Source organism: Microcebus murinus, chromosome 23, assembly GCF_040939455.1.
Source record: "Microcebus murinus isolate Inina chromosome 23, M.murinus_Inina_mat1.0, whole genome shotgun sequence".
Classification (NCBI taxonomy): domain Eukaryota; kingdom Metazoa; phylum Chordata; class Mammalia; order Primates; family Cheirogaleidae; genus Microcebus; species Microcebus murinus.
Window position 1 is genome coordinate 4,770,408 of NC_134126.1, and position 72,089 is coordinate 4,842,496.

A 72,089-nucleotide genomic window follows, 5' to 3' on the forward strand; every position below is an offset into this window, starting at 1 on the left:
GATTTGTAAGCAGTAAATAAGAGCTCCCAAAAGACTCCCCAAGACTCAATATGTCAGGCAGATACCACAATTCCCTAAGCTTTTATGGTTATATCAGAAGCAAATTTCTGCTAAGTATGTGATGTGCCTTACAGTATATATTAACACAGCAAATATTTTAAGAAATGAATCTCCCCCAACTCCCTGACATGCAACATACACACCCAAGTGCACACACAGTGTTTACTTTTTTGAGCAAAGTATGTACAAGTTTTGGGAAAACTTTACAGGAATTACAGCTTGTTTACTGCTGCTGGAAACAGAAAAGCATGTCGGGTCTTCTTAGAAGGAGACCCCCTTGAGACACTACTGAAATTGGTTTCTCTGTTTCAAAACCATTCTTCTGATCCGCTCAGTCCCATACCCCTTCCTACCAAAATCCTTTGTTACAGCTCAACCCTGAAATCAGAATGTGGTTCCTAATTCAGGACACACTTGGGGTGTTTGAATTTGCATAACCATGTCAGAAAATCTTTCCTGTAAGGACATGTACTGGCCTCATGGCATATTTTCGTTAATGTCACACTAAAAATGTTTTCCTGCAGTGCAGAGGCAGCCCTGTCCATTAGAAAACGGGTCATTTGGCTTCCCTGCTGTGCTCTCCACCATCAGGGAGAAGGCAGAAATGACTCAACATTCAGCATGGACTAAAATGGTCTAGAAATCTATTTTTCAAGGCAAATGCCAGGACCCTGATAGCTACATTAGACTTTATACATATCTACAAGATAAGCACATTCATTATGAAGCTATCAACTGGAGCCAAGTAGTTAAAATGGGTTATGCACTGGGCACATGGTATTTTATAATGCTTTCCAGATATGCTTCATCATAAACAAGGCAGACAGTAAGATAAAAAAATTGGCAATATCACCTTAATTGTACACAAAGAATAAATATTGAGCATTGCATCCCATGGCTCTCTAACAATATTTAGGTTTGCCAATTTAGCAGAGAATTTTATCCTTGCGATTTTGCTAACTACCATTTATTAGGCTCTAAACCAAAGAGGTGAGGAAAGTAGACTCTACTATTCCTATGAGAATGGAAGGTAAAGGTCCTTTACACTTTCGTATGTGCACAGCAGGTCCCAAGCTATTGAAACTGAGATTCTTGAATGCACTGGTTGTCTCCACATGATTTTTGTGACAGGTAGTGGATTGTTTCCTCCATCAGAAGTGATCAAAGGCATAGCTCTAAAAATTGCCCTTTTCCTGAAAATAACAATATATACCTGTTAAGAGGAAGAAATTTTTCCTGGGAAAGATGTCTATGTAGGCCTTTGCCTAATTTTTAATTGGTTTGTTATTCTGCTATTGAGTTCCTTGTATATTTTGGCTATTAACCCCTTAAGGGCTATGTATTTTCTTCTAATCCATAGGTGCCCTTTTCATATTCTTGATTGTTTCCTCTGCTATGCAGTGACTTTTTACTTGTAGTCTCTCTTGTTTGATTTTTGCCTACGCTACACTGTTAGTGTTAGATCCAAAGAAATCCTTGCCAAGACCAATGTCATACAGCATTTGCCCTACAGTTTCTTCAAGAAGTTTTATAGTTTCAGGTATTACTTTAAGTCTATAATCCATTTTTAGCTGATTTTTATGTATAGCAAAAAATCCAATTTCCATTTTTGTATGTGGAAATTCAGTTTTCTTAATGCCATTTATTGAATGCCATTTATTTATTACCTTTTCACCATTGTGTATTCTTTTTTTTCTGACCATCAACTCCCAATTTCACCACTTCTTTTTTTTTTATTTCAGCATATTATGGGGGTACAAATTTTAAGGTTGCGTATAATGCCCTTGCTCCCCTCCCCCCACAAGTCTGAGCTTCAAGAGTGACCATCCCCCAGATGGTATGCATCTAACTCATTATGTATGTACATATCCGCCACCTCCTCCCCCTCACCTGCCCAATACCCAATAAATGTAATTTCTATGTGTCCACTTAGGTGCTGATCAGTTAATACCAATTGATGGCTTCATCAGAGATTAATTATTGACCACATATGCATGGGTTTATTTCTGGACTTTCTATTCTGTCCCATTGGTCTATGTCTTTTTATTCCAGTACCTTATTGTTTTGAATACTCTAGTTTTGTAATATAATCTGAAGTAAGGAAGTGTGATGCCTCCAGTTTGTTCTTCTTGCTCAAGATTGCTTTAGCTATTCCAGAACTTTTGTGGTTCCCTATAAATGTTAGAATTATTTTCTCTATTTCTGTGAAAAATGCCATTGGAATTTTGGCAGGAACTGCACCAAATCTGTAAATTGCTTCTTGTATGGACACGAATGACAAGTTTTTGACAAGCTGCTCAACATCACTAATCATCAGGGATATATAGATCAAAACCGTGTGACTTCACCTCACACGTGTGACGCTGTCACCAGGATGGCTATTACCAAAGTCAAAAACACGCATTGAGGATGTGGAGAAAGACAAGCCCTTGTGCCTTGTTAGTGGAAATGTGAACTGGCATAGCCATTATGGAAACAGTATGAAGGTTCCTCAAAGCATTAACAATAGAACTACCATATCATCCAGCAACCCCACTTCCTGGCATAGAATCATGCGTCACTTAACGACAAAAATACATCTGAGAAATGCATCCTTAGGAAATTTTTTGTGTGTGGACATCATAGAGTGTACTTATACAAACCTAGATGGTATAGCCTACTACACACCTAGGCTATATGGTATAGGCTATTGCTCCTAGGCTACACACCTGTACAGCATGTTACTGTACTGAATACTGTAGGCAACTGTAACACAATGATATTTGTGTATCTAAACATAGAAAAGGTACAGTAAATATACACCATTACAATCCATGGGACCACCACTGTATATGTAATTCATCGTGGACTGAATATTATGCAGTGCATAGGATGCACAAAGGAAATAAATCACCATATCAAAGGCAATGCACATTCATTGCAGCATTGTTCCCAATAACCAAGATATGGAAATAACCTAGTGCCCATCAATGGATAAAGAAATTGTGATATATATATGATAGAATATTATTCAGCTTTAAAGAGATAACTGCCGTTTGCAACACATGGACAACCTGCAGAACATTAAGCAAAGTGAAATAAGCCAGACACAGACAGATACTGCATAATCTCACTTATACCTTGAATCTAAAAAAAGTTGAATTCATATAGAGTAGAATGGTGTGAGGAGAATGAAGAGATATTGATCAAAGGATATGAATGTGCAGTTATCAGATGAGTATGTTCTGGAGACCCAATGTACAGCGTGATGACTATAGTCAATAATAATATATTCTTGAAATTTGCTAAGAGAAATCTTCAGTATGCTCATCACAGAAAATGTAACTACATGAGGGAATGGATATGTTGATTAGTTTGATTTCAAGAGTTAAATATTTTCTATTTATAATATTTGGAAAGTTATTTTACTAGTGCAAAATAAATATGCAACATATATAAATAAAGACTAACATATTCTATTATTTGATGGTCACTACAGTTCCATCAGCATTACCAGGTAAACAATGAAATAATACATAATGAGTGGCATGTGCACCATCTGAGGGATGGTCATGCTGGAGACTCAGACTTGTGGGGGGAGGGGGGGAAAGGGCATTTATTGAAACCTTAAAATCTGTACCCCCAGAATATGCCGAAAAAAAAAAAAAGTCTGTTTGGATAAAGTGAATATAGCCATGCCTAAATGAAAGAAAACCTATTAAAAGCATTCTGAGGATCACTTCAAGGATATAACTATGTATCTTGATCTACTTGGTTCATTCTCCACTAATTTGCAATTAATGATCTAAATAGGTAACAAGCCCTTGGAAGACACAGTGTGTCAGCCTCTATGGCAAAAGAAGCGAGTGCTGTTCTAGAAGTGCTCCCATCAGAAGACCAAAACAGAGAAAGCTGCTCCAGCTCCCAGGTACTCTTGTGAGCACAGGGATCTAGACCTGACGCCCTCCCTCCACCGCCCAAGCCGCCGTTCCTTCCCGACGGAGACTCACGTGCGAGCTGCACGCTCGAGGCCCCCCTAAGCTGAAGCGCGCGCTCGCCGCTCAGCCGCTCGTGAGCGCCGCCGCCGCCGCCTCCGCCGGCCTTCGTGTGCTCGACCTGCTCCCCTCACCGACCCGCACACTGCACCGAGGTGACTGGGCGTAGAGATAACCCGAACGCCCGACTCTGAGACCTGCGGCCGCCCCTTCCCGGGACGGCTCGCCAACCGTCCTGCGCCCGCCGCGAAGGCCGGCTCCGCCCTGAGGTCCCGGCTCTCGTCCGCCGGGAAACTCAGAGGCAGATCGGCGGCGCGGCCGGACATGGCGCTGGCGCCAAGCCCGTGCCGCGCGTCCCAACGACCGGGACACTGCAGTCCCTCTGCCTCCCTTTGTGTCGCTGAAGAAAACGCTACATTGCTAATACCTGTTGTTAGGATACATGACTCCTATGTCTGACGTGAAGACATTTCCTGAAAAACGTCCCTTTCAGGCCAGACTCTGTCAGACCGCGCCACCCCTCGAGGGCCGGCGAGCCCGCGCGCCAGGCGGCTCCAGACGCCGCTTCCCGTGAGACGAGGGAGCTGGAAGAAAAGATTTAATGTGCAGCCAGAACCCGCAGCTTGTTAGAATAAAGCTTCATGCCCCTTCACCATGCTCAAAAAAATCTAACTGGGAAGCCGTTGGACTGGGCTGGCTCTGGCACTTTCAACTCCTTTGTGAACTGAGGCCCAACGTAGACAGCAAACCGAACCTAGAAACTGCCCCTCCGGAATCACATCCGACCTGCAGCCGGGAACTCTGCCAGCCAGCGGCGAGCTGTCTTCGTCTTGCTGCTGCGGCGACTTTAGAGCGGCGCCCTGACCCGCGGCTTTATTTCCCATGGGTTCAGTTACCCACAGTCGACTGGGGTCGGAAAACATTAAGATTTTGAGAGAGAGACAATTCAGGTAACTTTTATTATAATGTATTGAAAATTATTCTATTTTATTATTAGTTGTTGTTAATCTCTTACTGTGCCTAGTTTTTAAATTAAACTATGTATTAAAAACCATATATCGGGTTTGTTACTATGGGAGATTTCAGACATCCAATGGGGGCCTTGGAATGTGTCCCCCCCCCCCAGATAAAGGAGGACGACAACTGTATAAAAATTTCCCTCTTGCCACTGGCACCAGAGTGCTAGCCGCTTGTGGATTGGTGCTGCCCCAATTCATGAATCATTGAATGTTCAAATAAACTCTTTAAAATTTAGATTTGCATAGCTTTTATTTTAGTCAACCAGTAGAACACATAGCTTGGATTGAATTATAGTGTGTGATGTTTGAACAAAATTGCCGTTTCTGAGTAGGAAGTACAAAACAGATTCACTACTTCATATATAAACTTTTAAAAAGCTGAACACTGTATTAGAAATGTTAACTAAAGTTTTAGACTGAACTCAAACTTGAGATCTAGGAGTTAAGATCATGACTATCTCTTAATAAAGCATCACAATAAAACTTCATAAAATAAGAACCTAATTTCTACCTCAAACATCTAAAGAGTTCTAAAATGAAGAAATAAATTGCAAGTAATGGGACCCCTATTCCTAAAGATGCAATTATTAAAAAAAACAAAGAACTTATGCCTGACTTAGGTATTTAACAAGCCCAGAACTGGGTGGATCCAGGGCTCCACACGCCATGGAGACAGACACCTTTTCTTTCCTCTTCTGTGTGGTGACTGTACTTTCAGGTGGGCTTTCCCAACAAGGTGAGAAAGGTGTCAATGACAACTTCAAGGGCCACAGATTACCAGCTCCTTCCTCAGCAGAAAGAGGGCACCTTTTCCTGACACTTTCAGGAAAGATCCAGGGAGGACTGAGTTAGCCAGGCCAGAGTGGGACATGGCCCTGTCCTCTCCAAACCACCTGAGCCAAGGGCAAGCAAGGTTATGATCTTCGAAAGAGAAATCAGGTCCTACCATCAAACAGACAAAATAGCTGATTTTGATTTCCCCTACAATTCCTGGATAACAACATGAAAAGTCCTAAGTATTTGAAACCAGTCTTCTACAAATATCATGACAAAGAATGGAAGATTTATTTAGCCATGCAGCAGAACATAGAAAAGCCTGTTTTAACAGTTTGATTGAGATGTAATTCACATACCATACAATCCACTCATTTAGAGTATATAATGCAATGGTTTTTAGTATACTTACAGAGTTATACAACCATCACCACAATCAATTTTAGACCATTTGCATCACCCCAAAAGAAATACCATTAGCAATCACTCCCATTTCCTCCCTCTCCACAGCTTCTGGGAAAAATCTACATTTTTATTGATATATAAAAAAATTGCACATATTTAATATATGTAATTTGATGATTCTGGACATATGCATACATCTATGAAACAACCACAATCAATAATACCACTTCTGAAAATTTCTACTCAACCCTTTGTTTTTTGTTATTTTGGGGGCAGTGGGGGTGGGTTCTGATAAAAACACAAAAATGAGATCTATCCTTTTAAACTTTAAGTGCACAATACAGTATTAACTACAGGCACTATGCTGTACGGGAGATCTCTAGAACTTATCATGCATAACTGAAACCTTATACCCACTGAACAACTCCCCATTTCTTACTCCCTCAGCCCCTGGTAAACACCATTTTATCCTCTGCTGTGAGTTTGTTTTAGATAACTTCATAAGTGGGAGCACACCTTCTCATACCTCACATGAGGCAAGGATTTAGGGAGGTTCTCTCATCTAGAACTGCAAATATGAATGGCCCACCCACAAGAATTAAATCTGATAGAAAATTATCTGTAGAATTTAATTGTCTGTTAATTATAAATTACAACTAGCCAAAGACATTTCTTCTCCTATGTCTTTAGCTATAAATTATGTTATTTAGCTTGTGTTATTTAGTTTTGTACCTATTTTAAGACAAGCACTATGCTTGATCTGTCCTTTTTCTCTCATGTAATACTTTCTACTACAATATCTTGGGGCTATTTATTATTTAATAGATATTTATTGATCTGCCTTAGTCTTTAAGATCCTGGAAAACAGCTGCATTTTGCCAGTGCTGCAACTCCTGAACAGCAAAACCAACGAACTATGGTCGTATGCACTAAGCCAGCCCACTCCACCGATGATAATTCTTTCAAAACAACTTATGTAATCACCCTCAGAATCCTCCTAAAAATCCCTACTTCCCTACCTATCTTTGAACACAATTTGGCTTCTAGCCTACCTGTGTCTCTCAAATTGAGATTCCTAAGACCCCAATAAATGCCTTGCCTTACCGCAATGCAGTCTGGTTTCTTTTTGGTTGACAGGCTCCACAAATAAGAGAAACTATGTGAGGAAGGGAGCAAACTTTGTCAGTATAGTCACATCTGCATTTTAAGAATTATTTATGTCTTCCTTCAAAAAATAAAATGATTACTTTCTCTTCAGTTCACACATTTGTTTCTTGAAAGTTTGGAGGCTGTTTACAAGACAAAAGTTTAATGCATTCTTACTTGTTTTTGATGTCACTTTAATAGTATTGGGAGCAAAATGCCAATTGTACTTATATTTTATAAGTGGTTTCCATTAAGACAGTAACAACTACAGAACATTTTATTTGTCATTTTTGGTCTAATACCTTTACAATATATACCTAGCATTATAAAACAGTTATTTAGCAAATTATTTTTACTCCAAAGTGGTTTTGCAAATGCTTCCTCGTATTTTTCTAAAACTCACTATTACCATTTTCTCACTTGACTCTCAATGGAGATCTAACTTTCTCTCTTCAGGAAATCAAGTTTAGATCAATGAGTCTGTGACTCACTATTCTAATTCACTTGTGAAAATTAAGGCTAGAATGTAGAATGATCAAATCATAAATTCTTTTTTTCCCCTCAAAAACTCAGAAAACCATATCAAAAGGCCAATGAATTTGTACTGCTAATATAGGTTGGACTCTTCATGCCAGTCTATATAGATGACAATAATGCTGCCTAGAACATTGATAAGCAACATGGGCTCAAGGGGCCTCATGGCTTTAGAGCACGGGAAAGGACACCCTGTCTAGAATCTACTCCTATGCAGTTTGAAACTTTCCATAAGACATAATCCTTCAGCCAAAGGCCTTGGATGATGGGAGGAAAACAAACCCCTTGAGACCAGTTGAAGAAGGAAGAAACTAAAAGGGGAGTTAAGACTGTAAAGTACTTCATTCCTCCCACTTAGGCCAACTCTGACTGCCCCTTTCTTTATATCCATGAAAAGAAATCTCAAATAGCCAAGTACAAGAATTGGGGGGCTATGTTCATAAAACAAGATTTCACTAAAACAGTACAGGAAAATGGCAGTACCATGATATTAAACTTTATTACACATTTTAACTTTCTTTCCAATAAATTACATGGAATTACAATTTATATAGATAGGCAGGTATATAAATAGATATAATCTTTAAAAACACCTTCTCATCTGTCCTAGGAAACATTTTTACTTTTAGCTTCTGCTTTCTTCCCCTTACCAAACAGTGCCAGTTATTATGGTCCTGTGCATTGTTCTGCACCAGTAAGTTGAACAGTTGACAAATGCAATTGGATTATTAGAAATCTTATTTTCCCTTGATTATATTACAATCTCCAACCCATGTCTCTGGATATGTCATTTAAATGAGTTTGATTAGAATTCTAAGGGTCATAACCTGTGAATCACATTCCTACTTCCAAAACATGAGTGCAAACGAGTTAAACACTGAAGTCTACTTCTAAAACATCATCAGTAACGCAGTGAACAGCCAAACACCATAGAAAACCATAATCGATCTCACTATTCAACATTGTTCCATGTAAAAATGAAATATTCAAGAACACAATCTATCCCGATGTGGCCCTTATTAAACTAATGCAGCCTATTACCGAGGGGCATTCTGATAGGTAAGAGAAAAGCGAATCGAGTCACTTATTCAAAAAGTTATATGAAGCACATTCTATTCCATATGGCTTTTCCAAATATATCCTAAATTTGAAAAGAACAACCCATTCATTTAGGTGATTTCCATCATATTTAAGAAGTTGTATGAAGAAATGCCCTAAGGAAGCTGCTTTTAAAGTTTTTAAACCAAGTACCTCTATTTGTTCTCACCAGAATACTAATTATAAAATCTGAAATTTGCTATGTTCCAAGAACTCTACTAATATGCATCTTATATAAGTAGTTGCAACATAGACCACGTGTCCTACAAAGCCAAAAATGCTTCCTGTCTGGCCCTTTACAGGAAAAGTTGCCGCCCCGTCCCACACTAAAACTGAAGACTTTTTAAGATCCTACCTGCTGCATTGCTTTGTTGAATGTTAGCATATTCTGTTACTAAACACTAAAGTTATAGCATTTAAATTCTGCAGCTGAAATTTACTTATTAAGAATCAACAATCTCCTGTCATCTCTCAAATTACACATTGCTCACACAAAAAAATGTTTACACACAGCCCTTCCCTCTTCTGTACTGTAAACCTACCTTTTAGGGACCCTGTGATGTAGGTCTCATACGCCTTTTATAAGAAAGTATACGACCACCTTGGAGCTATTGCAGCTGTTTCCAATTACCTAACTAAATGATTAGACAATCACATTTTAAAGTCTGTTTTTCATCTATGTAGCTAGTAAATAAAGCTCTAAATTTTAGCCACTAATCTCACTTGAAGAATAGAGCTACATTCATGTTTGTTCCATGAAAGCAGCAGGTTTCTGGCCCAACAAGCCCTTAGAAGACAAAAGGCCAGCACTAATATCTTGCAGCAGTCCCCAAGGACCAGTTTCATGGAAGACAACTTTCCCGTGGTTGGCGGGGTGGGGGGGAGCTCTGTGGCCTGGTCCCTAACAGGCCACGGACGGTGCCCAGCTGTGGCCTGGGGAATTGGAGATTGCAGCTTTATGGGACTGAGGTAGCACATTAGAAAGGAAAATTTAGAATAGCTGTTGATAATCTTTCCATTTACTCCCTTCATCTGACCAGTTGAAAAACTCCAACTGCCCGCCCATCCATCTTTCTACTTCTCCTCTCTTTCTTCCTTTCCCATATTTTCTCTTTCCTTGTCTCCTGGAAGAAAAAAGAACCAGATATAAGACAGGAGGAAAAAAGAAGGCAATAGAGAAAGAAAAGAATAAGCTTAGCTCCTTCTCTGCTTCTACTCAACCCCCATTTTATCCCTAATGCTGACATTGCCGTATATTTTGCTGTCAGATAAATTATAAACACAACATGAAATAACATCACAAAAAGCAGCAAAATGTCTCAGAGACTTCAGCCACATGCATTATGAGGTCTCACTAATTAATACAAAGCCTAAAGACTAACACATTGAAGCAATTAGATCCAAACTGAAAGGAATTCATACTGTTTTCAAACTGGAAAGTTAATAAATATGGAAATCCTGACCTATAGCTCAAGGATATTGTCACTATTCGGATTAATGTTTGGGTCAGGACAGCACGAAACAAAGTAAAAAGGGGTACAGTATATAGATCATGAATATTCTAGAAGAATCATTGAGAATGTAGCAAATCTTCAGGAGAAATGGCCTTTGCCTCTAGCAATAAGGAAATCTCTGGGACCTTAGATAAGATTTTTTCCACACAGCAAAGGGAGTAGAAGTTGGATATTCACACCCATGGGAAATATAAGTGGAAACAGAATCTTCAGATCCAAAGGACAAAGATAAAAGAAGGAAGCTTTGAAGCATAAATACCCGCGGCTCCGTCTTGTCCTTGTCTCATTAGACTGCTCTATCCCTGTGAAATGCAGCTGCCCTAATGAAAAGCAGTAATTAAAAGAGAATCAGAAAGGAAACAAAGGAGGATGGAGGGAGGAAAGAGAACAGGGAAGGGCAGGGAGAAGAGAACTATGTGCAAGAATGGGCTAGATGTTCTGAAGGAGAAGCAGAGAGCTGGCTGGGACACAGCCTTGGAGACACAATTCCGGCAGAAAAGTTGTTTAAAAAATGGCAGCACCGGGAGGAGGAAAGGCCGTGCTGATGAGGCACAGAAAGGAAAGTCAGCAAAGGACGAGACCTTTGTCCTTTGGAGGACCACACCAAGTGAAAAAGAGGGCTGAGGGACTGAGAAGGACCTGTGGAGAGCCCGTCACCAGGAGGTGGCGAGTCGCGAAGGTGAAGGAGGAGAGACTCACCTAAAAGCGGAGAGCTACCAACCACTGGCTAGTGTCTAAGACGGCACCGGACATTGAAGCCACAGTGAAACTGTTAGTGTACTATAAAAAATTCAAAAGAGGAAATGCAATAAACTCATTTTTAAGAATCTAGGCTCTGCGAGAGGGGCGAGTGGAGCTGGCCGAAGGCAACTCCGTGGCTGGCTGTTGAGGGCACGGCGGGGAAAAGGGTCGGGTCGCACGCATTCAGGCTTGTGTTCTTCAGCACGCTCCGGGTGCAAAGCAGATTGCTAGTCATTCCACCTGCAGCAAGAGAAGAAGAAGAAGTTACACTGTCTGTTATTGCTGTGTGCCCCAAGTAGGGACTCATTAAATATGTATTGGTAGGATGAACTCATCTTTTTTTATTAATGTAGGATAAATATCACGGTTAAAGAATATTTGAAATTCCAGGCAGAGTCTTAAGAGGCAACTAAATCCAAGGCAGTAAGAAAAAAATATATGTGAACTAAGATATTTCTATTTAAAAATGGACTACCATTTGTTGAATTCCTACTATGTGTAGGACAAGATCCCAAGCATTTTATACATTTTCTTTTTAAACTTCAAAGCATACCTGCAAGATAGATGTTATTCTCTCCAATCAACAGTTTACAAAACTAAAGCTCAAGGAATTTGTGTGCTACCCACTGGCCAACAAGGAATGGATTTGAGGAATGGATTATCTCTGCCAGAATATAAACCCAAGGAGGACAAGGGTTTTGGTCTATATTGTTCTCTATGTTTTCCTCTTAGAAAAACACCTAACACAAAGAAGAAAGTGAATAAGTATTTATTCAATGAACAAATAAATGCCTATTTATAATCAGACAACTGAGTATTACTAGGGAAAAAGAAGTTATGTAATCTTGCCAACTGGTCTCATTTTAAATTCATGATGCTTAATCTCAAAAGTGGGCTCCTAGCCTTGACATAGCAATCCAAGTTTTTTCAGCCCATTTTTTTTATATGGTATTTAAAACCGTGAGTCAGAATGATATCACCTCTAAAGGAATGCATAATAGAAAAAAAGAAAGAAAGTTAATGTTTACAAGCCTGGGAGACAAGGATACCCCAGAAAACGACTCAGGGAAAGGAGATGGTGAGGCAGGGCAAGATCCAAGGGAACGTGGAACCCCAGAAGCGAAGGGAGGAGAATTGTCAGTTTCCCCAGGAAGCAAACTTTAAGACTGAGATGTGCATGCAAAAGGCTTCCTGGGAGTGTTCTCAGGGTTGGCTTCTGTAAGGAACTAGGAGACACGCGCAGTTCAGAGGGAGAACCAAGATGCAATCGCAACAGGTGCTCAGCCAAGCGTGCAGGGAGCCCAGGTTGGACAGCCCTGGAGAGTACCGCCCCCCTGTCCCCCGCCCCCCACCCCACCTTGAAGCAGCAGGTCTGTACCCACCTGGCACCGGGTGCAGCTGGGCTTCGGGCCACAGCTGATGCCATCACACACCTCCTTTTAACTAGATTCGTCTCACTTTGGAGTCGATCCCCGCCTGATCACAGATCAATAATTAAAGTCAAGTCACAGCATAACCTGGTCAGAAAAGTGCTGGGCCTGCTGCACGGGCGCAGGGACTTCACACAAAGGAGCTGCGGGCTGCACAAGTTTACTCTTCTATACACCTTGTGCCTCGTAGTTTCCTCCTCAACAGTCATCTGTGTCCACTGCCATCTGTGCCCCGCGGCCTTCCCGTGAAGGCTTAGGCCATCAGACCTCTTCCGCCTCCTCGGGGCCTCTCAGTTTTTGAGGATTTTAGCTTCCGAGTTCAATATTATTCTCTCCAACACTATTTTGGTCATTCTTGGTGAATTCAACATGCACAGAGACGCCCCTTGCAATGCCTTGCTTTCCACTTGCTTGACCGCCTCTCTTCCAACGAGCCTGTTCACTCTTCCCGCGCACTCACACGGGCGCCCTGGGCCTGTCATCAGTGCCAACGAGCAGAACCCCTCCACGGGAGGGCTGAGCCAGAGAAACAGCGCCACCAAAGAGGCGGAACACGGGCAGCGCCGCACAGACCGAGGGCGTGGAGGCTCGCTGTGCGAGGCCGCCGTCTCCGTGTCACACGCGGGAGCCTCGCGTCCGCGGGGCAGGCCGCGGGGAAGGGAGGCCGACACAAAGCCGAGAAGAGAGCCCGCTGGAGCCCGTAAGGACGGGCGGAAAGCCTGGCACTGCCTCCACGTCGCCGACGCGAGCGCGCAGAGCCAACACCCGTAGGGGAAGCGCAGCGGCCGAGGGCCCAGGGGCTGGAGGAAGATCCGGGTGGGGGCGCCGCGCCAGGGCCGTGCAGCGAGCCGGCAGCGGGCGAGGGTGCCGGAGCTCCAGGCGCTCTGCCCTCCCGCCTCTGGAGGGTGACAGCGAGGTGGCCGGCCCAGCCACCCTCCGGAAACAGACACACACAGGCACGGAGTTCCGGGGAAACAGTTCCGGCCAGACTGACACATCACAAAACCATCACCCCAGCCGTGATTTTAACTTGGAGCACTGCACTCTCCGGCAACCAGCTCCTCTTTCCAGCTCATTCCTTCTAGTCCTCTGTCCCAACAGTTCCTTGACCCCACGGGGACTGGCAATCCCTCGGTCCTCTCAAGGCTTCTCGCGTCACCAAATCCCCAGTTTGCTCTGCGCCCAGTGCGCCATTACCGTCACTCCTGTTGGTCATAGCAGACGCGTGCTTCACGTTCCTTGCTCTACTCTTACCATGTTCCCCTGCTGAAACTCCAGCACCCACGGTTAAATCCAGCTGTCTGCTTACTCCTGGCCTGCACCTGCACAGCTGAGACGTTACTGGGGAAAACCACACAAGCATTCTGACTGGCCTTCCTTTAAGTACATTAACTACTAATACATTGTTCACCTTAAGTGAACTTTTAGTACTCTCCAGAACCCTACTATATTTCCCTAGTTCATTCTTGGACACTCATAGATGATGTACCTCCTCATACTTTCTCTGTTTCATACCTTCTATCAAACTTCAAAAACATCTTCCCCCTTTTCATTCTCAGTTCATGACCTTGCTATCTATTTGTATCAGTTATCTGTAGCTGCATAATAAAGCATACTAAAACATAGTGGCTTGAAACAATAACCATCTTATTTAAATCACTACTCCGTGACTTCATAATTTGCGCTTGGCTTACCTGTTCTCAGGTAGGTTCACTCACGTGTGACCGTCACCTGATTCAGTGAGACGGCTGTGGCCACAGCACCTCTCTCTGCAGGGATGTTCACTCTCCGTCAGGAGTCCCAGCCTGGGGGTGGGAGCTGCAGGCCCCTTCCCGTTAGAACTCGCATGGCATCGCTTTTGCCACTTCTGTGGACAGAGAACAACACAGGGCCGGCTTGAAGGGCTGTGGTGACAGACTTAACCTTCTGATGAGAGGTCAACTTTGTGGCTACATTTACAATCCACCACACTGATTAGTCATGAAATGGAAAATCTGTCACAAATGGGGACAGAAAGCAAAGAAAAATAGAACAGAAAGCAAATGAAACCCTGTATCTATATTTTTATCTACTTTATCAATGTTTTCACATAAATACAGATAAATTTATTCAGTATTTGTGCTATTGTTTTTTACTTTAAATATTGATTGAATCACATGCTAAATGTTCTGTGTTAGAGGATTAGCAAATAATGGTCCACAAGCCTAATACAGACTGTAAATAAAATTTTGTAAATGAAGTTTTATTGTAATATAGCCATGCTCATTCATTTATTTATTGTCTATGGCTATGTTCACATTACAATAGTTCAATAGTTGCAACAGAGACTATATAGCCCACAAAGCCTAAAATATTTACTATCTTGACTTTTACAGAAAAAAAATTTGCTATCTTCTGCTCAGTGGCCTTTTTCCATCTCTGAAGTAAGTCAATTTATTCTATAGAATTCTAACAGACATACTGTCCATTACTCAACTCCCATAGGTTTATGCAAAGGACCTGCCTCAACACTTTACAGACTCGCCCTTTTATGTTCTAAGAAATTTCTTTGGTAGGCTTGTCAGATTCTGCTACATACAATGAAATATTTATTTCACGTAACTGTGGAACTAAAAATCACTGTGAAGGACACAGCACAGCCACCTTTTGAAATGGCACTAAAACCTAAGTAATGCACAAGACCATCTTTTACTTTATCTCTAGTATCAAATCATTAGTCAACATTGAAGAGTAAAACTTAAATATGGTTCTTAAACATTATTGTACTTCAGAGTCATCTGAGGAGGCTGTTACAGGGCTCACTCTTAGGTCCCATCCCTAAGAGATATAATTCAGTAAGTTTGAAGGATCGCCTAGAAACTGCATTTTTACAAGCACTACATTCATTTTCATGATGGTGGTCTAAGAAACTCTGAATTAATGGGGTTAGAAATCAGAAATAAAGGGGCTTAGTGAACCATGCTTTTTACTCCTTTACTTTCTAGAGAAAAACCAAAAGTATGGTATGTATTCTCATAGATTAACAGGTAAATAGTTAGTAATATATCATTTCCTTAAGCCAGGCACAGAAAGACAAATACTGCACAATCTCACTTACATGTGGGAGATAAAAAGGTGGATCTCATAGAAGTAGAGAGTGTATTAACAATAGTGGTTACCAGACACCGGGGGAGGGGTGTAGATGGGTAAAGGAAAGATGTTGATCAAAGGGTACAAACTTTCAGCTAGACAGGTTTAGTGATCTATTGAACAGAATGGTGACTATAATAAATAATAATGCATTGTGTATTTTGAAATTGCTAAAGTGTACATTTTGAATGTTTTTACCACCAAAAAATGATACGTATGTGAGGTGATGATTAGCCTGATTTACTCATTCCACAATACAAACATATATCAAAACATCACATTCACCCTATAAATATATAAAATTACAATTTGACAAAGTTATATATATATATATTTAGATAGATAATTTCCTTAGATTTCTCACTGAGGTTTAATAAAAAGCCATTGTTGGGCACTTTGGATTCTATTTCAAAAGTTTACTTTGTTCAACTTTCCTTACATTCTTCCTAACAATATTGATTATATCTTTATTTTATCAGCATTTTAAAATGATTAAAACTATTGGACCTTATCCGGCACCCCAGAAGGCACTCCTCTATTTCCTCACTTTCTCCTTAAAACCTTATTTCAATACCATTTGCTGAAATTTTTCTTTAAAAACAAAAACAGTGTAATGTAATGGAAAGAGAATTGCAATTAAAAGATGTGACTCGGGAAAATGGCGGAGTAGAGGCAACCCGGGACTCCTGCTCCCAGAGCAGGGGACACAGAGCCTGGTCTCCCACGCGAGTGGGTCTCCCACTGCAAGGACAGCATGGAGAACCCGCGGAGGTGCAGCGGGACTCTCATACAAGGATAAACAAGGTGATCGGGAGATAACCTCGTGTTCTCTGGAGAGTGCAGAGCCAACGACAGCGCGTGGGGGACGCCGGCCAGGGGGTGAAGTGGGATCGGACCCACAGGAGAACTCCTTGCTTCCCCACTGACCTCCACCCCCACCCAGCCAGGGCCCTGCCTGCAACTGGTGCGAAGTCGCAGCAGGAGAAGAGCGTGCTGGAGGGGCGGTCGATGGTGAAAGGCGGCGTGGTCTCCCCTGAGCCCGCTAGGACGGCTCCAAGACGGGAGGAAACGGATCCGTGCGGACCGGGGAGGCGCCTAGAGGTCTCGCCTCTGGTAACCTGCGAGACTCAGCGGGGGCTCTAGGCTGGAACTGCCCTGGGTGAACAAAACCTCACAGGGCGGGTCAGGAAAGCGAGGCTCTGGCTGAGCAGGCCGGCGGGCAGGCGGCGTGGAGGAGCCCATGGGGCGTCCTGTTGACCCAGGCCCCCAACCCAGCTCCAGCCGCACCCTAATCAGCCCCCCCAGTGCTGGTGCCCTACGAGTGCGCTAGCGATGGCCATTGAGGGGTCCACAGCCCAGCCATCAACAGACAAGCCCCCGCCCCGCCCAGCCGAGAGTCTCTCCTGGCAAATCCCGCCCCTACACAATCTACTTTGCTCGCCAGGCCTGGCTCCATCAACGAACTACTGACAAGTCTCACAGCCGAGGGGAGTGACAGCCACTGGGGCGCGGGGGTGCAGGGCAGACTGGGGAGATACCACCTCCCCTCAGCCCGCATCTCTCTTGCCGAAGTGGTAAGCTCCACCCTTGGAGGCAGGGCGAGACAAGAAAACCTGCTCTCCCCAAAATCTAGGGAGAAACCACTGAAACTACCCTTGTCAGGGGAACCTTCCAAGTGTGGTGGAAGAGCTCCCCCAAGTGGTTGATAAAGAAATTACAAAAACTGGACGCCTGAGCTCTAGCAATTGACCCAGATGGGGAGGGCCCAACACAATTCAAAAAATCAAACTGAAAATACTCCCCCTAGGAGATGCACCAGCTCTCAAGAAAAGGAGTCTGAACAAATCCAAAACACTAAAATGACAGAAGAATTTCAAAATTGGATTGTAAGAAAGCTCAATGATATGCAAGAAAAAATAGATAACCAACACAAAGAAACTACAAACAAGATACAACAATTGGAACAAAGATTCACTAAGGAGATCTACATCTTGAAGAAGAATCAATCAGACATCCTCGATATGAAGAATTTATTCAGGGAAATTCAAAACACAGTGGAAAACCTCAAAAATAGAGTGGACCAAACAGAAGAAAGAATCTCAGAGGTTGAAGACAACTCCTTCAAATCAAATAAGTTAATCACAGAGTTAGAGCAGAAAAATAAGAGACATCAGCAAAGCTTACAAGAATTGTGGGATTACACAAAGAAAAATAACCTGCAGGTCCACTGGATACCGGAGAAGGAAGAAGAAAAAACCCAACGGTTGGATAAGCTTTTTGAAGAAATAATTGAGGAAAATTTCCCAGGTCTAACCAGTAACCTAGAATTAGAAATACAAGAGGCCAAAAGGACTCCTGGGAGATACAATGCAAACAGGAAAACACCATGCCACGTAGTCATCAGGCTGACCAAAATATCAACAAAAGAGACCCTCCTACAAGCTGTAAGGCGAAAGAAGCAAGTTACATACAAAGGAAAACAAATCCGAATAGCGCCAGATTTCTCAACTGAAACAATACAAGCAAGGAGGGAATGGGGACCCACTCCCACTCTTTTGAAACAAAATAACGCCCAGCCTAGAATGTTATACCCTGCAAAACTAAGCTTATATAAAGGAGAAATTAAGACATTCTCAGACAAGCAAAGTCTCAGAGAATTCACCAAGACAAGACCAGCCCTACAAGAAGTACTCAAAACAGTGTTATGCACGGAACACCATAATAAAAACTCATGAAAATAAAAACAACCAAAACCCAAAGATTAAAGGCGAGATATTACAATGGCTCAAGAGAGAAATCAAAACAACAACATCCAACCCAACAGAATGAACAGTAATCTACCTTACCTATCAGTTCTCTCAATAAATGTGAATGGCTTAAACTCTCCACTCAAGAGACATGGCTGGCTGAATGGATAAGAAAATATAGGCCAAGTATATGCTGTCTTCAGGAAACACATCTAACCTGCAAGGATGCATACAGACCAAAAGGGTGGAGATCAGTATTCCCAAGCAAGTGGAAGCCAAAGAAGTCTGGCATGGCCGTTCTAATTTCAGAAGATCTAGTTTTTAAACCAACAAAAGTACTGAAAGGCATAGATGATCATTATATAATGGTGAAGGGCACAGTTCAACAAGAAGAGATAACAATTTTAAATATATATGCACCCAATTAGGTGCACCCAGACTCATAAAACAAGCCTTACTGGATCTAAGTAAATTGATTAATAGCAACTCCATAATCACTGGAGATTTCAACACCCCACTGACGGCACAAGACAGATCCTCCAAACAGAAAATCAATAAAGAAATAATGGACTTAAACTAAACTCTAGAACAATTGGGTCTGACTGACATTTACAGGACATTCTACCCAAAATCCACTGAATATACGTTCTTCTCATTAGCTCATGGGACATTCTCTAAGACTGACCATATCCTAGGACACAAAGTAAGCCTCAAGAAATTTTAAAAAATAGAAATCATACCATGTATCTTCTCAGATCACAATGGAATGAAAGTAGAAATCAACCCTAACAGAATCTCACATTTCTACACAAAAATGTGGAAATTAAACAACCTCCTACTAAATGATTACTTCATAAATGAAGAAATAAAGATGGAAATTAAAAAATTCTATGAACAAAATGACAATGGAGAGACAAGTTATAAAATCCTCGGACACAGCTAAAGCAGTTCTGAGAGGAAAGTTTATGTCCATAAATACCTATAACCAAAAGTCAAAAAGATCACGAATAGACAATCTAATGAAACGACTCAAAGAGCTGGAAAAAGAAGAACAGACCAACCCCAAACCCAGCAGAAGAAGTGAAATCAACAAGATCAATTCAGAACTAAACGAAATTGAAAACAGGGAAGCTATTCAGGAGATTAATTTAAAAAAAGATGCTTCTTTGAAAAAATAAACAAAATTGACATGCCATTGGCAAGGCTAATGAAAAGCAGAAAACAGAAATCTCTCACAAGCTCCATCAGGAACAAAAAAGGAGATATCACAACTGATACCAAGGAAATACAAAATATAATTTATAAATATTACAAAAATCTTATTCACACAAACTGGAAAATGTGGAGGAAATGCACAGATTTCTAGAAACACACAGCCTCCCTAGGCTCAATCAGGAAGAAATAGACTTCCTGAACAGACCAATCTCAAGAGCTAAAATAGAAACAGCAATTAAAAGGAAAAGTTCTGGTCCAGATGGTTTCACACGCGAATTTTACCACACTTACAAAGAAGAACTAGTACCTATCTTGCAGAAACTATTACACAACATAAAGAAGAACTGAAACCTCCCTGACACCTTTTATGAAGCAAATATTACTCTGATATCAAAACCAGGAACTGATGCAACAAAAAAAGAAAACTACAGACCAATATCCCTAATGAATATAGATGCAAAAATTTTCAACAAAATCCTAGCTAACAGAATCCAGACGCTTATCAAAAAAAAATCCATCACGACCAAGTGGGCTTCATCCCAGGGATGCAGGGATGGTTCAACATACGTAAATCTATAAATGCAATTCACCACATGAACAGAAGCAAAAAAAAGACCACATGATTCTTTCAATAGATGCAGAAAAGGCTTTTGACAAAATTCAACACCCTTTCATGATACGAACACTTAAGAAAATAGGCATAGAAGGGACATACCTAAAAATGATACAAGCCATATATGACAGACTCATAGCCAACATCATACTGAATGGGGAAAAATTGAAAGCATTCCCATTTAGAACTGGAACCAGACAAGGCTGCCCACTATCTCCACTTCTATTCAACATAGTGCTGGAAGTCCTGGTTACAGCCATCAAACAGGAAAGTGGAATTAAAGGTATCCAAATAGGGGCAGAAGAGATCAAACTTTCACTGTTTGCTGATGATATGATATTATATCTAGAAAACCCCAAAGATCCAACCAAGAAACTCCTGGAACTGATCAATGAATTTAGTAAAGTCTCAGGATACAAAATCAATACACAGAAATCAGAGGCATTCATATACACCAACAATAATCTAATTGAGAACCAAATCAAAGACTCAATTCCCTTCACAATAACAACAAAGAAATTAAAGTACCTAGGAATATACTTAACCAGGGAGGTAAAAGACCTCTACAGGGAGAACTATGAAACACTGAGGAAGGAAATAGCAGAGGATGTAAACAGATGGAAATCCATACCATGCTCGTGGATTGGCAGACTCAACATCATTAAAATGTCTATACTACCCAAACTGATCTACAGATTCAATACAATACCTATTAAAATCCCATCAGGATTCTTCACAGATATAGAAAAAATAATTTTATGCTTCGTATGGAACCAAAGAAGATCCCGAATACCAAAAGCAATTCTAGGCAACAAAAACAAAATGGGAGGCATTAATATGCCAGATATCAAACTATACTACAAAGCTGTAGTAATTAAATCAATATGGTATTGGCACAAAAATAGGAATATTGACCAGTGGAACAGATGTGAGAATCCTGATATAAAACCATCCTCATATAGCCATCTAATCTTTGACAAAGCAGACAAAAACATACGCTGGGGAAAAGAATTCCTTTTCAATAAATGGTTCTGGGAAAACTGGATAGCTATTTGTAGAAGGCTAAAACAGGACCCACACCTTTCACCTCTCACAAAAATCAACTCATGCTGGATAACAGACTTAAACCTAAGGTATGAAACTATTAGAATTCTAGAGGAAAAGGTTGGAAACACTCTCCTAGACATCGGCCTAGGCAAAGAGTTTATGAAGAAGTCGCCAAAGGGAATCACGGCAGCAACAAAAATAAATAAATGGGACATGATCAAACTAAAAAGCTTCTGCACAGCCAAAGAAATAGTCATAAAAGTAAACAGACAACCTACAGATGGGAGAAAATTTTTGCACCCTACACATCTGATAAGGGGCTCATAGCTAGAATACACTTAGAACTCACAAAAATCAACAAGAAAAACAATCAAATAACCCTATTAAAAAGTTGGACAAGGACTTGAACAGAAACATTTCTAAAGAAGACAGAAGAATGGCCAACAAACATATGAAACAATACTCAACATCTCTAATCATCAGGGAAATGCAAATCAAAACCACAATGAGATATCACTTAACTCCAGTGAGAATGGCCTTTATCAAAAAGTCTCCAAACAATAAATGCTGGTGTGGATGTGGAGAGAGAGGAACACTCCTACACTGCTGGTGGGACTGCAAACTAGTTCAACCTCTGTGGAAAGCAATATGGAGATACCTTAAAGCGATATAAGTGAATCTACCATTTGATCCAGCAATCCCATTGCTGGGCATCTACCCAAAAGATCCAATGACACTCTACAAAAAAGACACCTGCACTCAAATGTTTATAGCAGCACATTTCATAATTGCAAGGCTGTGGAAACAGCCCAAGTGCCCATCAATCCAAGAATGGATTAATAAAATGTGGTATATGTATACCATGGAGTACTATTCAGCTCTAAGAAACAATGGTGATATAGCACATCTTATATTTTCCTGGTTAGAGCTGGAACCCATACTACTAAGTGAAGTTTCCCAAGAATGGAAAAACAAGCACCACATATACTCACCAGCAAACTGGTATTCACTGAGCAGCACCTAAGTGGATACATAGGTACTACAGTAATAGGGTATTGGGTAGGGGGAAGGGGGGAGGGGGCAGGTATATACATACATAATGAGTGAGATGCGCACCATCTGGGGGATGGTCATGCTGGTAACTCAGACTTGTGGGGGGAGGGGAGGAAAGGGCATTTTTTGAAACCTTAAAATCTGTACCCCCATAATATACCAAAATAAAAATAATAATAATAAAATTAAATAAAATAAAAAGGATGTGACTCATCTAATGTGTGTACAATCTCAAAGCAAAATTCTTACCTGTAACATGAGTGGGTTATACCAACTACTCTTTGCTATACCTTACAAATTTGATAGTCTGTGATGTTCTGTTGTGATGTATATTTATGTCAAGGCTTTAAAAATCAATTGTAAGTATTTACATATAATATTTATTTGGAGAATAAAAGTAGATTAAAAGTTATCCTATCACCAAAACTATTTAACCTATCTTTAGTAGGCACCTATGTTAAAAAATAGGGAAGTATACTTTAAATAGACACCAATAGGAGAAATAGTATTCTTTTCTTCCTATTAAATCTGTGAGTACATGTAATATTACATTTAATTATAATTTCGGTTTTATATGACTATATCATTGAAATGTTGCTAGTGAAATTTGATGATAGTTTTTAGGCCTTAAGTTCACCTATGAATAACTGATATGCCTTAGCCAGATGAATACTCAGTCGTTGTCTACTACTTTGCTACTACCATAAATAATGTTCAGGCAGAGTTATATGGAGGAAAATGAAAAATTTTGTGCAATCCCTTTGATAGCATAGATCTGGAAGTCCTAAAATTGTTCTCCTTTTTTATTATTTTGCATTCATACAGCAGCCCCTTACATGTAACTTAAGTCACATAAAAAATTGAAAGCATTGAATTGATGCCTGTGAGAACCTTAATGGAATATAACTCAGAATGAAGCATAGTAGAAAAACAGTGTTCTTTTTTTGGGTATTTTTGTTGTTGTTGTTGTTTTATTTTTTTAGTTTCGGTCATTATGATTTTATAAACAAAGCCAAATTGCTTTTTGTTGTTTGTTGTTGTTGTTGTTTTCTATTTATGTGCCCATATGCACATGCAACAAGAACCCAGTGATTTCCAGCAAAGGCATCAAACAGCTTATATGTCAAAGAGACCAAGCAATGATAGGTCCTTAAAAGTAGGGATGAATAAGAGGCATGGCTTTCTGAGCAGGAAGTCCTGAATAAATGTAATAATAGCAACACTAGGAGTTGCAACTTCAAATTTATATAGTGCTTTTTAAGTAGTGGGCACTGTCCAGAGTCTTTTACACACATTACCTTATTTAATTTTCACAAAACACTACACTCCATTAAAAAAGTATAATATTTCAGATTTAGCAGTGAGGGAACTCAATGTTAGGGATTAAGATTTTGAGTCACAATTTCATTATTAAAAAGATGCAGTTAGGATTCAGAGAAAATCTGGGGTTTGATCTCAAGTCTATCTTCTCCACTCACATAATGACTATCTTCTTCTTTTAGAGAATTGCTTCTCATCTCCCCATCTCTAACCCAATCTCATACCTTCTCCAGATTATTTTTAATAATGTTTATTAATTAATTTTAAATAGATGTTTCTATTAAAAACCTATCAGACTCTTCAGACATAGTAAGTGCTTAACAAATGGTTGTTCTTTTCCTTTTCTCCCCACTGTCAATTAATTACTCTTTAGTCTTCTCTGTGGTCTAAAGTGGAAGCTACATGGCTGAAAAATATACTCCCACTAAAAAAATCAATGATGAAAATGGATATTGATGTGTTATCTTGATGCATTTTAGCGTAGGACTCTTGAAAACACAATGCTCATGTAATGGATTCATTCAAGATTCTGCAACAGGCCAGTGGTAGAGATATCTAGGAATAACAAGTTCTTAGAGTAACCAACCATCCCAGTTTGCCCCAACTGGGTTGAGAGGTTTCCTGGAACATGGGACTTTTAGTGCTAAAACCAGACCCAGGCAAACCAAGATCACTGCTATAGCTTGAATGTTTGTCCCCTCAAAAACTCATGTTAAAATTTAATTGCCAATGTAACAGTATTGGGAGATAGAACCTTTAAGAGGTAATTAGGCCATGAGGGCTCGGCCCTCATGGGTGAGCTTAACACCTTCTAAAAAGAGCTTTCAGAAGTGGGTTCTCTCTCTTTTGTCTCCCACTCTTCTGCCATGTGAGGAATAGTGCTCAAGGTGCCACCTTGGAAGTGAGGACCAAGTCCTTCCCAGACACCAGACCTGCCCATGCCATGACCTTGGACTTCCCAGCACCCAGAATGTAAAAAGTAAACTTCTATTCTCTATAAATTACCCAATATCTACTATTCTGTTATAGCAGCACAGAATGGACTGAGACACTCACTCTATCCTAACTCCTCTGAACTACAGTGAAATTCCCCGAGGGTTGACCTACTAGTGCAGAAAGGCATACATAGTTTTATTCACCCTGACTCATATGTATAAACATTAGCTGAGGATAAACTTTGAGAAGTACACATGATAATATAAATGTGTGATGCAAAGACAAAAGTAAATAACCCCAAAATATGTTTTTTAATACAACAAATTGAATTTTACCTTGAAATAACTCAAGAAGACCGTGGCTATAATCATAAGGCTTCTACACAATTACATTATGCAGCGAGAGCATATTTCTCTCCCTACCCCTTGGGTTGATTTCTATGGAACTTGACATTCAAATATTTAAAATTTGTTTCATATAGATAAACTTACTCAAAACTGAGTTTACTAGTATCACAGCTGTAAGCATACTTCCTTTCTCATAGCATGAGGACCTAATGAATCCAAGATAGTTGTTTACTTTGACAGAAATGTTCAGTGATTTGTATTTCAAGATAAACTGTTAAATTGAAGCATTGTTTATAATTTTATATGTGAGAAACCGCTAAGAATTTCTCTATAAGAAAGCTTCACTTAATATTTTATAATATCTGTGTCCTATGCCTTCTACAGATTCTAGTTTCACACATTATATGCCAATAAAAATGGGAAATAAAAAGAAATTGTTAGACTAAGGCAATAGGCAATAGCACTGCAATTTTTTTGAAATTTCTTGAACCACTTTCTCAGAAAATTATAGCACCTGATGGCATTTAGAACTTACATTTTGTATAGACCTAAGTTGCCAGGAATAACAAAACATAAGTATATATGAGAAAATTTAATGTCCAATTTATATAATGAAATATCTATACACATACATCCTACTGTCTTTCTTATAAAAAGAATTACATTTTTCACTACCTTTTTTCAAGTCCGTGAGATTCTCTTTCCTAAGTCTGATGCTAATTAGAGAAATATCATGAAAGAGGTAGAAAAGGAAAAAATAAATAATCTATTTTCTATTAGTATATTACATTTTGTAGACAAATGATATTGCACCGTCGTTCCCAGCTCAGCCTGGACCTGCACATTGAGAGTGGTAGGCGGGGCCAGGGCAGAAGGCCCAGGGAAGGGGAGTGGAGGTGAGCAGGTGAAGGGGAGGGGAAATGTGGTCATTTTGGATCATCCAGGTTGTGGTGCCACTTCCTCCTCACCACTACCACTCCCATAAACTTCAAATCATAACATTGCAAAGGTGGTTTTATGCTATCAACACTAATAGCCAACAATGGGCCAGGGAAGTGGATTAAAGCAAAAATATGGAGTTTCTTATAGCTAATACTTCTCTGTATCATTTTGTGAAAAAATATTGTAGCAAATTAAGCTTTCATCATCACATACTAAATGTTATTATTTACTAGATTTCTAGTGAGTAATTATGATTTTTAATTAAACAATAACCCATAGAAAGCTAAAAAGTGTAAAATTAATGGAGTAGGAGCAAAGGGCAAATGATACAAAGAACCTCTTTTATTTCTGCCAAAAGCACCTCTTCCCTAGTTTTGATGAGTTAATATGCCTTATTCTCCCATTCTGTGCTCAGAGATAGAAGCAATATGGGAGGAGGAAAATTAATCGCAAGTTAGAGAAGCAATAATACCTTACACTTATATAGTGCTGTCCATATGCCAGGCACTCTAAATGCTTACCTAAATTAATAAAAGTTAATATCTACCTCATAAGGACTTGCCCAATAAGGAAGGTATTATTATTATCCCCACTTTACAGATAAGAATATTAAGGCAGAAAAATCTTGAGTAACTTGCCCAAGGTGATATATTTAATAAATAGAAGAACTTGACTTTCAACATAGACATCCTAGTTCCAGATTCTGTGCTCTTAACCACTCCCACCTCTCTAAGGAAAGAAAATGGCTATGCACAAGTATAACAGCAAATTAAGACAGCTGAAGGGTGGCAGATGAATGAATGATCTAAACAACACGCAGCAACATGAACAGATCTCAGACACAACATTAAGTAAAAGAGGCCAAACAAAAGAGCATATTCTGTATTATTTGATTTATATTATATTAAACATATAGGATTATAGTATGTGTGTATATATAGATATATTATTATATACACTGGTATATATTGCTACATAGACTAAAACATAGCAATATATTAATACATACTAATATATTATCATATGTAGTGTACTATTAATATACTACATACTATTTACAGTATATTTAGGTATTATAGTACATAAACTATATATAGTATTAATATATAGACATATATTACATAGAAAATATGTACTACTATGGTAAAATATATAATATATGATAGCATATATAGAATTATTCCATTAATATTATATCAAGTAACAAAAAACAGGCAAAGCAAGTCTCAGCAGCTCGAAGTTGGGACAGTGGCCACCCTTGGGAGTGAGGGAACTGGAAGGAACTGTGAGGGGCTTCTAGATGCTCTTAGGTCTGTCTTCTGTCCTGGGTATTGATCATATGGTATGTTAATTTGAGAAAATGCACCAAGCTATATACTTATGATATTTACCCTTTTCACACGTGTATTATATTTCAATAAAAGGTTTTAAAAGGGAAGAATTGGAGCTTTAGTTCACCTCAAATAAAGCAGGGAAGGGCCCTCTCCTCATTTTTATTAACACTCTCTTTCTGTCCCATCCTAAGGCAGGGGATCCTACTGTGTCATATCCCCTACTATATACCCCTCCTACCTTTCTTTCTCTTTTTTCTCTTTAATCCTCTCTTGTCAAAAAAAGTCTACAAAAAAGGAAAAACTATGTTTAGTTTCTTGCACTAAATAATAATTTGAATGTTCAGCCTCACTTCGATTTAGAGGAAAGAATTACAAATGAAAGTTAAGAAAGACAAAATTTCTGAACCATCAATAATTAAAGAAGTTTTCAGTGACTAAAGAGCTTTATCCCAAATATCAAGACTGATGTATAAATTCATCATAATCCTCCTATAAGACTCTTTCCTTGTTAGTCCTGCTCCATCCAGAACCAGAAGCGGGTAGGAGGGAGGCAGGGTTGGAAATTGGGATTTTTCTAGAGTTCAAAAGAAAAAGACAAACCCAGAATCCACAATGGAAAGCTTTTTAGAAAGCATTGAAACTATGATATTTGATTTCACGGCTACGAAACTCTCAGAACATTGGTTTCTAACAGGATATAACTTTCTCCAAACTGCCATATGGGCCTTTTGAGCTTGAGACATCTAATAATGAGAAAAATAAGGAAGAAAACACACCACATTCAGAGATTGTTTCTAATGGAAACCCAATTTGACAACCCTACCACCTGCTTTATATCATTAAACTGAAGGAGACTATGAACAGGAAGAGTGTGGAGGAGAGACATTGCTAATAAAATATTTAAGAAGATCAGGAAGAGCCATGTCAGGCTTTTAGTTTACCCAGAAAGAGCATCTTCCTAAAGTATCAGTCAACCAAGATTTACTGTATAAATAAAATCACCTTCAGATTATAAAGGTAGAAAAAATGCATAAAATGTAGAAAGATAACCTATTTTTAAAATCTGGAATGAAAGGACAAAATGTTCAAGAAGAAAGGCAATGACAAGCATGTTGCTCTTTGTGGCTGCAATATTTACTTTGACCTCATCATGCACAGGTGACAGGTACCAAGTACCAGTAACTAAACGTCATCCAGGAGCCATATTCTAACAGCTGGGGTTTCCACACAATACACAATGTTACATAGGATTTGGTATGCCTTGAAACAAACAAACCAACAAACAAGCAGGACAACTACATAGTTAATGTCTGAACACTACCTCCTCCACAATTATTGTTGCTATAGGAGATGAATGATTGATTGCATGTGATGGAATTTATCATCTTTCAAATGTGCATTTTCCTGTTGAACACTGAAATAATGATGATCCCAGAGAGCCCTGCAGATTGCCCAATCTATCAGCATTTTTCTCCGTGTTTGACTTTCATTCCTCTGCATTTGATTGCTTCTGAAACAATGGTAGCAGAATTGAAAATGCTCTTTATATTCCCCAGATGATATTCATTTGCAATAGATAAGCAAATGCAATTTTCCCTATTACACTAACAAGGGAAAGACACCCCCTACATTAGAGCACCCGATAAACACAGGGCAGGAGATTCCGCTGTGAGCACCAGCCCACCCGAGAGAGCAAACTGAGGGATGAAGCGCAGCTAAGCAAAGTCTGTTTTCATTCACACCTGCAGGAAAGTCGGTGGATCTCCCACCTGGGCACTGGATATATATTTCAGCCCAATTCCGGGGCCTATTTTCTCCCTAGGAAAAGAGGGATACCCACAAATCCTGGGCAGTGATTTTGTACTAATTTAAAGTGACATGAGAAGCTTGAATTACCTAAAATGTCAGTACATTTGAGTTGTTAGTGCTTGCTGCCTGGCACTGGTTTTCCTACAACAGGACTTCTCTTCCTACCCTCACCCACACCCCAAACCAGCCAGCTTTGGAACAATGGGAAACTGTTTTCTTTAAGGCTTTTCCTGCTTATCGCTGACTGCGGAGGAGTCTGTGGAGGAAAATTCCCGGAGTTTTGCAAGAAAATGTGAGCCTGTCAACCGGATCTGCGTAAGCTCCCTCTTCAATCTCAAATGTTTTGCTTTGTGTCAGTTATTTTTAAAAACAAAATAATATGAAGAGAAACTGTTTCAAAAGCCCAACCTGAGGCTTCTTCCACTCCATATTTTGTTACTTTCTTTTTTTGGCAAGAAAAAATTAATTATGTAAAGTAGCGGCAGCTCACCCAGATCTTTCCTGATGCACGACACAGATAAGCAAGCTTGAGGAAGTTAGAGATTCGGTGAAGACGCTGCTGATCACTACCCCAGGAACAGCCCGAGAGGAAGATTATGCTTTGCACTGTGGATGCGCCTGCCAAGTACAGAGCTTTGCAAACACTCGGAAAGGCAGAGGCTCGGGGAAAAATAACTCTCAAAGGTGAAAATGAAAAATTTACAGTCTTTAATAAATTGTACCATGATAAGAAAGGTGTTATAATATTCTTAGAAATTAAGGGAGAGGCTAGTCTTCCTACAGTTTTTTTTAAAAATACATAGGAAATGAATCTTACATGAGATGAAATCTTTACAAATTAAAACATTTTGCTGAAAAATATCTGAGTATGTACAGTGCAGTGCTTTTTAGAAATAATAATTAATATATTCCAAGAGCATTTCTAACTAAGACCAGATATCCTTTCTTGTATTTTCTATAAAATTCTTGGCAAACATGGTCTCAGGCAGGTACCTACATGCACACTACCTTACTTTGTCACATGGTACTTGGACCATAAACTATTATTAGAAGAACTTCCTAGCCTTGAAATTCAATTTGTTCCGGTTGGGTAATTTTGTAGGTTTTTTTTTTTTTTAAAAAAAATGCATCCACACCTGAACTTAAAACAGAAGTATAAAAATTAAAAGCCCAATGAAAGTGTAATGAATAGTATAATAATATACATAATACATGAATAAATAATCAAGGTACTCAGATATGTCATTTAAGTAATATTACTATAAACTTTATAATTTTAGATGCCCTTTGGTATGTCTAGGAATAATTAATCATATATTTGCAGCATTCACGTCAGATCCTTCCTACACACATTTTTTTTTTTTTGAAGGATAACTTTTATTACTTTTATGTACAGGAGACAACAGTGTACATTTAGCCCAGTTTGGTGGCAAGTTCTTTTGCCTTTGCCTTTTCCAGCTTGGCGATGCGAGCCACAGATTTGGGACCCAGGACGTTGCCTCCCCAGTGACGACGGATCTCGTCGTATCTGTCATTGTAGTTGGTCCTGATGGCTTCCACCAGCTTGGCCAGAGCTCCTTTGTCTTCCGAGTTAACCTGTGTGAAGGCAACAGTGGTGCAGGTCTTCCTGTGGACCAGACGCCCCAGCCTGGCCTTCCCCTTGATAATGCAGTAAGGGACCCCCATCTTCCGACATAGCGCAGGCAGGAAGACAACCAGCTCGATGGGATCCACGTCATGTGGGATCACCACCAGCTGAGCCTTCTTGTTCTCCACCAAGGTGGTGACAGTGTTGACCCCTGCTCGAAGGACAGGTGGCCTCTTAGTGGGGACATCCCCTTTGCCGGCAGCTTTCTTCTCAGCCCGGGCCAACAGCCGCTGCTTCTTCTCTTGCTCCGTCTCTGGTCTGTACTTGTGGGCCAGCGTGAGCAGCTGAGTAGCTGTTTGGCGGTCCAAGGCCTGGGTGAACTGGTTAATGGCGGCAGGCACTTTCAGCCGCTTGTAGAGGATAGCTCTCTGCCTCTGCAAGCGGATGTAGCGGGGCCATTTGACAAAGCGGGTGAGGTCTCTCTTGGGCTGGATGTCCTGTCCAATGCCAAAGTTCTTCGGCCTCTTCTCGAACAGGGGGTTCACCACCTTCTTGGCCTCCTGCTTCTTCACCACGGCGGGGGCCGGGGCCACCTTCTTGCCCTTGGCCTTCTTTCCCTTCGGCATGTTGGCCGGCTGGAGCAGAAAGCCCTACACACATTTTTGAGACTATGAGTTGTATGAAATGTTAAGGGTTGAGACTTAACCACGCTTCGTGGGCTCAGATTTTCGTGGCAAACTCTGGCTCCGAGCGGCGCTTCCTGTGGACTTCGCTCTCACCCCTTGCTCCCCTGCCCACCCCAGCCCTCCTCTTGATTCTGCTGTGAGCTGAACTGGGCATAGACCTCGTCGTCTTTCACTGATCGCCACAGCGAGACAGCTGCGGGCCCTGGGAGCGGGCAGACAGCGAGCTTCACATCCAGAAGCGCAGACTGAAAAGCCAGCGTTAGAATGTCCTGTTCTAAAATGTGCTTTGGCAAACAGCAGTCCTTTCTCACTTAGTTTCTTCCCTTCTCTCACGGGTGCTCTCTCCTTCCAAATTCCTAGTCATTTTTTCTGCAGAGTGGTTTGGTCTCCTTTTTTTCCCCTTTCCAGACTTGCATTGCAAGTTTCTCTTCTTAGGCTCAGAAAAATCAAGATATTTTTCTTACAAAAGACAGTTCTTACCCAACAGATAATCCAGGTATCTGCTTTTAAGATAATTATTTCACCCCATATTTATCTCATTTGATCTCAATCGTTCCTTGTTTTAGGCAGGACTGATATTGTTATCATTCCCATTTTCACAAACAGGAAACCAAGGTTCGGAAAGATAAGATGATGTGCAAGGGCCACCCAGCTTAGTGGAACCAAGACCAGAACTCAGGTCATCTGTACTCTGGATGACCACCCCCCCCCTTCCAAGCCAAGATCCTGCTCCTCAATCAACTGCTCTTCTCTCCTCTCTCTCAGATAAAGATTGGAATTCCTCAAAAAATATGTCATGTTACACGCTTAGGAAATATAGCAAAGACTGATGCTCAGTGGTTGTCAGTGTTGTCCCAGGATCCCAAGTATCAGCATCTCCTGGGAGTTGATTTGAAATGCAAATTCTTGGGACCGCTCCATATCTGTGGAATTAGAAACCCTGGTTGGGAGCCAACCACTCTGGTTTTCACAGTCCTCAGGTGACTACTGCATCCTACATTTTGAGAACCACAGGACTAGCTCTTGGTCAAACAAGTTTCCTCCTTTTCTTAGGAGAGATCTAGGCTACTTTTCCCACCCCTTGGATGTAGCAATGGAATATGCGCAAACCCAACGCACAATTTCCAGCTTTGGCCCATAAAACGCGTCCAGGTCTGACACTCTGGGACACTCCCCTTCTGCTGCGTCGTTGCAAACAGGTGGTGACCCTGAAAGGCATGAGCAGAAGACGGCGAAGCCCCAGGACACAAGGAGGCTGGATCCTGAAGTGCTGTGTAGATCAAGAATACCCACTTCATATAAAGCCACTGGAGGCCTGCCTGGCATTTATGTGTATATCTGCTAGCATAACCCTAACTCATCTATGCAAGGGTTATTTTGAGTGGGCATAATTTCTAGGATTCTGTGAGGGAATTAAGATATGTAAGAGATAAAGTTACTCATGCTGGCCTTATTTGCCTGTCTTCTGAAGAAAGAGATCGGAGAAAAACATTCCTAGGTTCTAGAACAGGATCAAAGTGGACATATGAGTTCCAGCTTGCTAGGGAGGGAGGGGACAGGAGAGGAGAGGTGAGAAGAGATGCTTAGGTGCTAGAAAAAGAAGAGGGTAGAGGCCTTAGTAGCAAGAGCCCTATGCCATTTCTCATGTAAATTCCAGATCTGTTATCCACCAGGGATAGAAAGGGACTCGTGGAAATAAAATTCTTTGAAGTCAAAAAATTTAGCCTTTGGGGCTGCTCTGGATGCTAATAATTATCAGGTTAAATTAACTCATTTTGCAGAGATTTGCCAGGATTCTTCGTGGTAAAACCAAGCCATAAACTCAGTTCTCCCAACTTCAAGTTCAGGATTCTTTTCTATCATCTAACATTTTTACCATTTCATTTTAAACTGTCAGGCACTCTCTTATAAATATCATTTCCTTCTTTTATATTTCACACTCAGCACTTACTACAGAGGTTAAGTACACTGAATTTGGCTCTACTGTCAATGTTTTAAAAAATCTGACAGCTTTATTGACTAGATTTCTATAATAACAGGGGATTCATTTGTCCATGAGAAGCTACAGGTAGAGAAAATAATCCCCGAACTCTCTTTTCTCATGAAAGCATGTGCAGAGCCCAGACAGGACTGAGAAGTGGCAAGGCTGCTGGCCTAGCAGACGCTCGCTGAGATCTATCGATTGGCCATCTAGCACCACACTCCGCAGTGTCAGCCGAAAGAACGAGTACAGCAACAAATAAAAGATGTCACAAATGTCACCAGCTGTGATCACAAGTTTCCAAAAGGGACTGTGGCAGTTAGTGAAGCATCTCTTTAATGACAGTTCCCAGGAATATACTGTCAAGTGTTTGTCTCAGTAAGATCAAGGATGGCATCTCAGATATTTCCACTTTGGAGTCACATGCAGTGTTGGTACCTGGGCTTGTTTGTTTTCATATTCACTTACATTGTTGTCATGTAGTCCTAACAAGAAAAGTTAAAGAAATAGAGGCTTTTAGGAAGTCCTTTATGATGATAAGGATTTATACTATCAGGCATCTAGGCTTCCAACTCTGTAAGGGGCTGAATAAATCAAAATTAAACAGATAATGCATTAGAACAGTGGCATGGTGTAGGGCTTAGGCACATGGACTTGAACTAGAATGCCTGTGTTCAAATCCTCATTTAAGCACTTACTGGCTCAGTCTTTGAGAAAGTCAGATAACTTATTTGTACCTCAGTTTCTTCCACTACAGTACGGGGATAATTAATATTATCTACCTCATAGGATTAAATTATCTTGTATTTTTAAAGTACATAGAATAGTGCCTGGCACCTAGTAAGTAGTATCAAAAAGCTTTTAAATGATTGGCACCTTGGCACCAGGGTTAACCTGGGCACATCAGATTTAATGTCTGTTTAGATGCTTCTGGGCAGACAGTGTCACAGGGCAAACTGACTTGGACTCTCACTAGGTAAAAAGATAAGAATGGGCCATTTGGTTTGTCAAAAGCAAAACAGGTATCGCAATATTTTGAGAGAAGTCTTCACATCCTACTAATCTCCTCAAGTGAAACTGTGAAAACCAAAGAATAATTCATTGTTTTATTTGTCTGTATAAAGACAGAAAATATGAGATCAATGTTCTTTTTCTTAATCTTTTTTTTCAGCATATTATAGGGGTACAAATGTTAAGGTTACGTATATTGCCCTTGCCCCCTCCCCCAAGTCAGAGCTTCAAGCGTGACCATCCCCCAAACATTGCACATCTCACTCATTATGTTTGCATATCCCCATCCCCTCCTCGCCCCTCCCATCTGCCCGACACCCAATAAATGTTATTCCTATATGTCCACTGAGCTGTTGATTCATTAATACCAATTTGCTGGTGAGTACGTGTAGTGCTTCTTTTTCCATTCTTGAGATACTTCACTTAGTAGAATGGGTTCCAGCTCTAACCAGGAATATACGAGAGGTGCTAGATCACCGTTGTCTTTTCTTAAAGCTGAATAGTACTCCGTGGTATACATAGACCACATTTTATTAATCCACTCATGTATTGATGGGCACTTGGGCTGTTTCCACCACTTTGCAATTGTGAATTGTGCTGCTATAAACATTCAAGTGCAGATGTCTTTTTTGTAGAGTGTCATTTGGAGATCGATGTTCTTTATTAGCAGAGATATTTAACCTCAGGTTAGCTACCCTCTGCCACTTGGTAGGCCCCCCAACCACCAACTATTGTATATTCTGGGGGTGCAAACCAATTAACCTGAGCAAACAAGAATTAAAAGATAAGTCTTATGTAAGAGCAAGACCATACAATACTCTCTGAAATGATTATTTCTCTTGTGAATTATAATCTTTATTGATTCTCTCATTCTCTTTTTTCTTCGAGTAGCTAATAAAAAGTTGACCATATAATATTTTTCTATAAAGCTAAATGTTCTTAAAGGATATAAGAAATAAACAGAGATAATATGACTACATTAAAATTGCAGCCAGAATGATGTACCTCAGGAAGGGAATAAATAAAAAATATGATGAGAAATGAAAAAGAATTAGAGATTAAAACAAAAACCAATTACCCAGATAGAAGTGGAAAATAACTACAATCAGGAACAGCTCCACAATCTGTGGAGGCCAGTGCAAAATGAACAGGCAGAAGTCCGTGCTCAATACTTATTAAAATTCCAAGATGGCAGCGGCGGAACATCCAGCGACGCACAAGGCCCTTCTGCTTGCAGGGCCCGTGGAAACGCGCAGGTCTGCCTGCCCCGTGAAGCTCGCCAGGGCCATGAAGACATAAGCCTATGAGTAAAAAGAGAACGGATAAAGATAAGCACGTGAATTCAGATGAAAGTCTAGAAACATTTAAGGGATGGAAAGGGAATATTGGAAGGCCTGATAAAAGAGATTAGATTAAATTAATGACAGGGAATAGAGAAGAGTAGGAAATAAAGATGGAAAAGTGAACAGATAAGAAAGACCAAAGTGAAAAGACAGATTTAAGTCAACTCCATGTGCCAAACCCACATTAAAAAGATGGACCAAGAGAAGCAAGTCCATATCTGAGCCTCCAAACCAACTAACCGACAAGTTGGTACTCTGTGCCTTCATGCCAAGGAAAGGACGATTCCAGTTACCCAAAGAGCCTCATTAGAAGCAGCAGAAGAGGGATGGTGAAAAGGGCAATGACTAAGTGTTATATAAAGGTTCTTTCAAAGTCCTTTGAGTACAAAAACATCTAAATGTGTGTCAACCTATTTTTTAGAATAAAGAGTACGTCTGACAATTGAAACCATACTATCATAACTAGCTTTTCAAATGATAGAAAAGATAGTAGGGCACTTGAACATGAACAGACAAAATGAGTCATTATGAAACATTGCTTTATGTTACACAAAAATCAGCAGTTAGATAGCTATTATATATGATAGCTAAAAAGGATTGCCAGCCACTACACGCAGCCAAGAAGAACAAAGAACAAATTCACAAAGCAGTAAGTTCATGTTTCTATTGTGAACAGCAATCAAAATAATCAACTGCTGGTTAAAGTGCATGCTTTGATATTAAAAAAAAAAAAAAACTCCAGCATATACATGTGTATCAAATCCATTATCCTGAAAAATTATACTTGCAGCTCAACAAAACCACAATTGCTCAAAACATTTTTCTTCGTGGATAATTTTTAACCTGTAAAATATTTGGGTTATTTGGATTTTTAAAATAAAAATCTGGAGAGTAGGCTGGATCAAATATTATAATATTAAGAAAGTGATTTTCTTTGTGATTCAAACCAGTTCTGGAGGTAAGACAAAAAGAGAACTCACAAAATGTTTAAAAGTGATGACAGTATTACAGAGTATACTGTCTTGCTTAAAAGGTTTGTAAATGTGTAAGTCTGTGGAATCAGAGAAATTTAGAACTATAAAGTACCCTAAAGGCCATCTAATCTGGCTGCAGCTTCCTATTAAATGGATGAAAAGACTGAGGCCCCAGTAGGTTGACATTTCCCCGCGGCAACACACCTGGCTCAGGGAGAGGCATGACTAGAATTTAGCTGACATTTTTTCTCATCCACACCACCAAGAATATTTGCCAAAACAATATGACCTTCTAGAAAGTCACTGAGAACCACAGGTACCATCTACAAACATGCTGAATCGTTACCGTCTCCGAAAGCAAGTCAGTCAGCCCTGGTTGCCATGGCAATGACTCTTCATACTCACAGCCTGCTGATTACAAATGTAAAACGCAGCCGACCCAGACAGGAATAAACCTTATTAAAACAACATTCTAAAAACGGCACTGCTTACCTTGTTTGCCCATTCTGAGTTCCAGAATCTCGACTTCAATTGTCATATAGGCTCAATTCAGTCCCGACATCTGTATTTGATAGTATTAGGAGATACCCTTTGTCTGGAGGCTTTAGGGGAAAAACCCAAAAGTGATTGAGAATAACTAAACTAACATAATTGAAATTAAAAAGGTTATTATATGTGTATTAGCATAATCACACACACAAAAACTAAGCAGTGAGGTTCTAGTATTAAATCCCCTCGCTAGGAATTCATGAAGCTCCTAGCCTCCTGCCTGTTTTCTTCTTTCTCTTAGTGTCCATTTTTTCCTGACCCCATGCTGGTTTTTTCCCATGTGAATATGTGTTGTTGTGACCAATCTTTTATATGGCTAATACAGGCTGTATATCTATAATCACTCGGAATTCAAATCCAAAATAAGAGTCATGTTGCACTGTTTCCTAAGGAGATGTTTTGCTCTCTACATTGCAATCTGAAAAAGCAGCCACTAGAAATATGTTTTCTGTTCTAACCTGAAAATTTCATTCTCTAAGTTTCTACCCAACTCCTCTTGGTGATGACAGAAATTTCCAAGCCGAGTCCACTCTAAAACCTGATGTCCCATAGCAGAGAAGCAGGAATCCTTATGAAACCCCTTAAGTAAACACCACAACCTAAGACGTAATCCTTCAAACATTCCATAATACACATAGGTGGTAATCGAACATTTCAAATATTTATGCAATTCTGTGTAGTGTGATTTTCATACATTTTCTCAGGGCACATTCGTGTCAGATAGCTGGGCATGCCATATTCGTGTTCCACACCACCACACCAGCTCTCAGAAGAGAACAGCCAATCGCTCCCTGAGATCCAAGTTTCCAAGACATGCAGTGTCCACAGGACTGACACCTAACTGACCTTTCCTAACTGACCCATTTCCGACCCCCTGCCCCACTCACTCACTGTGCTTGCTGTAACTTCAGATCTGTGACCATATACTCGCCTGTTCTTTGTCCCTTTGCTCCTATGCTTATCTAAAATTATTCTCTGTAGCTGTTGCAGGCATAGAAAAGGAGTCTGATATTCTTTTATATCCACGTTATTGCTTCCACACCATTTATTCCACCAAAAGCTTTCGATACCCACAGCTCCTTTGAAGTTCTGCCAGCTTGCTATGCCACCCACCCTCTGGCTGCTCTCCTCCCTGGACCTCATTTACATGGGCCTCCCCTTTATCGAGGACATGGCTGCCTGACTCCCTGCACCACCCGTCACTCCTCCATACTTCAGCAGCTGTGGGATGACTCATCAGAAGCCTTGCTTTCCCAGCTCTTTGATTTCACCTTCATACACTTCTCTTCCACCTTCGTCCCTCATTCCTGTCATTACAACTGAGAGTTTGTTATTGCCAATAAATGCATCACCACCAAAATCTCCATCTGAAACATCCCACTTTGATGCTTCTCTTCTCTCTCACTCTGCAATGTCTGCTTCACTAATTCTACTTCACTCTGTTCTCCATCCATGGCCTCATTACTTTTTCACCCCCTTCTTGTCTCTGCTTTCCTTTTCATTCCAGCTAGATTCCACAGTCCACAACTATACTAAGGTCACCAACAACTCTTTGTTGCCAAATCCATGCACACTGTTCTTGTTCTTATGATATGTCTTCTTCTGCAGCATCTTTTGATTGTCACACTGAGTCCTGCACTTTTAAATGCCATCTGCGGTAACAACTTCCAAATTTATACATAGATCAAAGTCCAGACCTCACCACTGCCTACTTGAAAACTTCTCTTGAATGTGTAACAGGTATCTCATGAGGCAATTATAGCTCTTCCCCTAAGTCGTTCCCAACTCAGGAAACAGAACCAAAATCCACTGAATCATTCAAGCCAAAACTGATGACTCTCCTTTCCCTGTACTTTCCAACCCTCATCCAGTCCCATAGGTTCTAGCTCCAAATGCACCTCAAGTCAGTCCGCTGAGCTCCTTCCGCACCACCACCACACTATCCTAGTGCACCACCGTCTCCTCCCAGGGCTGTTCCGGAGTCTCTGGATTGGTTTTCTGTTTTATATCACGCACACAACACCAACTACCCATACTCCATAAAATAGCCAGGTATTTTGAAACATAAGTTAGATTATATTATCCCTTGCTTAACATGGTTCAATGTTATCCCTGTTCTCTCAGAACAAAACCAAGTTCCTGACCCTGGTATCCCTTTCTTCAACCTCACTCTACACAATTCTTCCCCTCAACCACAATGGTCCAAGAAAGGTCTTCCTTCTTGCCTATCACTTAAACACACCAACCCTTTTCCATCTTCTTGGCCTTGCATTTGCTAGTCTTTCTAGTTGAAATGCTGTCTCTCCCTACCCTCACCTACCCCCATTTCACTTGACTGATATTCTCATTCTTAATATTTGGCACAAATGTCACCTCCTCAGAGAAGCATTCATTAACATGCATCTAGAATGGCTTCCTACACCTACTGTCTATCTCATTACTGTTTATTTTTCCTAAGCTCTACTTACAGTCTGTAATTATTTTGTTTATGTACTTTCTTAGTTTTTCATTGCCTTGCCTTTCTCTTACAGTTTAGGTCCACTGATGTCAGAGACTCTGACTGTCTTGATCACAGATGAATCTTCTGGATCTAACGCATTGGTATATTGCAGGAACTTACTAAAGATCCCCTGAATAAATGAGAAGGAATTTGTACCTCATACATTTTATCTGGAATACATACATTGAGGGTGTTTGAGGGAAAATTGAGAATATGGCTTAAATTTTTCATATACTTTGTTTTCAAAATTATGCATTCCATCTGATTTTTAAAATTTGAGATTTTAGTTGTAGTGCTTTTTTTATTGTTTTGGTTTTTAATTTATTTTAATAGAAAATAAAAATTGTATATTCGTGGTACATAGCATGTTTTGAAATATGTACTAATTGTGAAATGGTTAGATAAAGCTAATTAACATATGCATTACCTTGCATACTTATCATTTTTTTGTGGTGAGAACTCAAATTCCACTCTCTTAGCAATTTGCAAGTGTACAATATATTATTAATTATGGTTGTAGTGTTGTTAATAATGCCTTTATTTAGCCTGTTATTTGCTTGGAATGTTTGGATGTTTCTACAACCTAGATTTAGATAAGCACTTCATAACCCAAGCAGGTTATATAATACATAAATATAATAACATTAATATTAGCAACTAACATTTTCTAAGAGTTCACTATGTGCCAAGCACTGCTCTAATCTCATGTATACTAAAGATACAATTATTAATATTACCCCTATTCTATGATTGAAGGGTCATCACCACCACTGAAGCGATCGCAAGGGAGAGAACGTCCTGAGATTCTCTCGTCAGGACTCGATAGCAGTGGCTGTCAGGAAGGGCCAAACTCAGCGCCAGCATCTCCGCTTCACGGTCACACCGGATGAGAAGGCTTTCCTGAATCTTGGCTTGAAAAGACTTCTGTTCTTGGCATAATGAAACACATACTGTATCTACCAATAAAACCAAACGTCTGAATCAAATATTTAACTGATTATTTATCTGCCTTTTACATCCCTGCGGATAATAAGGCACCCTTTGCCCGGAGGCTTTCCTCCACCCTGGCCCAGTGTCATGCCGGCCCACCCCACACACGGGACACGGGGTGGACGAGGGCAGCTGATGTGGTGTTGATTACTTTAGGACAGTGGTCCTCAACTGTTTGGCACCAGGGACCGCTTCGTGTGAGCACGCAAGACCGTCTGTCCGTGGGCGGGGCTGTCAATACAGATGAAGCTTCCTTTGCTGGCTCGCCCACCACCCGCTCCCGCGCTGGCTGCTAACAGGCCACGGGCCAATCCGGGTGCCCCGACCGGGTGCGGACCGCAGCTTCAGGACACTTCACGTGGCAGAGTTGCGCCCATGCCGTCCAAGTCCGTGGCTGGAGGGAGCTGGCCTCCGCGCGCTGGGAACGCAGGGCTCTGCGTCCAGCCAAACTGTGCTACTTCAAAGGAATTACATTCTCCGTTTTATGAAACATATGCCTATGTGTTTTCATGATATTAATGGATTTTTACGTTTTGAAAGAAACACAATTTTTTATATTTCAAATCTTCCCAAATGGTCTTAATTATTATGATTTTAATAAATAACTTTGAAAGACTAACAAATTTATATTGCAATGTAAAATTAATAAATGATTGAGAGGAAAGAAAGAATGCATTTTTAAGTTTTTTGTTTCTGTTTTTGTTTTTCTGTATAGAAAGAAAACTGTCGAAAAGCATCTGGATCCAGTAAAGGAGCACTGGATCTTGGCTGTCAACAACCCCATGCTTGCTAGATAGATGATTGATAGATAGATAGATGATAGCTAGTTAAAATAAATAGATACAAACATAGATATATAAATACAGATATTCCTCAGGTCAATGCCATTAGTAGTAACTGGTTTGATAATATACCTTATACCGGCTGCCTTTCCTTCCCAGTCTCTCTTCCCCACTTCCCTACTGGTGTTTCCTACACTTCTCAAATAAATTATTTTGCACTAGGAATCTGTCTCAAAGTCTGTTTCTGTGGGATCCCAAATGGAAACAATTTTGTTGGCATATGAATTACGAATCTGTGAAGCACTGCCCTAGGTCATGTACAATGAGAATACTATTCTCTACAAAACCAGTGCAGCACTGTTACCCACTAGTGTCAAACCGGTGTAAACAATATCTAAAAATGAGAACTCAGACCTTAATTCACAATAGGATCTGTGAGAAGAAATTCAGTAAGCATATCTGTTTTTAAAATACACATGCCTCAGTGCCTATGTGGCTTAGGGCTAAACTGGGAGGAGGTTTTTTTAATTGGCTATGGTGGGTTTTGATTTTTTGTTGTTGTTGTTTTGTTTTGTTTTGTTTTTTTAGAACTTAGCAGTAAATTTTATTCATACTCCTAAAAACTGCTTGTTTCAAAATATTTTTGCCAAAATAATATGAACTCTACTTTCTTCACTGTAGAATAAATAAAGAATAGCTAAATTTGATGTCAGCTACTTTCTCGATCTTTTCATGATAGTCTCTTCAAATGTCAAACTGCTGAGGCATATATTTTTAACATTCCAATATCATAGTGGGTTGCTTAAGATCTCAATCCTCATCCTTCTCCACAGACATATGATTTTTATGAAAGATAAAACTGAATCAAGGAATTTGCCTGAGGGAAGGAGATGGAGAAGACACTTGGCCTAGGTTTCTGCCTACCCAAAGTGAAAAGAAATACATAGTGTCCTCTTTGGAAACTGCCACATTTAATTTGGTTTTAATGAGTTCACCCTCATTGCCAGTGTGTAGACAAAATTATTCTTTGAAAGTTTTTTTCATCTTCATCCTAGCTATATCCACAGACTTCCTCAGCTTCTAAGAATAAAGAACCAACACAAGGCAGCCAGAACACCAGGGAAGAGATGCCAAAGGCATGAGTCTTCCAAAAGAGCTTATCCAAATCCAGTGATTTAAGATGGACTTGGACGAAAGTATGGGATGGGAAAACAAGAGAAAAAGCTGCCATTACTCATTAGAGAGAAGGGACTATCATATGGATGGTTCTGGGTAAATCTCTAAGAAAAATATTTTCAAATATTTACTGGGCTCTTTCTATGTACTGGGTCTTGTACTAGCTCCCAAGAAATCAAAATTAAATAATTTATATTTACCTAATAATCCACACGAAAAACTGACACTTTAGTGTAAAAGCAGAAAAAGCAAATCCAAGATTTGATTATAGTGTTATAAACGTGACCACTAAGTTTTCCTTGGGTACTACAGGAGCTCAAGATCCTCTCAATGAGCCTGGGACTCAAGTATGTGAGATAGACTTTTTGCCTACCATGTCTTTATGGAAAAATCCACCCTCCTGCCTCCAATCCCTCCAAAACTCATAGCAATTTAAAGATAGAATTGTTTTCATTCTTTATCAACATAGTTGAAGTTGATAATTACAATTGATATAGTGTGATTGAAACAAAACATTTAACAAGAGAAAGTAGTATCAGACAATATAATCTCATCATCCTTACTGGAATATTCTTACCTTAAAGTGTGAAATTTGACTTTTCTATCCTGCCAACAATTTTTCTTTTTGTGGACTTTGCTACACAAGTATTTCAGAAATATTAGTGAGAACACTGTTTTCTCAGGTCCTGCTTCTCTTCCGTCCCCAGTTCACTGAAAGACAGATCGACTTTCTTCGGGGTTTGACTCCCTCCAGCTCAAGCACAGCCCCTCCCCTCAATCCGCGGAACTTTCTGAAGGCACAGAGGCTGAGCCAGGCTTGGGCGCCACCCTGCCTGGCCCTGTGGGGCTGGCTCGGCAAGAGCGGACCCATCACCGCCTCGCTGGCCCAGCACCAGGCACCAGAGACAGGAAACGAGGGCCTGTCCCCCCACAGGACCGGGTGGACGCTCTCCCACCACGAGACCCGGGGGGGGGGGAGGCTTTCCCACCACGGCACTCGGGGGACGCTTGTCAGCCAGGGAACCCAAAGGACACTCTCCCACCACGGGATCTGGGGGTCGCTCTCCTGCCACGGGACCCAGGGACACTCTCCCGCCACAGGCCCCGGAGGACGCTCTCCCGCCACGGAACTGGGGGGAGGGGGGGACGCCCTCCCACCATGGGATCTGTTGACGTACAATGATTTGACATCATTTTTTGACTTCACTACAGTGCAAAAGTGATTTGAATTCAGTAGAAGCTGTGCTTTAAATTTTGAATTTTGATCTGTCCCAGGCTCATAATATAAGTACAATGATGGGTCAATTCATCTAATGCAAAGTCTATTTTATAATAATGTGTTAAATATCTCATGTAATTTATTGAATACTGTACTGAAAATATTCTGAGCATGTTTAAGGAAAGCTAGGGTGTTCAGTAGGTTAGGTATATTAAATGCATTTTTGACTTACAATATCTTCAACTTACAATAGGTTTATTGGGACATAATCCCAATAAGTCAAAGAGCATCTGTATAAAGATGAAAAGGTTTGCCTCATGAGTAAGAATAAGACATACAAGAATCAAACAATTTATAGAAATGGTAGTATGCTTTCATCTCTTCATGGGCAATAGTTGCATTTTAATCAACATATAATATCTAACGGAAAACTATTTACAGCCACACACTGCAGAAGGATGTTTCAGTCAACAATAGACTGCGTATACAAGGGTGGTTCCATAAGATCATAATGGAGCTGAAAAATCCTCCTCCCCTAGTGACATCATAGCCGTCCCAGTGTCGTGACTCAGCACATTCATTACCTTTTCTATGTTTATATACACAAATACTTAACCATCGTGTCACAGTTGCCTACAGCATTCAGTGCAGTACCATGCAGTACAGGTGTGTAGCCTGGGAGAAACAGGCTACACCATATAACCAAGGTGTGTAGTAGACAATACCATCTGGGATTTGTGGAAGTACGCGCTATTATGTTCACAAAATGACAAAATTGCCTACTGATGCCTTTCTCAAACTGTACCCCCTTCGTTAAGCAAAGCATGACCTATATTCATTTCTTGGCAATTGGAGACTAAAAAGGGTTCCAACATGGACATTTGTCATATGCTTCTCCCTACTTCGGGAATCAACCAATGTGTAGTCTTCAGCCCCGATCCCCCTTACACTTACTCATGGCATTTGTACCATTTAAATAAAAAATAACAAAATCAAAATGATCTGGCACTTTTACAAAAAGGTTCATCCTCAATAGCCTTTAACAATGTTAATAAGTACAGAGGAGTCTCCATTCTGTGGGAGAGAGAAAATCTATAGGAAAATGTCACCTATGCTGAATGGGGTGGTGGAAAGCTGCCATAGATGGGCAAAGTAACATTTTTTTAAATGCTGCCAAAATGAAATTAGCACTCAATAGCCTTGACCTGAAGAATTTGAAAACTATCAGTGGTAATAGAGTTAATTAGGTGGTTAATGGCAAAAGATGAATAGCTATTTATATTTAATGCCAAATAAAGTGAATACATTGACATCTAGGAAATAGTATATAACAGCCCCATAAAACTATCAAGAGTGTTCCAAGTCAGCAGTCTGATTCAATAGGCATGAAAACCAGAGATTTCCCTAAAGTGTAGTTTTATCATCAGCTCTCATCAATTTGCTTTAGAAACCTCCTAGCTCTTTTCAAGTAAATTCCTGTGTAGTTTCATATTTTGTAAGTCATGCTTAGTTTTACATTTTACAATTCATGTTTAGTTTCATCAGAATGTTATAGAAGGAAGTGGTATAATTAAACCTCTAGAGCAGTGTCATGCCCAGGTAAAAGATCCACTCAAAAGTGTAAAATAGACCAATGAATCCTGATGTAAACAAACACAAGAAGTTCACTGCTATAGCTTCAGGCTCCTCATTACTACTAACCTTTAAGAAACTTACACTTGTTGAATGTTTGTGTACTATCAAAGAAAGAAATCCACAATTATCTGAAAATGCTACCATAATACTCTTCCTTTGTCAACCACATATCTGTATAAGGCTGGATTTTCTTCAGATATTTCAACCAAATAACATACAGCAACACAGAAAAAGCTTTTGACAAAATTCAACACCCTTTCATGATACGAACACTTAAGAAAATAGGCATAGAAGGGACATACCTAAAAATGATACAAACCATATATGACAGACCCATAGCCAACATCATAATGAATGAGGAAAAATAAATAAATGGGACAAGATCAAACTACAAAGCTTCTGCACAGCCAAAGAAATAGTCATGAAAGTAAACAGACAAACTACAAAATGGGAGAAAATTTTTGCATCCTATGCATCCGATAAGGGACTGATAACTAGAATATACTTAGAACTCACGAAAATCAGGAAGAAAAAATCAAATAACCCTATTAAAAAGTGGGAAAAGGACTTGAACAGAAACTTTTCTAAAGAAGACAGAAGAATGGCCAACAATCATATGAAAAAATGCTCAACATCTCTAATCATCAGGGAAATGCAAATCAAAACCACAATAAGATATCACTTAACTCCAGTGAGAATGGTCTTTATCAAAAAGTCTCCAAAAATAAATGCTGGCGTGGATGCAGAGAGAGAGGAACACTCCTACACTGCTGGTGGGACTGCAAACTAGTTCAACCTCTGTGGAAAGCAATATGGAGATACCTTAAAGCGATATAAGTGAATCTACCATTTGATCCAGCAATCCCATTGCTGGGCATCTACCCAAAAGATCCAATGACACTCTACAAAAAAGATACCTGCACTCAAATGTTTATAGCAGCACAATTCATAATCGCAAGGCTGTGGAAACAGCCCAAGTGCCCATCAATCCAAGAATGGATTAATAAAATGTGGTATATGTTAGGCCGGGCGCGGTGGCTCACGCCTGTAATCCTAGCACTTTGGGAGGCCGAGGCGGGCGGATTGCTCGAGGTCAGGAGTTCGAAACCAGCCTGAGCGAGACCCTGTCTCTACCAAAAATAGAAATAAATTAATTGACCAACTAAAAATATATATACAAAAAATTAGCCGGGCATGGTGGCGCATGCCTGTAGTCCCAGCTACTCGGGAGGCTGAGGCAGGAGGATCGCTGAGCCCCGGAGATTGAGGTTGCTGTGAGCCAGGCTGACGCCACGGCACTCACTCTAGCCTGGGCAACAAAGTGAGACTCTGTCTCAAAAAAAAAAAAAAATGTGGTATATGTATACCATGGAGTACTATTCAACTCTAAGAAACAATGGTGACATAGCACATCTTATATTTTCCTGGTTAGAGCTGGAACCCATACTATTAAGTGAAGTTTCCCAAGAATGGAAAAACAAGCACCACATATACTCACCAGCAAATTGGTATTAACTGAACAGCACCTAAGTGGTCACATAGGTACTACAGTAATAGGGTATTGGGCAGGTGGCGGGTAGGGGGCAGGTATATACATATATAATGAGTGAGATGTGCACCATCTGGGGGATGGTCATGCTGGAGACTCAGACTTGTGGGGGGAGGGGGGAAATGGGCATTTATTGAAACCTTAAAATCTGTACCCCCATAATATGCTGAAATAAAAAAAATTATATATAAAAAAAACATACAGCAACAGATTGAATGCAGAAGCAGATATAAGAATTAGGCTATATTTAAACCAGACACAATTATATTTATGTGAATGTATAATAGTTCTATTATTTTTAAATAAAGTAGCAGATATTCTTAAATTTTCTGTGTAAATTTTTATTGTGATAAATAGATACAAGTCACATAAGAAAATTCCTTGGGCTTGTTAATAACTTTTGAGTGAAAGGGTGTGTGGATTCAGCCAGCTGTTAAGTATATCTGTTGCAATTGCACATTGTGTAACCAGGCCAACAGCTACAGGATGGCTTCAAGGATCCACTGGTGCTACGACGCGATGGACCAAGCTAAAACTCACTGACCACCCAAACCCTAAGCCCTTCTCTGGCTGAAGGGCCGCCGTGGTGCTCCGGGTCTTCTGGAACCGGTGTCCGTTTGGAGTCTGTGTCCAGCAGTCCCACACAGTGTGGTTGTGCAGAAGTGCCCAGTGGCGCCGTGCATCCCTTTGGTGAAGGCTGGGAGGAAGGCTAACAGCACAGACTTTCGCTGAGGAGGAGTCCTTCCTCAGGAGACCCAGCCTCCCCTTCGCTCGAGGGCTTCTGGGTCCGTCAACTGGGTGAAGTCCGAAAATTCATTGAGGGGCCGACACTGTTTTTATGATTCAAGTTGGACCTCTGTTCACTTGACCTGGTACTTTTATGCTTATACAGATCAAGCTAAGAATTAGTAGAATTTCTATCTATTTCACATCTAGAAACACTGTAAGTCACTAGCCAACACTATAGTCTACAGGGTCAGGCTATTCTGATTAATGCTTTGATTCTGACGTCTGTTAGGGTAACTACGCCTACCAGGACTTGGGCAGTTAAATGCCACCACTTGGCCCTTGCTCCATGTCTCACTCTAAAATTCTGTTCCCCTAGAACCACTTTTGGTACCAAAATCTGTATTAGTCAGGGTTCTCCAGAGAAACAGATCCAACAGGATATGTAGAGATATATAGGAGGAATTTATTATCAGAATTAGCTCACAGTATCTACCGTCTGTAAGCTGGAAAACTAAAAAAGCCGGTGGTGTTAAGTCCCAGTCCAAGTCTGAAGGCCCAAGAACCAGAAGCACTGATTTCCAAGGGCAGGAGAAGATGGAGGTCCCAGCTCAAACAGAGAGATAGTGAATTTGCCTTCTTCTGCCTTTTGTTCTATTTGGGCCCTCGACAGATTGGTCAATGCCCACCTACATTAATGAAGGGGATTTTCTTTAGTCAATGTACAAATGAGAATGCAAATGTAAGTCCAACTCTCTTCCAGAAACACTCACAGACGTATCAGAAATAATGTTTAACCAGCTATGTCGGGATCCCTCAGCCAAGTCAAGGCGACACAAAGGTTCACCATCACAGGGTTCTGAGCCCCCATATGGTGGTAAAGAACACGAGTTTAGAGCTCAACATGGTTTCGAGTCTCATCTAATACGTAGTTGTTGGATGACCACGGGTAAGGACTAAACCTCTTTAAAACTCAATTTCCTCATATAAAAAACCGAGATAGTACTTCAGTGGATTGTTGCAAGTTCTTGAAATAATATATAGAAAGTCCCTGGCATGTAGCAAGTGCTTAGTAAATGAAAGCTTTTATTGTTACATCTCTAAAGCACAGGGTGAGTATATAACAGACATGTAATTCATACTGCAATATTATAAAATCTAAGAGAAAAAGACGTTTCAAGAAAAAAATTTCAATAATGTCAAAATTTGGAGAGATAATGAATTGGATAAGTGCTTGGTGAACACTGGAGAGTCAACTTGAGAAACACGTGTGTTTCTCTGGTGGCAAACGCCAGGTCCCCAGGGCTAAGCCGAGCGGTGGTGAGGGGCGCCCTGCTCCGACGCCCTCGGGCCGCAGTTCACTCGAGCCAGTCCGCGACCGCCTGGCAACATCCCCCGCTGTGGACCTGGGGACACAGTTCCGCAAGAGTCCCCACAAACAGACCTTCTCTTACAGAAATAGGTCGGCAAAGAACCTAAGTCTGTTTGAGGGATATTCCTTTCTTATCTAGTTGTCATATTCTGCATTATATTACCTTATATGTGAGCCAATATTTTGCCTCCATTCTCTCCCCCTTGAAGGAATTTAGGACACTGGCGGCATCTATTATAATGCCTTTCTCAGATTAGATACAAAGGAAAAATTCAAAATTGAATTGAATAAGTAATTTCTATAATGTAAACATATACAGTGACCTAAACAAGTGGATGGCATTGAGCCGCCAGGTGTGATGCTAGAAAATGTCATCAGCTGCCCTTGAACCACCTTTAATTTGATCTGCTGGTCTCTACGGTGAGTTCTCCTTGTACACCCAGAATCTCTCAATAGCAAGGACACTATTTTTCTGAGTGTGTCTATGCAACAAATTTACTTTCAGTTATTAAAGCCTTACTATTCTTTGCCTTTCTGGACTACTAATGACCTTAGTAAAATGCTGCATTTATAATTTTTGATTAGGTTTGAACCTAGGTGGCCTACATATGACATACAATTAAACTTTACTAGTTTTGATAATACCAATTCAGAGCTGTCCCTTATTCAGGTGTACAATTAAGCTTATTTTTCTGCTCTTTAGGAGAATAGATTTTATAATTAATTCAAACTCTGATCCAGATCACAATGATTTTTTTTATAAATTAGTTAAAAGAATAGAAAACTTTTCAAATTGCTAATCTTCTTTTATCTTAAAATTAAGCAAAATGGTTGGGTTACAAACAACAAGATCATTTGAACCATTTGAGAAGAGTTTAAAAAATGAAGATTCCTGCATTCCACTCCAAACCTACTGAATTAGAATCAGAATTTTAAATATATAAATGTAAAAATCTCCTGAGTAAACATCCCTAATTAATCTGATGATTAATCAAGATTGAGGACCACTGGACTAAATTATAATTAAAAATTCTGTATTAGTCAAGTTAGCCTAAGTTATGCAGTGATAACAAATTACTCCAAGATCTCAGTAATTTATAAGGAAAAAAAGAGTCAATCTCTTACTCTTCATAAGCATACATCGCAGCTAGCTGGGGCTCTGCACCACGTCTATCATCTTCACTCCAGAGCCCAGTCTTCAGAGCTTCATCTGGAGCTTTGCCTGCCTGAAGGCGGAGGGAAAGTGTATCAGGAGAGCCATGAGCTGTCACATGGCCACTCGTGAGTTCAACACAGTAGGATTGTACAATCTTTTTGCGGGGAGAGGAAATGAACAATTGTCAACAATACAATCTACCACTGGTTTCTCCAACTCTAAAGATTGTATAATAAAATTAATGACTCCCATATGGATATATTAAAAATGATGTTGATTATAAGAATTATCTTTTTAACAACTTTATTGAAGTATAATTGATATGTAAAAAGTTACACATATTTAACGAACACAATTTAATGGTTTTGCACAGATGTACACACCTGTGAGAACACCACCATGATCAAGGGAATAAACACCGTCACCACCGTAAGCTTCCACATTCCCCTTTGTGGCTGTTCATTTGTTTTTCTTTTGTTTTGTGGCAAGAACAATTAACACAACTCTATCCTCTTAACAAATTTTTACACTACAGTACTGTTAACTATAGGCACCATGTTGTATGGCAGGCCTCTAGAACTCACGCACCGCGAGTAACTGAAATTTAATAGTTCCTGTAATAGTTTGTCAGCCTTGGATCTTAATTTAGGCTCCTCTAAAAGCAGGCCCTAAAACAAGGACTTAGAGACAGATAATTTGGAAGTTAAGCCAGGAAGACATGTAAGGAAGTTAGGAAATTGAGACAGGGAAGGGAGAAGAACCAGTAACAAGCTGGAGGGCTCTGTCTCGCTGGAGGTCCCCTGAAGGGCCCGGGAGGCAAAGCCCAGGACCCTCCCGCCGAAGGGAGGAGGCTGAGCCTCTGTCCCCCGCCCTCCCTACTGATTCAGGGCTGCCTCCCAGCGGGTTAGCTCCCTCAAAGAAATTTCTGGCTTTATCTTTACAGCTGAGCAGCTCTAGTAACACAGGAGAAAGCCCCCGCAGAGGAAGGGAGAGACGCAGCTGTCATTGTCAGCGGGCGGTGCTAGAAACCGAGGAGCCACCAGGACAGGAGAGGAGCAGGGACAGCCCGCGTGCGCTACACCCAGTTCCCGGGTGACCTCCACTTGCTAGCAGACATTTCATTACAGACGCTTCATTCCTTTAAGTCAATCTGACCTGTCCCATAGTCAGTCCAAATTGATTATTTTCTTTCTCTATTCACCATTAGCATTTAATAATGCTACCTGCAACTTGTCCAGAAAAATCCTAGGTTGGGTTTAGTGCACACAGACCAATTAAGTATGTCTTCCACAGACAGAGGACAAGGGACGTAGTTAGATCTCCGGTATACCCCTTTGTCCTTTAACTTAGTACAAGAGTGGGGAAAAAAATTGGTGCTAAATAAACATTGTTGATTGACTTAAAGCATTGTAATAATTATTTAGATTGTTTAGGAAGGAAAGAAGTTTAGGTAATAATTATCTAATTATTATATAATAGCTATATAATGGTTATATAATAGATAATTTATCATAGTTATATAATAGATAATTATATATAGTAATTATCAAATTATTATATAATCAATTATGAATTGATTCCACAAATTTATGCAACATGTGGGGGCAAGATAAGAAGTAAGTATGCATGTGACTCATGGGTTCATGGAAATCCTAATATCAAGAAGAGATGCTTCCATATCTTTAAAGATAGAATTAGTACCACATCATCTCTCCATAGAAAAGAAATACAAATAATTTCATGAGTGATCCTATACTAGGAAACTGAAATATAATAAAAAATGATAAAAATAAGTTTGAGTTTTGCCTTGTCCTTTCTGACTCCCAAACTCCTTATTAAACTGTGCTGTTCTGATTGCTGTGAATTGTAAGCAAACCTTAGGGGAGCAGACACCCGCTCCGTCTCTTCCTCCATCAACCATGAAACAGGTCTACTAGAAGAAGAGGTGCATTATTTTTTATTCTATAAAATGTGACTTTTGTAGCTTCCTTGGCTTAAATTTTTTTATCTCCAATTTGGACTTCAGCTTCATTAAGCTAATTTTGATTCAACTTGGTATATAGATTCTAAGTCCAGCTTTAACTGATTTAAGATAGTTAACTTGATCTGCCCCTCCCTGGGCCTGCATTCTATTTTTGGCCTCCACCTGTTCCCAGCCTTCCTCTCTCCATCCAAGGCTTTGCTGCCTTGTGTACGCCTGACATTCCCTAACCCTTAGTCAGCTTATCACGAAAATTAGGCCTAACAGCCAACCCCTCAGGGAAAAACAAATGGAAATGTCCTGCCCTTTTTCACAGAGAAAGGCATCTTTTACTCCCTGGTCAAATTCAGCAGCAGGGTCAAATAAGAGCGTATTCTTTTTCCACAGGATATGAAAACCTTAAAAATTTGTAGCCCCTAAGTGCTTTCATAGATTATAAGGTTTATGATCCAGCCACCATTTAGCCAAAAGCAACTTTTTAAAAGGCTTAGGATATTTGATGGAGTGAACTTAGAAATTATTTCAGCTCTCACCAGTAACATTCAGACGCTAACCTCGCCTGGGCTCTCTGCGTGCGGATGCACACGAGGTGACAGCGCGGCCACCGCGGCCGCGGGGCGCCGCCGGACCTCCCCCAGGCTGCCCCACAGCAGGCCGTCTGGCACACGGGGGGTGGCCTTCGCCTCAGAATCGCTGTGGAAATTGTACGTGCAAATAAGAATCCGTAGGGAGAGGGTCTGGCGTATTTGCCTTCACCAGAAAAACAGAGCACTCTCATGCATAAAGATCAAACAAAAGGCTAAGGAGGAATTTTAGAAATTAAATGGTTAGAAGTGCTTCTTAGTTTAGTCATTGTAGTAGTTTTAAAACATGGCCACAAAATTCTTTGGTGCTTGTCCCATCAAGAGGTGGGCTCTACGTCTGGTCCCCTGATCGCGGTGGATTTGAGACTGCGCGACCCACCCGGCAGGCGGAGGCGGGCTTAGACTGCGCAGGTGGCGTCGGAGGCGGCGCCGCTTCTGCCGGTTGCCCTGAACCGCTCGCTCGCGAAGGCCCCGCAGGGACGGTCTCTCAGCGCGGGCCTCGCCGCCCGCCCGGTGGGAGCCGCGGGCAGAGCGGCGGCCGGCCCTCCAGCCCTGCAGGGGGCGGCCCGCTGACGCCAGCCCCGGCTTTCCAGCTGAGGCCCACACAGAGCAGAGCAGAGCAGAGCCACCCCACTGTGCCTCCTTCACATGTCTGCTCTTAAAAATTATAAGCATAACGAGATGGTTGTTGTCTCTACTACCATATTTGGGGCGGTTTGTGACACAAAAGTATACAACCAGAGCAGCAAGAGAGCAGTCGTGGAAGTAGTCCAGAAGGAAATAGGAAATTGATCTCATTCATATTGCATAACTTGAACTTAAGGAGCAGATAACATTAAACCATCAAGATTCAATAGTTAACATCTTATAAAATGTTCCTGTCCCAATTTTAGAAGAATTTTCTCTGAAGCTATATAAATCCTTACACAAGCTTCATTGGAGACTGTACTTAGCAAAGCCTGATTACTAATTGTCATAATTCTGTTTTTAAGTAAATAAATTCAAATGACATATAGTATGGAAATAATATTTACTTAATTAAATAAATATTTAAGAGCATCTACACTGCGCAGCACACTGCGAGGCAGTGAGTTTCAAGTTTTAAAGTAATTAGAATCACCTTGGACGCCTGTTAAAATCCGATTCCAGGGCCCACCCCAGAGATTCTGATTCAGTAGGTGTGTATCTTTGGCAAGCAATTCAGAAGATTCTGATACAGGTGGGATAGTAAAAATCTTTAAAAATAATACCCCTGAAGAGGGGCTGGAGTTCACAAAACAAGTATGTACCACAGGTTCTGCCCTCGAGCAACTTAATTTGAATTAACAGAAAAGGCATTCTGGGAACAGCATTTAGGCTTCAAGTTGTGTTTTGGTTTTAATCCACTAGAGTCAACATTTTTCTTCTTTAATTTGAATTGTCAGTTAAGAGAAAAACTAGGCCCAAGAGTCTGAGGTTTTTCTAACTGGCAGGAAAGCTTAAGCAATTTACTTAGTGGTGGATCTGATTAACACTGTTCGTTTACAACTTACATGAGAAATGCATTCTATAGATTAAGTCAAGAATTTAATGTTTTAAAGTTTAATGTTACTTTCCAGGAAGTTTAAGGGAAGCTCTGTGTTTCACATTGAATAATGAGCGCAGGAAGACCCTTGGACTGAATATCCCAGGAAGTTTTGCAGGAAGATTACAAGGAATCTTGTAATCTTCCTGCAAAATGGGGTTAAAATTTTAATAAGGCCTTTTCCCCCACCTATCTCGTCTCTTCTTGCCTTGTGCTCTTGGGATAACATAATTACAAATATTTTCCAAACTCCTTTTTAAAAATCCAAGGAAATATCTTTTGGGTCAAACGTGGCAAATTGAACAAATGTCTGTCTTCTCTCTCTTTGGGAATGCCACTAATCTGACATAAAAGAGAAATATATACTGTCACAAAGGCATAGAGAACAGGGAATGAGATAACACCAAATAAAAGATTTCAAAACATTTTAGAATCTGAAAGCTTTATGGACAATTGTTAACAGATTTAGAGCAGAGAAGGTAAACCACGAGCGTCTGTGGAGAAATGCCAATAGGGAGCACCCGTTCCCGCCCCAGGGCTCAGACGCAGGCACTTGGAGTTGCCTGGTGCCCTTCAAGGCGAGGACGGCGCGGCGCTGACAACAGAAAGACGAGTTAAATGTTTCCATAGGAACAATTAACACCCTTCCACATACGAGCCAGTAAACCAAGCTCTTTCAGGAACTCAAAAGGAAATTTAAAGTTTTCTTTATAAAGATGATTGCAAGAGTGAGATACTGTATAGATGAAGTGAAAGTCACCATGCAGATTGGTAAAAATCCCCAACACCCAACGCACCGGCGCAGTTCCTGTCCCTACCCCGCCCACCTGGAGCATCTGGGAGCAGGCCTAGTCTCCCAGCCCAGAGACTGCAAACGCATCTTCGAAGGACGCAGTACAAATGTTATTTACACACTACACATCACTGGAATTTATTTATTTAAAAAGGACTTATAGGGATCAAGATGGTGGACGAGAAACACCGCCAGACAGAGTGTCTCTGCAGAGAAGACAGATTCTAGCAGAAATTAGAAAAAAGAAGCAAGAAGACGAGCATACAGCGGACGACAGCCGGAAGGAGGGGTACCTGAGACCGAGGGAGACTCCACGGGAGGAGGCTGCGGAGGAGAACTGGAGGCTGAGACCACCAGAGCAGCCTGGAGACCATCGGGAAGGGTAGGTGGATTTGCTGTTTCCACTCCCCTGCATTCGGGACTGCTGGTGGGCTCCCCAGCGGGTGGAGAGACCTGCGGACACCAGCCCAGAGACGGCCACCACCAGCTAGCAGTGAGCCTGTAGCGGACGCTACACCAGACTCCCAACTCCCTCGGGGCACCTCCGTGTGCACAGACCCGAGCCGCGCGGCAGGCGCCATATTGCCTCCTCCCCCCCTCCGCCGACCCTACCCACGGCTGCCCAGAGAGACAATACAGCCACAGGCAGGAGGCACCTCCAGGGAACGGGACCTTCCCTTTTGGGACCCTACAGCTGACTCAGGGGAACTCAGAGTGTGAGCTCCCTACCTGCCAGCCCTCCCAGGTGCTGCTGGCAGGGTGTTCCCAGGAGAACGGTGCCGACTCAGAGGCTGAGAGACATGACCCAGCTTAGGCTCCCTGTGGGTGAATTAGGACCAGAACTCCACCCTGGTGGGGATACAGTTTGAACTCTGGGACCCAGAGGTCGGACCTGCAGACCAGATCCCGGACACCGAGGTCTAGCATTGCCCACGGAACAGAAGGGTTATACGTGAACAGCCTACTGAGGTGTGTGTGCCTCCAGGGGCAGATCAGCGTCCTAGAGGGTAACCCTCCTCCCAAAAGGAGGCCGTAAGTCCAGCCCAGGTGGCGTTCCTGCGCAGGGAACGTCCCCGCTGGCATCACAGTCCGGGGAGGCCTGGTGGCGTGTGGTCTGGCCTGCTGGCAGAGGCCCAGGAGTAGCTACAGAGTTGGGGAGGGTGGAAAGAAGCGAGGCCCACTCCAGACTGGGTCTCAGACAGCCCCTCCCCCACACCCAGACTTTCTGGCTGAGCTGGGCCATTCCAGCCCCGCCCTGAAGCTTTTCCTGGAAGCAGAGAACAGATCTTTGACCCCTGCTAACGGCCTGAGGGCAGGCTTATCCAACCCAGCTCCGCCCAACAAGAGCTGATAACAGGACACAAAATCAACAGCATAGCATGTTCCTCCAAGCAAGAGCCACCTACTGACAGGGACGTGAAATGCACAGCATTTTCACGGCACCAACTGACTCAATATACAGGGAGTGGTTGAATCTCACCCACAGACACCACCTAACGGCTCAGAAACTAAACAAGGCGTGTGAATACCCAAAAAGAAACCTAAAGGAAAGAAACAACAACTAATCAACATGGGAAGAAATCAGCGAAGGAACTCTGGAAATATGAAGAACCAAACAGAAAACACACCCCCAAAGAGGAGCACCAGTCCCTTAGAAAAGGACACCAACCAAAATGAGGCAACCAAAATGACAGAAGAGGAATTTTGTATGTGGATCATAAGAACACTCACCGACCTGCAATAACAACTCAATAACCAACACAAAGAAACCACAAAAAGCCTCCAGGACCTAGAACAAAAGTTCACTAAAGAAATAGACACAATGAAGAAAAGTTTAACTGAACTCCTAAAATGAAGAATCAATTCAGGGAACTACAAAATACAGTGGAAAGTCTCAAGAACAGGGTAGATCAAACAGAAGAAAGAATCTAAGAGATTGAAGATAACATCCTCCAACTAAATAAAACCGTCAAGAAGATAGAGCAGAGAAACAAGAGAAAAGAGCAAAGCCTACAGGAGATGTGGGATTATGTGAAGAAACCTAATGTGAGGGTCATGGGGTTACCAGAAGGGGAAGAAGACAACACTCAAGGGTTGGACAAGCTATTTGAAGATATAATAGAGGAAAATTTCCCAGGCCTTGCTCAAAATCTCGATATACAAGTTCAAGAACCTCAGAGGACCCCTGGGAAATTCAATGCAAGCAGAAAAACATCATGACATGCAGTCATCAGACTGACCAAAATATCAACTAAAGAGGCCCTTCTAAGAGCTGTAAGACGAAAGAAACAAGTGACATACAAGGGAAAGCCAGTTTGAATAACACCAGACTTCTCTAATGAGGATTTACAAGCAAGGAGGGACTGGGGCCCCATTCTCACTCTTCTGAAACAAAACAATGCCCAGCCTAGAATCCTATTCCCTGCAAAACTAAGCTTCATATATGAAGGAGAAAGAAAGACATTCTCAGACAAGTAAAGTCTCAGAGAATTCACCAAGACAAGACCAGCCCTACAAGAAGTACTCAAAACCGTGTTACACACGGAACCCCATAATAAAAACTCACCAATATAAAAACAACCAAAACCCAAAGATTAAAGGCCAGATAATACAATGGCTCAAGAGAGAAATCAAAGCAACAACAGAATGAACAGTAATCTACCTCACCTATCAGTTCTCTCAATAAATGTGAATGGCCTAAACTCTCCACTCAAGAGACATAGGCTGGCTGAATGGATAAGAAAATACAGGCCAAGTATATGCTGTCTTCAGGAAACACATCTAACCTGCAAGGATGCATATAGACTAAAAGTAAAAGGGTGGAGATCAGTATTCCAGGCAAGTGGAAGCCAAAAGAAGGCTGGCGTGGCAGTTCTAATTTCAGATGATTTAGTTTTTAAACCTACAAAAGTAGTGAAAGACAAAGAACCATTATATAATGGTGAAGGGCACAGTTCAACAAGAAGAGATAACAATTTTAAATATATATGCACCCAACTTAGGTGCACCCAGTTTCATAAAGCAAACCTGACTGGATCTAAGCAAATGGATTAATTGCAACTACATAATCACTAGAGATTTCAACACCCCACAGACAGCACAAGACAGATCCTCCAAACAGAAAATTAATAAAGAAATAATGAACTTAAACAAAACCCTGGAACAATTGGGTCTGACTGACATCTATACCCTAACAAAAACTCACATTTCTACACAAAAACGTGGAAATTAAACAACCTCCTACTAAATGATTACTTCATAAATGAAGAAATCAAGATGGAAATAAAAAAATTCTATGAAGAAAACAACAATGGAGAGAAAAGTTATCAACTACTCTGGGACACAGCTAAAGCAGTTCTGAGAGGAAAGTTTATCTCCATAAATGCCTATAACCAAAAGACAAAAAGATCACAAATATACATTCTAATGAAACAACTCAAAGAGCTGGAAAAAGAAGAACAGACCAACCCCAAACCCAGCAGAAGAAGTGAAATCAACAAGATCAAATCAGAACTAAACGAAATTGAAAACAGGGAAGCTATTCAGGAGATTAATAAAACAAAAAGTTGGTTCTTTGAAAAAATAAACAAAATTGACACACCATTGGCTAAGCTAACGAAAAGCAGAAAAGACAATTCTCTAATAAGCTCCATCAGGAATAAAAAAGGGGATATCACAACTGATCCCAACGAGATACAAGATATAATTTATGAATATTAAAAAAATCTTTATGCACACAAACTGGAAAATGTGGAGGAAATGGACAAATTTCTAGAAACACACAGCCTCCCTAGGCTCAACCAGGAAGAAATAGATTCCCTGAACAGACCAATCTCAACAGCTGAAATAGAAACTGCAATTAAAAATCTCCCTAAAAACAAAAGTCCCTGTCCAGATGGCTTCACACCCAAATTCTACCACACTTACAAAGAAGAACTAGTACCTATCTTGCAGAAACTATTCCACAACATCGAGAAGAATGGAAACCTCCCTGAAACCTTTTATGAAGCAAATATTACTCTGATACCAAAACCAGGAGAGGATGCAACAAACAAAGAAAACTACAGACCAATATCCCTAATGAAAATAGATGCAAAAATTTTCAACAAAATCTTAGCTAACCGAATCCAGACGTTTATCAAAAAAATAATCCATCACAACCAAGTTGGCTTCATCCTAGGGATGCAGGGATGGTTCAACATACGTAAATCTATAAATGCAATTCACCACATAAACAGAAGCAAAAACAAAGACCACATGATTCTTTCAATAGCTGCAGAAAAAGCTTTTGACAAAATTCAACACCCTTTCATGATATGAACACTTAAGAAAATAGGCATAGAAGGGACATACCTAAAAATGATACAAGCCATATATGACAGACCCATAGCCAACATTATACTGAATGGGGAAAAACTGAAAGCATTCCCACTTAGAACTGGAACCAGACAAGGCTGCCCACTATCTCCACTTCTATTCAACATAGTGCTGGAAGTCCTGGCTACAGCAATCAGACAGGAAAGTGGAATTAAAGGTATCCAAATAGGGGCAGAAGAGATTAAACTTTCACTGTTTGCTGACGATATGATATTATATTTAGAAAACCCCAAAGATTCAACCAAGAAACTCCTGGAACTGACCAATGAATTTAGTAAAGTCTCAGGATACAAAATCAATACACAGAAATCAGAGGCATTCATATACGCCAACAAAAATCTAATTGAGAACCAAATCAAAGACTCAATTCCCTTCACAATAGCAACAAAGAAATTAAAGGACCTAGGAATATACTTAACCAAGGACGTAAAAGACCTCTACAGGGAGAACTATGAAACACTGAGGAAGGAAATAGCAGAGGATGTAAACAGATGGAAATCCATACCATGCTCATGGATCGGCAGACTCAACATCATCAAAATGTCTATACTACCCAAACTGATCTACAGATTCAATGCAATACCTATTAAAATCCCATCAGCATTCTTCACAGATATAGAAAAAATAATTTTACGCTTCGTATGGAACCAAAGAAGACCCCGAATATCAAGAGCAATTCTAGGCAACAAAAACAAAATGGGAGGCATTAATATGCCAGATATCAAACTATACTACAAAGCTGTAGTAATTAAATCAATATGGTATTGGCACAAAAATAGGAATATTGACCAGTGAAACAGAGCTGAGAATCCTGATATAAAACCATCCTCTTATAGCCATCTAATCTTTGACAAAGCGGACAAAAACATACGCTGGGGAAAAGAATCCCTTTTCAATAAATGGTGCTGGGAAAGCTGGATAGCCACTTGTAGAAGGCTAAAACAGGACCCACACCTTTCACCTCTCACAAAAACCAACTCACGCTGGATATCAGACTTAAACCTAAGGTATGAAACTATTAGAATTCTAGAGAAAAATTTGGAAACACTCTCCTAGACATCGGCCTAGGCAAGAGTTTATGAAGAAGTCCCCAAAGGCAATCACAGCAGCAACAAAAATAAATAAATGGGACATGATCAAACTACAAAGCTTCTGCACAGCCAAAGAAATAGTCATGAAAGTAAACAGACAACCTACAGAATGGGAGAAAATTTTTGCATCCTATGCATCCGATAAGGGACTGATAACTAGAATATACTTAGAACTTACGAAATCAGGAAGAAAAAATCAAATAACCCCATTAAAAAGTGGGCAAAGGACTTGAACAGAAACTTTTCTAAGGAAGACAGAGGAATGGCCAACAAACATATGAAAAAATGCTCAACATCTCTAATCATCAGGGAAATGCAAATCAAAACCACAATAAGATATCACTTAACCCCAGTGAGAATGGCCTTTATCAAAAAATCTCCAAACAATAAATGCTGGCGTGGTTGCGGAGAGAGAGGAACACTCCTACACTGCTGGTGGGACTGCAAACTAGTTCAACCTCTGTGGAAAGCAATATGGAGATACCTTAAAGCGATACAAGTGAATCTACCATTTGATCCAGCAATCCCATTGCTGGGCATCTACCCAAAAGATCCAATGACACTCTACAAAAAAGACACCTGCACTCAAATGTTTATAGCAGCACATTTCATAATTGCAAGGCTGTGGAAACAGCCCAAGTGCCCATCAATCCAAGAATGGATTAATAAAATGTGGTATATGTATACCATGGAGTACTATTCAACTCTAAGAAACAATGGTGACATAGCACATCTTATATTTTCCTGGTTAGAGCTGGAACCCATACTATTAAGTGAAGTTTCCCAAGAATGGAAAAACAAGCACCACATATACTCACCAGCAAATTGGTATTAACGGAACAGCACATAAGTGGTCACATAGGTACTACAGTAATAGGGTATTGGGCAGGTGGGAGGTGGGAGGGGGACGAGTATATACATATATAATGAGTGAGATGTGCACCATCTGGGGGATGGTCATGCTGGAGACTCAGACTTGTTGAGGGAGGGTGGAAAGGGCATTTATTAAAACCTTAAAATCTGTACCCCCATAATATGCCGAAATAAAAAAATAAAATAAAATAAAAAAAATAATAAGGACTTATAGACTTTGAAATGATGGGAGGCATTAATGAAAAAACTACTTTGTCACACTACCTTTGGACCTTGCCCAAAGCAAGGTCTCCACCCAAGCATAAGAGCTCACAACAAGCATTTAAGGCTGCCCTCCTTTCTACAGATGGACACTCAAAGATTAGCAATCACTGAAGTAGCAGCCTCTAATCCTACAGAAAGAATCCTAAACAAACAAGCAAATAGAGGGGAAAAAAAATTGAAGAAACAGAGAAAATGAAGGAAGCAGAGGAAAATTTCCAAGCAGTTATAATTGACACCTACAGAAAGATAAGAAAGATAAGTGAAAATGGTCCAGTACAAAACAAGCAGCCTATGTTAGAAAACAAAATTCAGAGAACAAGAGCTTTTAGAAATAAAATTGGGATATAACTAAAAGTTTATTAGAAGTGTTAAAGACAAACTTGAGAACATTCCTAATCTGCACTCCCTGCCAAAAAGTCTGGATGGCAGAAAAGAAAAAATGAGAAAATTAGAGGATCAATTCAGAGATCCACATCTGCCTAACTGATGTTCTAGAAAGAAGGAACTTAGAATGTGATGTGGAATATATTATCAGAGAAATCATAAAAGAAAGTTCTCCATAAATAAATGACATGTTTTCATTATGATAAATAGGGCCCACAAAGTACCCAAATAATATACGAATAGACCCATACTATGTTATAGCAAATGACACCATAGTTTAAAAAAAAAAAAAAAAGGCCCACCAGTATGGCTCAAACACAATAGAAATTTATATCTCACTCACACAGAAATTCATGGAGGCAAGGAAGTCCCTTCCGTGTAGTGATTCAGGTGTCCATGATGATTCCATTTGGTGGCTCTGACACCCCCTAGTTCATCACTATCCACCACATGGAAGGGGAATGAAAAAATATAGAGAAAGTTCACCTGTTTCATAAAAGCCTTGGTCCAAAAATAGCATGCACCTTTTGCTAACATTCTGTTGATGAGAACTAGTCATACAGCCATTTAGAGTTTTCAAAGAGCTGCAATATAAGGTTTCTCATCTATCAGCGTCTTTCTAGCTTCAGCTCTATACTATGAAGAACAGAATGGACTTCACGGGACAGCTAGCCATAACTGCCACACACTATGGCATATTACCATCATATTTAAAATTACCTCTGATAAAGAAACACTCTCAAAGCTTCCAAAGAGAGAAAAAAAAGTCACTTAGAACCAGAAATCAGGATGTCATCAAATGTCTCAAGGGGAATAGAAAAAGTCAATGGAAATGCCTACAAAATTCTGGGGGAAAATTATAGTCAATCTAGGATTCTATATCTAGCCAAACCATCAACATATAAAGGTAGATAGACTTTGCAGACTTGTGCAGTCTCAAAAGATTTACCTTCCAAATACTTTCTCAGGAAGTTACTGGGAGATGGGTTCTACACAAGCAAAGGAGAAATCCAAGAAAGAAGAAGATGCAAAATCCAAAAAATGAACTGAATTCCAATGATGATGGTAAAAACATATTCTTTAATGACAACTGTGCAGCAAACTTAGAAAGAAGGTTCTGATCAGGGCAAAAAGATGAATAAGAAAGGATAAGCGTGCATGCACTCACACATGCACACACACATGCACACACACATGCACTCACACATGCACACACACATGCACTCACACATGCACACACACATGCACACACACATGCACTCACACATGCACACACATGCACTCACACATGCACACACACATGCACTCACACATGCACACACACATGCACTCACACATGCACACACACATTGAACTCATAGATTCCTTGCTACGTTTGACTGTACGGAGAGAAGTTTTAGTGTTTTGTCAGAGACTAGGAAGTTTAATCAGTGATAGGTACATAAAATTCAGTAGCTAAAAAAAAAAAAGGAATATATCCTGGTATTCTATGTCTCTCATCTGTAAATTATACTAAGGCAGTTCTAATAACATCAACACTGAATATTCATTTAACGAAAAAGTATAACCTGTAGAGGGACTAATGGATGACAAATGCATTGGGAATGGGGAATGGAGATGTAAAAGAGCCAAATCCTCATTGTTTACGAAAAAAAGTTAATTGATAATATTTTAAATTGAAAAATAAAAAGTAAGAGTTTACATATGTTTAGATAAATAGAGAGTCTTAACCTGGGTTCCCCAAAAAGCAGAGACTGAAGCAAAGGCTGATGTGCTGCTCACTTAATAGGAGAAATGAGGGAGAGGCGGACTGAGGCAAGGACAGGATGAGCACCCATCAAAGGTGGTTGCCAAGGTATTAATCCTTGATACCAAGTCAGCCACTCTTGACATCAAGCAGGACTGATGGATGGCCCCTAGTGGAGATGACTATGACTTGAGACAGTCCACTGCAGCGCAGGGGGGGCGACTTAACCACCAGCTTCCACACCTTACTGGTCAAAGGTTCACTTCACATTTTTGAGTTAAGCAAACGTAGTCATCAGGTGAGCAGTGCAGAAGCAGGGAAGCCCTGATGACAGGCAAGATGCGTGGGCGGTGAGCTGGAAGTGAGGGGCTGTTAGGACAAGGCTCAGTGAAGTTTGTTGGTGTCCCTGCAGAGCTGGTCACTGGGAGGTGACAGAACAGAACAAGTGCCACACCCTCTAGAGATGAGTGAGGCTGTCTGACTGAAGTAGCACATGGCGGGGTTGATCAAGGGAGTCAGTATTAGGGGAAAACACTGAAAGAATTACATGGAATTGCCAATGGAAAATGAAATACAGGTAGTAAGATTAAAATAGGACTCTTAAAATGTAATTTTATTTTTTAACTTGTATATATGTATTATTAGATTTAAAAGACAAACTTAAACTTGATGAAAAGTACTTTGCATGATAGGATTCTTTATTCCAGACACTTACCATTGTAACCAATAACTGTTTTAATTTTAGCAAAGTTACAAAAAAAGTGTTTTTTTCTTGTTATTTTTAAGGTTGGGCCATTTCTATTTCCATGCTGTGCGAATGTAATCCATCACCAAAATTCATAAAATTGGCCAGAACTTCTCAAATATTTTGGCCTAAGGATGCCTTCATACTCTTAAAAATTCTATAGGTTTTAGTTGATATTAGAAAATAAAATTAAAACAGGCCGGGCGCGGTGGCTCATGCCTGTAATCCTAGCACTCTGGGAGGCAGAGGCGGGCGGATTGCTCAAGGTCAGGAGTTCGAAACCAGCCTGAGCAAGAGCGAGACCTTGTCTCTACTATAAATAAAAAAAGAAATTAATTGGCCAACTAATATACATAGAAAAAATTAGCCGGGCATGGTGGTACATGCCTGTAGTCCCAGCTACTCGGGAGGCTGAGGCAGGAGGATCACTTGAGCCCAGGAGTTTGAGGTTGTTGTGAGCTACACTGACGCCACGGCACTCACTCTAGCCTGAGCAACAAAGTGAGACTCTGTCTCAAAAAAAAAAAAAAAATTTGCTTATTGATTCACTTTAAAATAACAATAATAAACCCATTGTATGTTGTCATAAATAAAATATTTTTATTTTAGAAAACCACATTTTCTAAAACAAACTCCTTTAGTGAGAATAGTAGCATTGATGAACACTTTTGTAATTCTCCTTACCATCTGGTTTAATGAAGACAGTTTACTTCTTATATCTGCTTCTGTATTCAGTTTGCTGTGATACATTGTTTGATTAAAATCTACAAAAAAATGTGGCCTCACACAGATGTGTTATTAGAAAAGGAAGGAGTAGTATAATAGCCTTTTCTGGTAATTATGTTTATTCTTCTTTGATACTACACCAACATATAACACTGGAAACCATTACATGAACTCTTTGTATTCTATTACATTAAAAGTCATTAGTCTATCTTGCACATTAAATGGACCTTTTTGTGAACCATGCATGACTTTATAACATAATACATTGGCCACATGAAAAGTACTGGTTCAGTAAACTGTTCAGATCTTCCAAATGCTGACCCATTTCATAATATAGCCAAAAATCACAATCATTAATACCACCAGCCATATAATTAGAAAAGTTTTAGGTATTGGGAAACTGTCTAGCTCATGGTGATGAATATAGAATTTTCAAATTTAGAATTTTTTATGAGAACTCAATTTATTTTCATTGACAACAAAAAATGTCAGTTGCTTTTTAAAAAAACAACTGGCTCACTTTATGTATTTTAAAAAATGTCTGCCAAATAAATTAGAATAACCCTAGTTTACCTGTCAGTTGTTCCTTCAAGTAAAAATGGCATTCATGAAAAAAGCAACTAGTTCAGCTTGCAACTCAAACACATACAAGTGCTTTTCTTCAACAAGCCATCAGACTTCATAATGCAGCCAAAGTACTTTATGCTTACTTCCCATTGTGTCATATAGAATGTTAAAATGACATGCACTCAAAGGCCGAGATTTAAGAACAATTTACTACTTCAGTGTAACTGGCATTTTTTAAACTGCAAGTACATGGTGATGAAGAAATACAATGACTACTAGCACAGTTGTTTGGTGCCACCGCCTTGATTTAGGCTAAAATGCCAGCAGCTTTACAAGCCACCATTGCTTTTGCACCATAATTGCATATGTCGACCCAGTGAAAAGGTAAATAATGTTTTAGTGTTACTAGGAAAATAGCTTTGCCTCTAAGTTACCCAGAAAGGATCTATCTCAGAGACCCATAGGGTCTGTGGACTGCACTTTGAGAACTACTAATCCAGGTACTAAGTACCATAAATGATGACAAAGAAGAGTCCTCACTCTTCTGCCTGAGACTGTACCCAGGCAGTAGGATGCAATAGTTTTTTTTTTTTTAAAAAAAACAAATGTTCATAAGTACATTTTAGTTAGAAATTTAATATAACCAATTACAGATAAGAGAGAAACACATCACTCCCAGACTGATACCTTTACAAAGCCATGTTTTTACTTATTACGGTGTCTACTTCCAGTCCTTTTTAAAATATTTATTATTTTATGGTTTTCTTTCCTGGAATATGGTTTTTTTTTTCAATTTTTATTTTTTTATTTTTTTATTTTTTTTTGAGACAGAGTCTCACTTTGTTGTCCAGGCTAGAGTGAGTGCCGTGGCGTCAGCCTAGCTCACAGCAACCTCAAACTCCTGGGCTGCAGTGATCCTTCTGCCTCAGCCTCCCAAGCAGCTGGGACTACAGGCATGCACCACCATGCCCGGCTAATTTTTTATATATATATCAGTTGGCCAATTAATTTCTTTCTATTTATAGTAGAGACGGGGTCTCGCTCTTGCTCAGGCTGTTTTTGAACTCCTGACCTTGAGCAATCCGCCCGCCTCGGCCTCCCAAGAGCTAGGATTACAGGCGTGAGCCACAGCGCCCGGCCTCAATTTTTTTATTTCAGCATATTGTGGGGGTACAAATGTTTAGGTTACATACATTGCCTTTGCCCCACCCCCGAGTCAGAGCTTCAAGCATGTCCATCCCCCAGACGGTGGCACCGCATCCAGCAGGTGTGACTATACCCCCCCTCCTTCCCCCACCCTTCTGACACCTGATGAATTACTACTGTATGTGCACTTAAGAGTTGATCGGTTAATACCAATTTTATGGTGAGTACATGTGGTGCTTGGTTTTCCATTCTTGTGATACTTCACTTAGTAGAATGGGTTCCATCTCTATCCAGGATAATATAAGAGTTGCTAGATCACCACTGTTTTCTGTGAACTCCAGTGGTATACATAAACCACATCTTATTAATCCACTCATGGATTGATGGGCACTTCAGTTGTTTCCACATCTTTGCAATTATGGATTGTGCTGCTATAAACATTCCAGCGCAGATGTCATTTTATAGAATGTCATTTTTCCTTTGGGTAGTAACAGGATGCCCAGTAATAGGATTGCTGGATCAAATGGTAGTTCTACTTGTATCTCTTTGAGGTGTCTCCATACTACTTTCCACAGAGTTTGCACTAGTTCGCAGTCCCGCCAGCAGGGTGGTGACGGCACTTGATCGCATCCTAGAAGACCTGAGTTCCAGTGCTGTCATTCACAAGTCATAAGACTTATGACTTGTCAGCTGTGTTTCCTTGAGTGTCATTCTCCCCATCTCTGCATTGAAGATGATACAACCTACTTTCTAGGGTTGTTGATAGACTAGAGCTACTCAAAGCATGGTTCCTGGACCCTCAGCATCAGCAGCACCTGGGAACTTGGTAGAAATGAAAATTCTAGGGTCCCAACCCACATGTATTGACCCAGAATATCAGCGAGTGGGGCTCAAGAATCTGTTTTATCAGACTTTCCTGGTGAGTCTTGCTCATATTCGAGTTTGAGAAGCACTGATATAATAGATGGCACGTGATAAAGACTTAAAAATTGTGAACATTAAATAATTTACATCATAATAAAAGAAGAAAAGAGAGGCCTTCCAGGTAAAAGACCTGCATAAAGATAGTTATCTGTGTATTTGGCTCTAGGGTTTCCCCTACCCCACTTACCTTATTAATATTTGTATCATCCAGTGTGGGGTAGCACTGGTCTTACTATTGGTATCAAAGATATCTGTGTTCTATAGAAATTAATTTAAAAATGCAAAGCCAAGAAATCTGGAGTGAGTTGAGGGAGACAGCAAAAGATCTGAGTGGAGAAATAGTGGGAAATAATGCTGGATATGGTTAAACTGGGGAATGAGGTGTTTGTATTTTACGCAATAGGCCATCAGGAACCATTACGGACCCTGAGTAGGAAAGCGACATGATGAAAGGGATGTTTTAGGAAATCAATCTGGTACAGAATGGATTGAAAGGGGGAAAGTCAGGAAAGCAAGGAGCATTCCATAAGGACCATACGTTTTTCCTTCCCACAGAATAAAAAAGTCCACTAATGAGTTTGGGCAAGATTCACACAGTCATAGGCCTTTGTCTGGTAGGAGTAAAACCAAGATAAATAAAACTTGAAGAATGTGTACTTGATATATTCATTATTTACCACACATAAGCTTATCTTTAGCACTGTTACCTTCTCTTGGGTTCCAAGCCCTCCGGTCAATTCACTGCTCTCAGACTCCTGTCCCAGGGGCCTGTCTTCCAACCTGCTCCCCTTCATTCAGCAGCCCCAGGTCTTCTCCTATTAATGCAGAATGTCTTTTCTTTATTTCCTATCCTTTAACTCCCTATATCTATTAAAATTTCTAACTGACAATATACTATTTAGCAAGAATTTCTGTGCTATAGGAGAGTAGAAATGAAAAAGCAACATGTCCTAGTCAGGGTCTGCCTCTCTTCCCAGATATGTGAGCAGTTATCAACAGCTTTTTGAAGATAATGCTTCTATTTTCATATTCGAAAAAGAGAACATTGGGGCTAAGAAAAGACAATGAAATGAAAACAGGGCAGAAGCAATGTCTCTGCAATGCAGCCTTGGAAAAGATGAACAAATCAAAAGCACAAGGACCTTCGGGCGAACCTTGAGTTTATCTGTTTGTGTGTACGGGGGACAGAACCAGGTCAGAATGTCCTGCTGGGATTTATCTGTCCTGGAATGGAGTTACCCTGGGCAAAACTAAAAGCATTTAATGCATGGTATAGATAGCAATGGTAGGAAAAGCCCCTCAGGTTTGACCCTTAATTAAGCCAAACTAATTACATAAATAAAATATTATCTGCAGCTATCCCTGTCAAAAGCATTCAAATTACTCTACACTTCTGGCTGTAATTACAATGGCACAAGTTAAGATTCAGGGAAAGGCAGAACTTCAACTTTATAGACCAGGGAGGAGTAAATTGAGAATGTAGGGATTTTAGCATCTTTTATAATGTATAAAGCTGCACACCTTTACCTAATTTAGATTAAATACAAGAATGTAGATTCAGTTAAGTGAGGTGTTATAATCAGATCCAAAGCTTTTAAAATGTTACCTAAAATTTTTGGATGAAAAACTCAATGAAAAGGCAGTTTATTTATAGCAGTATCTTTTCTATGAAAAAATGAAACTGTTTAAAAATGTTTGAGAATGCTATATCTCACATTTAACTATTTGAATTCAAAACAAGACTTATTTATTGGAATGAAACCATGGTACTATTAATATAAACTATAATCAATTAGATCCCATTTATATTCATTCATAGATAATATCTAGCATAGTTCTGGATAGCAAAGCTGCCATTGTGAACAGAGCATAGATACAGTTTATGGGGTGTGTAGTTTAGTAAGACAGATGAGGAAAAGAAAGAAGTAAACACAACTGTAAATACACAACTATATAAAGTAAACTATAGATGTCAAATAGAAAAAATAATAAGTAGATAAGATAGAGAAGAATCAGGGAGTGAGCTGAAATAAAGTAGTTAAGGGAGGCAACTCTAAGGAGATAATATTAAAGCTGAGACCTAAGAATGAGAAATTATCCATGCAAATAGTGGAGAAGCTCTCTCCTGCCATAAAAACAGCAGGGGATAGGCCCTCAGGAGAGAAAGAGCTAGATGTGTCCAAAGATGTAAGAGAAAACCAGTGTGACTGGAACATGGTCTGCGTAGAGAAGGGCAAAGGATGGGGCTGGAGAAAGTGCAGGGCTCAACCCATGAAAGCCTTCTAAGCTGTGCTGCTGAGAGACAGTGAAGAAAAATGAAAACAGAGGAGGCTGCTGGACTTGGTAGCCAGGATGTTTTGGGTAACATGGATTATATCACATGCAATGAAGTAACAGTCAAGTGAGTTCTTTGTAGATTCTGGTAATTAGCCCTTTATTGGATGGATAGCATGTGAATATTTTCTCCCATTCTGTAGGCTGTCTGTTTGCACTGTTGATTGTTTCCTTAGCTTTGCAGAAGCTTTTTAATTTATCAAATCAAATTTATTAATTTTTGTTGTTGCTGTGATTGCCCTTATGGTCTTTGTTCATAAATCCTTTCCTTAGGCTAATATCTAGAAGAGTTTTCCCAACATTTTCTTCTAGAATTCTTATGATTTCATGTCTGAGATTTAAGTCAGTTATCCATCTTGAATTAATTTTTGTGAGTGGTGACAGATACAGATCCTGTTTCAATCTTCTACATGTGGCTACCCAATTTCCCAGCACCATCTATTGAATAGGATTCTTTTCCTCAGTGTCTATTGCTGTCTACTTTGTCAAAGATCAGATGGCAATATGCAGATGGCTTTATATCTGGGTTCTCAGTTCTGTTCCATTGGTTTATATCTACATTTTTGCACCAGTACCATACTGTTTTGGTAACTGTAGCCTCGTAATATGGCTTAAAGTCTGGTAAAGTGATGCCTCCAGATTTGTTCCTTTTGCTTTAGGTTGTTTTGGCTATTTAGGCTTTCTTATGGTTCCAAACAAAGCATAGAATTATTTTTTCTACATCTGCAAAACATGACATTGGTATTTTGATGGGGATTTCATTGAATCTGTAGATCACTTTGGGTAGGATGGACATTTTAACAATGTTGATTCTGCCAATTCATGAGCATGATATGTTTTTCCATTTGTTCATATCATCTGCAATTTCCTTCCTCATTGATTTGTAGTTCTCTTTGTAGAGATCTTTCACCCCCCCCTTGATTAAATATGGTCCTATGTATTTTATTTTCTTTGTAGCTATTGTGAAAGGTATTGAGTCTTTGATTTGATTCTCAGCTTGACTCTTGGTATATAGGAATGCTACTGACTTGTGTACATTGATTTTATAGACTGAAACTTTACTGAATTTATTTATCAATTCCAGGAGTCTCCTGGCAGAATATTTGGGGGTTTCTATACATAAGATCATATCATCAGCAAAGAGTGACAGTTTGACCTCTTCTGCCCCCATTTGGATGCCTTGATTTCCTTATCTTGTCTGATTGCTCTGGCTAGGACTTCAGCACTATGTTGAATAGAATTGGTGACAACTCCATTAAAAAATGGGCAAAAGACATGAACAAAAGCTTTTCAAAAGAAGATAAACTAATGTCCAAGAAACATATGAAAAAATGCTCAATGTCATTAATCATCAGGGAAATGGAAATCAAAACCATAATGAGACATTACCTAAACCCAGTGAGGATGGCTTCTATCAAAAAGTCCCAAAACAATAGATGCTGGTGTGGATGTGGAGAGAAAGGGATACTTATACACTATTGATGGGACCGCAAACTAGTGCAACCTCTATGGAAAATAGTATGGAGATTCCTCAGAGAACTAAAAGTAGACCTACCATTTAACAT

The 72,089-nt window shown here is 40.3% G+C and overlaps 1 long non-coding RNA gene and 1 pseudogene across 1 annotated transcript; one reads left to right on the plus strand and one right to left on the minus strand.

The window, feature by feature from the left end:
- The first annotated feature begins 4,761 nt into the window (after window positions 1-4,761).
- On the plus strand, window positions 4,762-40,805 carry LOC105875405 (uncharacterized). Its single transcript, XR_001155914.3, has 3 exons — window positions 4,762-4,984; window positions 15,071-15,118; window positions 40,576-40,805. It is a non-coding gene; the product is annotated as an uncharacterized LOC105875405 (long non-coding RNA).
- LOC142863871 (large ribosomal subunit protein eL8 pseudogene) lies at window positions 30,540-31,423 on the minus strand (annotated as a pseudogene).
- Window positions 40,806-72,089: the final 31,284 nt, after the last annotated feature.